Raw genomic sequence first — 70,010 nt, forward strand, 5'->3', positions numbered from 1 at the left:
AATGAAACCAGAATTGTAGTTATATTTTAACACACAGTCCCAATTAATACAAAAATAGTATTTTCACTATATCTATTAAAATACTTGTTCCAGAAACAGTATGTTTTAACATAAAGTGTAACATATGGATTCAAAATGTCAAATGTTGTTAAAATTCCCCTAACACTCCTTAGTTAAACACCGCTGCCCATTATCTCTGCCACACACACACAACACATCCTTTACTTCTAGCAACAGCTTAAAGCAGATTTTCCTCATTTACATTTTAGCTTTGTTGAGGCTTCACTCTGCAAGGCTGTTGACCATGTACCACAAATGCCTCTACATCTGTATTAGCCACACACATCACAGACAGAGTTCCCATGAGTGCCACTGTGGCTTTCCCAACGAAACCTACTGGCCTGGGTTTGTCAGCAGGCAGCTCCAGGTTCCATAAAACAGCCTGCTGCTCGCTCCTTTTGCACAGCTTAATGGTCCCAGGGGCTGGAAATTTACTAGTGACCTTTGCATTCCATTTGGAGAGTAAAAGCTTTTTTGCAAGGAAAATTCCATCACTTTAGATGTAGCTGAGCAGCACTTTGTGTGTGTGTGTGTGTGTGTGTGTGTGTACAAGAGAGAGACAGGGACTATAAAAGGCAGCAAGAAAGAAAAAGAGGGTGGTGAGTGAAGAACAAGGATTAGACTGAACCTTCACTGCAGTTTATTACTCATATTGCAATAATACCCCAACATATCTTTTCTTTATTATTCTAAACAACCCATATTTTCATATGTAACAGTTTAAAAACATGTTTGTTTTGTTTTGTTATGCCAGTGTAGTTTACTTTTTTTTTTTTTTTTTTTTTTTTTTTTTGTAAGAGTCAATAAAGGAATTAAAAATTAAAAATGCTAAAATACGGCTAATTTTGAACAGGAATTATTTGGTCATCAAATGTTATGTTATATGTTATATACTGATTATAATAATATATGTATAAAATAACTGACTGATTATTTTATGACTGCCCTATTCCATCAAATGGGAGTAATGTGCCTTGGACTATGGATTTAAGGCTCCAACCATGCATGGATCATAATGTTCACATCTGACCAGGGACCTTTGTTGAATCTCAATCTCCATATTACACTCACACCTCCTTACTTCCATTATTATGTGCATAAATATCACTGTCAAATTAGATATCAATTGATATTTTAAATTATTTCCAATCCAAAAAAGGAAGCACTTTGAAGAAATATTCTGAAATATATTCTATTTAATATTCTACATACATTTAGACACATTTCACAAACTGTACATTGTATCTCTACAATCAGTGGGAGCACCACGAGAATAATAAAAAAAAAAATACCTTAGTAAAGCTGAGGGGTCGGGAGTCAACATGAGTTTGTGGACCTGCAAGAGGGTCCAGCAGACCTCAAGAACCAATTTTCTGACTCAACTGACATCCAAGATAAATACACTTTCCATAGCTCCCTAAAAGATTAGTAACAATCTGTGAAGGCTGTTCTGAAAACACCAGTTCATGAGTTGTTGGAATAACTTACATTAAAAATGAGTATCGCTTCTTAAACTGTTTTGTTTAATGTCGCCATCTGCTGGCCAACAAAAGCTGGTGCTCTTGTAGTCCACAAAGACAAAACTGATCTATTTTGCAGTTCCCCTACAACATATTGTCCTGATACTATGAAGACATTATTAGATGCTTAGTTGTTTATCTCACTACTGTAAATTTCATCCTCATCCCATGTGTATGTTTAAATTTAAAATATTTTATTCTAAGTCACATCCTAAAATAACCGCTAAGTAATGGCAGCTTTTACACTGTAAATGTTTATTAAAGGGTGCTACTGTACACATATTTGTAACATTTAACATTTCACACAAGAAATTGTCTACTTTTTAAAAATTCTGCAGCAGCAAAAACTGAGGACAAAATTCAGTGGCATGAAAAAACAAAACATTTTTAATGAAAGCAAATGACAATCCAAACAAAAACTAAGTGATGTCAAGGGACGGGATTCATGTACTGTATGTATGAAAAGGGGAGCGAGTGTTCATTCACAATGACCCCCCAAAAAAGAAAAACAGCAGATCTCAGTCTGCAGTCACTTAACATTTGGTCCTAAAAGTCCATATTGAAGCACAGCAGATCAAACTATCTAAGTCACCCATCTTTTACAAGAATTGACCTTTGCTTGTCAGGTAGCAACATTGTCCCAGAAAACATTTTAATACTTCAAAGAACAATCCAGTTAGACATGAAAAGCAAACCCTGGATATTCATCTTATCAGAAAGTGTTGTTTCAAATTAACATTTAGAATCAGGAACAAATACTCAAATAGTTAAGTGGATCATCATGGACCCTACACAATTACAAAAAAAAAAAAAAAACCCACAAAACAAATAACACCACCACAACTGCAGGGTTGTCAAAGAGTTTGGTCATACAGTCCAACAGTTCTTATTTTACCCACAAGGTGGCAGACCACAATAACTGGTGTGAATGCTGGTTTGTTTCATGTGTATACAGCCAAGATTGTCCAAAAGTCTAGCCATAGAACTGAGACTGGTCCAAAAATAACACTGCAGTTAAAAAAAAAAAAAAAAAAGTACAAAACTGAGGAAAATTTGTTTTATTGTCTTTCTTGAATTGTGAAAGCATACTGACATTTAAAAAGACACCATATAAAGTTCAGTTCAGATGGTAAAATATGAAAATAAGAGATAAAATTACCATTTTAAAGAGGACAAAACATAATCACTACATTATAAAAACATGATTGGCCAGTGTCCTCTACAAGCTTGTATACAGAGTACTGCTGTGAGTGGGCTGGGATAAAACCGAAAAATCTACAAGAGATAAGAAGTTTTTTAAAAAAAAAAGGAAGTGATCATGCAGTCAGGAAAGTGCTGTGGTGGTTGCTTCCTGAACATTGATCTTAGGTTCTTGTCCTCAGTGGGGTTTTAAAGAGAAGAGCTACACGGCTTATAAAGACATAATCATCACAAAAACATTGGGTTGTCAATCCAACTTGTAACAAGCTCATGGTTAGCATGGCTTGTACCAACTGTGGCTCTCAAACATATGTTCTGAGTTTCTCACACATAGATCCATGTACCTTACAGGTTATGTCAGTAAGTACTAAAATACAATGTGAGACAATTAAAATAAAGACAATAAAGAATACAAAGAACAGCAGAAACGCTCCCAGTATCACCCATGTCCGCTCAAGCTTCTTCTGACTGATGGATCGTTCTCAGCAGGCTGGGCCTTTGTACTCCATTGTGGGCTGGAGATAACATGATGGTTTGCTGTCTTTGTGTTGTTGGATATGGGACAAAGGAAATAAAAATGGGAGGTTTGGGTGTGAAAAATGTCCGACTCAAGGCTATCCCTGCAGTGGAGGAGGTCCTGTTTCCTCCTGAGGTGATGCATTCACGCACTGACAGCGTCTTTCTCCTTCTTGTCACTGTCTTCGTGCCAGGTGAGACGTTCCTCATAGAATGCTATGACAATCTGTGGGCACTTATGATTGGCCTCCTTAGCAAGCACAAGATCAGCCTCATCAGAGTCTTTCCTGCAAGAGATAAAGACAGGTGTTTATAAAAACAGTTCAGAACTATGTCACAGCTAAAAGGGATAGAAAAACATGACAAACATGGAAAACATCTTACTCTAACCCATAGCTGGTGCTTCTAAGTGACAGAAGAGGCCAGACAAGTGACGAGTGACAGTACTACATATATCCATTTAGCCAATTCCTATTGACAAAACTACAGTTAGTGTGGCTTACAGTTTATATAGGAATGGACAGGCTATGAGTGATGCTAATAGGTAATTCTCCAGTAGCTATTTGGTTTTGAGAGCTGCTATGTAAAAGAGTGATACAATTTTGACTTGCAAGCAGTAGTAACTGCAGGCACCACCTTCCCCGACAACAATCACAAATACCAAGTAGCTGATTAAGAAGGAATAAATCTCTTTGTTTCATCATCAATATCAAGAAAGGGTAAAATAAACCTTTCACTATACTACTAGGTCTAACACACTACATTCTTCAAATCCATGATCTGTGCCACTTTTTAAAAAGGGTGAAAAGCTTCTGTGATGCATTGCTTATTGTATAAGAACAATCTGCAGCTGCACAATGATAGTCTGTGTGCATCTACCAAAATCCAGAGGATACTAGACACAAGGCAATCATTTGTCAATAGAGCTGATACTTATATATAGAAAATAATAATTTTAAATGTTGGTTGTGAGAATAAATAACAATTTAATATTTTCATGCAACACATTTCACACTCCTATTCATGCTGAGACAGACACCTGTGCATGAAAGACTATTTCTACCAACAAAAAAATTCATCTACCAATGTTGGGCCAAAACTTACCACTTCATAAGAAACATTAGGTCTCCACATGAGTCCGTTGCTCCAATAATCTTCTCTGGCTCAAGACCTCTTTCAAAGCCACGAGCAACTAAAATATCGTCCTAAAAGACAAGGGAGCAAAAACACATGCTTAGTGTGTACAAAAAAATGCTGGTGTTGCTGTTTCAGCAGAGTGATGAATAAACTCATCACATAACCAATGCACTCATAATTATTACCAAATCCAATCTCATTTAAAAACATTTCATAGGCAGTCGCTTTAAATAATTAAGTTACAATATTACCCAATTCATGTCAATTTTAAAACAAATATAAATTCTATTATTTATAGACAAGCCCTGCTGATTTTTGTCTGTGTGCCAAATATAACAACTGTCAAAGGTTTTAGCAAATCAAAGGCTTCTGGAGAATATCCTTGGAAATGTATGAGAGCAACAGCTTCTCTATTTGCTTTAAGATGAGACACCCATCAACTACTAATTAACATACAAATGATTTTTTTTATTTTTTATTATTTAAATCAAATGCTTGCCTACTGGCGCTCCCTAGAATTGAAAGCTGCTTTGGACTCCCCTAGGTGCAGTACACAAAGCTTGAAAGGGGTGTTAAGCTCACATGTATTTAATCTATCAACTGAATTACAATTTATACAGTGCAGACCATCACATGTAACTCAATACTGACTGTATTCTGCTAGTCAATTACTTTCACATGTAGAACAAAACTGCTCCACTAACATTTCACATACCTCTTTTTTCTTTTTGGGCTTACTTCCACCCTCCTCGTCATCATCCGAGCTTCTCTTCTTCAAGCTACTGGAGTCTTTGGAGCGACTCAAGGAGCCTGTGCTTGATTTGCTCCCACCCCCACTGCTCGGTGTGGAGCTCCCACCACTGCTCTTCTTGTAGGTCTTCATGAATTCTGAAATAAGCTCAGGGCAGTCCAGATTCTTCTCTGGCTCCCATGTGTTGTGCTTACTGAGGAAAAATAAGAATACAGCTAACCAGTGTCAGTATGTAACTCTGCCTCAACATCAATGACAAGAGATGCATTATGTGTTGCGCCTGATATTATAATAATCTTGAAAACATAACGTTTTAATTTAGCAGCATTACAATAAACTACAATATGCTGCTGTGACTAATGTGCCTGCTGTTTGACTCAAAAAGTGAAATTGCTGCTAGCTAATGGCAACTATGAATTAATCTGCTGGCTCTTAGGCGTTGATTTGTCAATTTCACATTATAATTTAGTGCTTACACGAAATGTCCACAATGCAAAGATACAGAATGCATCAAATTCAATTCTCACATTCGAGGACAGGGAAAAATAACGTGCCTGGGGATTTCTAGGTTGAAAATTTGTAAAGTGATTACTGGTAGCAGGTACACAACTTACTCTGAGTATCCTTTCCATTTCAGGAAGAACTCAACCCTGCCTTTCACCACTCTCCTGTCCAGCACCTTCTCCACAACATATTCTTCCTCATCTGAAGATGAGGACTCCTCTTCGCGAGACTTTTTGCCCATTGCAAAGTTTCTTGCTGCTCTATGCTGTTGCAGGCCAATGGCACTTCCCTGTATAAAAAGAAACGACAAACAACTAACGTTAAAGAGATAATGCTCCATCCCCTCAGAAGTTTTACCCGATGTTTGTAAAGTAAGTTAAAGCACAAAGCAGGCACATGTAGTTACAGGCCAGTATACTTAAACGCAAGTCAACCCTAGTTATTGTAGCTCATATACTATCGCATGTCAACGAAAGAGACCATTGGATTGAACCCAAATCTACAACCTGCACGACAAAACGAAGTAAATGCTCGCGTAATTGACCGGTGCGTACCCACTCGCTGAAATCCGCAAAGGTTTAATAACGTTGAAGTAAGTGCACATGGAAAATTGGATGATATGCTGTGTTTGCTAAGCGACTTGCTAACCAATGGGCACGAAAAGCCGACTTACTAAAGCAGATAGCCTGCAAGCTAACGCTCCAACGAGCTAACAGTAGCTAACTTTGATACCCTTCTGCGGATGCAGAGAGATAGTTGCAGCAGCATGAAGCGCTTTGATGCGTACCTCTAATACTTACCTTCAGAGGTGTAGACGGCCCGTTTTGACCCGCTAACTGCAGCGGTAAAGCGTTTCTTTTGTGGACCTGTAGTCTGTGACGCCACCGATGGTGCTACTTTAGCATCTAGCCTGGATCACAAAAAAAAAAAAAAGGTGCCGTGCGCTCGTCCCTGCGTAAAAAGCGCGCGTTAAATGCGCACAATGACTGTGCCCGCCCCTCGGTCAGCTGATTACCTTTACATTCACAGCGAAAAATATTCCTACCATGATAATAACTTTATTGTTTACGAGTTTGGGACCATGCATTTGCACTGTGTGTCTCAAGAGAAAGCACATATTATATACGAGCGTATGTATGTTGTTGTCTGATCAGCAAGTGAAAGGAATAATGGCGTTACTAATGGCTGCAGCTCCAGCTCCACCCAGAAGTCAAGAATCAGGATCATTCAGGAATGGTGCTCGGTCTTTTTATTGTGAATTTTTTTCTGTGCCTTACAACATTACATAAGACAAACTAAAGCTGATATATCCATCTATCAATCCATACGTGCACTGGTTTTTAAAAAAAACATCCCATCACATCCACCATTGCCTATTTTCTAACATAGTGAAATACCCGCCCACTGTCAGGGTTATTGGACGGTGGTGATGATTGATAGGATTCGGACCAATAAAATTGTAATTTTCAGTGACGACACACTGCAGCGGGAACTGTTGGCCAATCACTGTGCGAACGAGGCGTCTCGTCTGCTATTTATTCTACTGTTGAGAATCGGGCTGGGTACGTCTGAGAGACATCACCTCTGGCCGGTCGTTTTTAATAAGGGGTTTTTTTTTTAAAGGAGTCAGCTGCAACATGTCCAAAGACGTGAGTACTGCGTGTAGGAAGTCTTTTACAATATGTACATGCGTCTTAAAAAAAAAAAAAACGTGCGTTAGCTAAAGCCATTGATTGCACTCTCGGTCAACAAAGACTACGTTTTCATCAGTGCCGTCGCAGCTATTATTGTAAGCCGCCATTTTATAGCAGCCGGGCCTCGTGGCCTTTTGTTCAATCGGTTGAGTATTCACAAAATTTTAAGACTTAAGATCAAATGCACGTTGTCTATAATCGTACACCCTCCGTGAATACAATCAGTGCGTTTGTGCGTTTAATGATTACGCATAATTGTGGTTAAAAATAGTCATATGGCCAGTCGCTCCGGCATTAATGGCGGCGACATCCTCCCCCTACTCCCGATTTTGTTCAAGCGTCTCTGGGCAGCGTCGATTAATTAAACACGTGAATGTGTATTAATTCTCGAGTAGTTTGTTATTTAAAAGACGCATTATTTATAAAAGGTGGCTGGTTTCTGTTTTGTCTATTGTGTAGGTCCCACGTGAGCCGGAGCAGCTCCGCAAGCTGTTTATTGGAGGTTTGAGCTTCGAGACCACAGACGAATGCCGGAGAGCTCATTTTGAGCAATGGGGGAGCCTCACAGATTGTGTGGTAAGTGATCCTAAGTGGGGAGTGGGGTCTCATTTAGACATCATGTGAAACCGTGGTGCAGCTGATGATAACTGAACCCTCTTCTACTTCAGGTCATGAGGGACCCCAACAGCAAGAGGTCCAGGGGCTTTGGCTTTGTTACATATTCATCAGTACAGGAAGTTGATGCTGCCATGTCTGCTCGCCCACACAAGGTTGATGGAAGAGTGGTAGAACCCAAACGAGCTGTTTCCAGAGAGGTATGTTAATCTGGTTCTGTTCCCTACAAGTGATTGTTTTGCATGCTGAGGAGGCTCAGGTGTGGTGACAATAAATGTCTTTCGTTACAGGATTCTAACCGACCAGGCGCCCACGTCACCGTCAAGAAGATTTTTGTTGGCGGTATTAAAGAAGACACAGAGGAGTCACACCTTCGAGATTACTTTCAGCAGTTTGGCAAAATTGAGGTCATTGATATCATGACTGATCGTAACACTGGAAAGAAGAGGGGCTTTGCTTTTGTCACTTTTGATGACCATGACTCAGTCGACAGGATTGTCAGTAAGTAAAAGTGCGCACTGATGCAGTTGTATAATGTTTACCTGTCTTGGTTAACTTACTAATTGTCTATTATATTATCCACCCCACAGTCCAGAAATACCACACAATCAACTCTCACAACTGTGAAGTGAGAAAGGCCCTCACAAGACAGGAAATGCAGAGTGCAGGAATGGGAATGAGAGGCGGTAGGTCAAAGTCCTGAATGTGTCTTGGGAATTGGCAAGATTAACATTGAATTAATGAGTTTCTTTTGTTTTCTATCAAGGTCGCAGCAGTGGTGGAAGGCCCTATGACTATGACAGGGGTTTCAATCAGGGTAAGCCTTCATACACTCCAGGGTTGTTCAAAATGACTCATTTGATTAGTATGGAATTTCCAAAATGTGCATTTGCTTCTTTTAGGTGGCAGGGGTCGATATGGAGATGGTCCTTACAATTGCAATGGAGGTGACGGAGGTAAATAAGTACACGTGTCACGTTTAGAATTTTTACTATTAAAGCTTTGCAATATTCTTAAATGTTGTTTATATTCTAGGCTATGGAGGTGGTCCTGGTGGTCCCGGTGGCCCTGGTGGATATAATAATGGTGGTAACCGTGGTTATAATCAGGGTTACAACCAGGGTGGAGGTGGAGGCTATGGAGGAAACGGTTATGATAGCAATGGTTATGGTAAGTATGTATTTTTTTTTCCATGCCATGAATAGTTTGTGTCTCATACTTGAAATAATGAGTGTGCAAATTATTTACAGGTAACTGTGGTGGTGGTGGAGGAGGTGGTGGCAACAACTACAGTAACATGGGCCACTATGACCCCCAGGCTTCTAACTTTGGCCCAATGAAGAACAACTTTGGTGGCGGTGGTGGTGGCGGCAGGAACTTCGGTGAGTCTTTTAGTTGGTGAAGACGTAAAAAAATGTATACATTTTTAGCAAGACTGTAAACTGAGTGGCTGCCTTCACCCTTTCCTCAAACCATCTAGGTGGTTATGGAGGTGGATCAAACAATGGTGGATACGGCCGCCCGGGACGATTTTAAACGGAAAATGGTAAGGGCCAGGAGTCATGCCTGCGCATCTAAATTGTCATAGAACCAGAGTTTATAGTTGCAGGGATTCGCTAAGTTCAGATAATGATTAAAATCACTCTGGATCTCAGGTCATTCAAAGTCAGTGCACAGTTAACAATGTTGTTCCATATTGTTCAACAGGACTGAGTACTTAGGAGAGGAGAGCAAGGAGAGGAGAGCAAGCGAAGTGACAGGGCAGCTGCAGGTTTACCTCCTAAATCTGCTCAGCCAAACAGAAGAGATGTACAGTAGATAAATCATGGAGGGTCTTCATTTAAACGTGTTTTTATGTTATGTTTTTTTAATGTATGCTTTATGGAAAGCAAGCATTCCAATGAGGTTTATGTAGATTTTTGTTTAAGTATGGTTTCATTTGTAACTCCATCAAATCAAGCTGAAATAAACGATCTTTCAGTTTTTTAAGCCTTGTTAGCCTCTTTAGTGGTTTGGGAAAGGGAGGGTTCATTATTAGATGCTGCAAAAGTGGGACTGCGGGCCATACAGTCTGTGGTAGCCAATTTCCCTGACACGGTATGAGAAGCCCTGCGCTAGTTGCCCCACATTCGGTGTTTGTTTTCGAAATACCATTGCAATATGGGTTGAGCAGTGAGAGGTGTGCAAATGCAGTCATCCTAAAGAGACCATCACACCTGAGTTCTGCAAAGATCATCTGGAGGATGCTAGCTTACATGCAAAGTCTTTGAGGCTAGCCATGGAAGCCAGCTGAGGGAGAGAAGTAGCAAAACCATCGCCAGGATCATTGAAGCAGGGGAGAGTGAGAACAGAAGCCTGAGGCTAGCAGGCAGCAGCTACCAAAAGGCATAAGTGCTGTCTGTAGGTAAGACCAGACTTCTCAACTACTGATGGTTTATCTTGCTTTTGTCATGTAGCTGGTAGTGGGTTGTGTAGCCCAATTATGTTTTTTAAAAAACAATTAGTGCAAACAACTTTTGACTGGTAAATTGGCCTCAAATGTACATGGAGGTCTTCCAATGTATTGCATGCTGTGAAAATGAATATTCATTTTGTAAGCTTTTCTTTTTCGCTGATTTTTGTTTCTGCTTTCTAGGTGACTCTACACATCCCCTCCAAAACCTGGCTTCATTTCTGTGACAATGGCCTGATCAGGTACAAACAACTTAAAACCTTGCACATCACATTTTTGTCTTTTATTTATTTAACCTGATTCTGTTTTGCACAGGTTTGAGCAACCATGCAGTTGTGAAGACATGTTAACTAAACACTGCTGTGCAGTTTTATTTTTATTAACTTTTTTTAATAAATCTTTTTTACAAAGTACATTTGTGTGAATTCAGTGTGTCCATTGGTAGTTGTAACAAGTTTATTATTTTTAACACAAAAGGGGAAGCAGTCAAATCAATCTACTTAATGGTGGTACAAATGAGCATTTAACATACAGAGGCAATATTATAAATAATGAGATTATCCCTACAATCTTCAGCATTGCTCTCTCTTTTGCATAGTTGTGTGAGGTACCAAGTATATTTTACCATCAGGTGTCTGTTGCAACGTATATTCATCTATAGAGTATGGTTGCCCATCTTCATCTCTTAAATGAGAAAATACTTCTCCATAGAGGTCTGTGAGTCGGCATTTAATGAAAGACAGGCTCCGCTGGAACTCCAGCCTCTCCTGTACAAGGTGCTCTCTTTGGGCCTGCAGTTGGTTCAGTTCTCTCTCAAGGTGAATGATGCTCTCAAGCTTCCTTTTCCTGCAGTTCTGGGCTGCCACTTTGTTCTTTCCTCTACGTCTAATGTCTCTCACCAGTGCTAGTTGAGTATCTGTCAAAGTATATTGTGTCAGGAGCTCATTGAAGTCATCCACTGGTAGATTGATAATCTTTTCCATGGGGAAGGGTATTTTTAAAGCCATCGCCCGCCGCTCATCTCTGCTAAGTGGAGCAGGAGTGGAGACACTTCCTTGTGGTTTTGTATACATGCTGTTCTGCGAGCCCCCCCTGCTGGACACTGCAGAGTCATTGTACAGATCGCTCAGTGCAGCAACCTGCCCTTGCTGTTTCACTGCCCGGGGATTTGGAGCATTGGGTTGTGAATGAGATAAAGTAGGTTGGGGTGAAAAATAAGGTTGTGCACCTGAGTGTAAGTACGAGTGAGCGTGATTCTGATAATCCATTGAGTAATGCGTGTGTGCTCTTCTGGCGTGCTCAGTCATGTTGTCTGGTTCACCATCACTATAAGCCATGCCTATGTCTACACTTTGGTAACCTGGTGCGCCACCAACAGGATTATCAGGGGAGGCCAAAGGTGGACTGGAACCCAGCGACAAACCGGAGTCTGACTCCAGATCATCAGCTGAGCGAACATGTGAACTTTGTCCGTGTGCAGGCCACAGCATGTGCCGACTTAAACCCTGAGAGAAGCAAGCGTTGGCCCTCCTGTGCCCTTGGCTGTTACCTGAAATGCTCATCTGTTCCCTAAGAGCCATGAGTGAGGGCTGTGTGTGAGAAGAGACAGGGAGCATTCTTTGATTGAGCTGAGCTTCAGAGTGTCCATACATTGTCTCTGCGTTGCTGCCTTGCCGATGACAGACAGGCACTTCTTCAGAGTAACATCCATAAGTGTCAGCAGCACTGAGCTCACATGCAGCAGTAGGAGGCTGAGCCACTCCATACCCTCCGATAGGTACCATGGGCTCCATGGCTTGATACTGTGCTGTTTCATAGGAGCCTTCACTAGGAACGTCAAACTCCTGAAACAAAACCATAAGACGCACCTCATTATGATTGTTTCAGGACCATGCATGTCACATTAACTGAAGTAAAGTCACTTCAAGTAATCATTGATTTACAAGAAGAAGTTAATTACTTGAACCATGTTTTTTTTCATAATTTTATAAAGCACAGTTTGAACCCACTTCAGCATGCCACCCATAGCCTACGAAGGGCTCACTTAGATGTGATCAAGTTTCACATGGAAACAGATGGCTATTGTGCGGTGCAGGGGGCCACTAGCAACATACAGCACTTGCCCCCTCTCACAATCTCTTCATCCTGCCATCACTCAAATGAGTCATTGTTGCACATCTCAGCTGAGTATATAGCTGTTTTTCAATAGAAAACAGTGCACTCTGCAAGTCAGTCTGTCAGAAATATCTAAGTAGTTATTAATTCACTTTTATTTATATAAGTTATATGACTTATGTTTCATATCACACTGAAAAAATATAATCTCTTCTCATGTAAGTTAAAAGTTCCTCAGCTCCTGAATGGTTAAATCAATGCCAAGTAGCCATAGCATTCCCAGTTGGAGGCTGGGGTAATAATGCCACAAAATATGTAAAGAATAGAATAAAATAAATTACACATTAATACACTGTGTGCGACTGAGACCCTTAAAAACGCCCCTTTATCTGCCGTTACCCTGAACTTCTTGTGCTAACATACAGTAAGTGGCATATGTGGAATAAACATTTTCCATTACAAATTTGTCTGTACTGTACAGAAGAGTTACCTGCAGCTCTGTGATGGCCATCAGCTCCTGCCAAGCCACATCCATCTCCTGAGTTTCCTGAGTAGCTCCATGAGTCCTGGTTCCAGGGAAATTATTTGGCATGGACACTCCTCCAGACAGCCTGCTTGGAGTAGCAAATACCTTGTAATAAAAAAGCGAATGATTACTGACAAATATACTAACAAATAGTATAAAACTCATTCTTAAATCTGTTCTTGGTTTGATTTTGTATTAGTTTCCATTCTCCCATTTCTTAGACAGACCTACCTCACAGGTTCTCCTCAGTGGGAGAACATAGTTGGCTGTTGAACACATTCAGGACAGGCTCTTGCTGGAAATAATCAACCTGGTGGAGACACAAAATATAATATAACATTCTCACGTACCAAACTGCAAACATACATACGAGAAAGAAGAAGTATCAATCAAAAACACATTGACAAACCGTTAAGTCACACCATTTCTACATACAGCATGTTACATGTCTGTAGACCTGCTGGAGCTAAATAAATGGCTGTTTGGGTGTTGTGTTGGTTCTTTTGGAACACATGAAGGGTTCAGTTCAGTTGAGTTGACTCCTCCCATCAGCTGTGCCGGGGTGCAGCTATGCCAACCTCTGATAAGGCAATCTGCGGGAAAACAGTGTACTCTGCAAGACAGGCAGGGGCCTGATGGCTGTGTTGGAAAACTTGGTGTATGACTAACGTGTGTAACAGCGCTCTCTTGGCTAAGCCAAATATAGTATTCTATTCTATTATTATGTAGTTAGATATTTGTCAGTAAAGCATTTGTGATAATGTAGAATTTCAACATGTGGTTTAAAACAATCAAAATTTAAAAATGCTTTCAAATTGAAAATGGCTTAAATATCGATTTTGAATTGACCATTTGTCATACATTATACATTTGCTCAAAGACATTTGCGATACATACACACATTGGCCTGGCTTATATAACTATTCTGTCTTATTTAATCTGACTCATCCATAGGAATTTGCTTTTGCAGTTATTTTAACTTGAATTTAAAGAACCTAACCTAAATTAGTTTGGATTGTGGACGCCCGATAAAAAATTAGAGTGAAGTAACAGTACATGTTCTTTCTTTCCCTTGTCACAAATTGTATCACATCTAGCTGTTAGTTTCTTAACTCATCAACTCAACAGATGAACTAGAATAATAATGTTCTCAACCATTACAGTGAAAAAGTCACTTTAATAATTAGCATGTCTAATATCTTGTTGATTTAGTTAATATGTTTGAATGAGCATTAGTCTTTCCATCGATAAATGAATAAAGTGATGTCTTCAAGCGGCGGCGTCAGTTCCCTCTACAGACAACATACAGAAATGCTTTGTTTAATGACACGCTCAGTGTCTGTTATCACTTAATAGTTTTTAGGAAATTGTAAAAATTGTCAAAAAAGTTTTCTGAGTAATTAGAGTGAACTAACAGGCTATAATACTTGATCCCAGATCATAGTGTTTCTCTATGTCTACTCTTAAATCTGAAATATATTTGCAAAATTTGTATTTTATATTTTTCAAATACTACTGATATGTTTCCTTTACCTTTTTAAATGTGTAATTATTCTTCCAATTCCCTCTTAATAAACTGCAAAACCAGTGGTTTGCAGAAAGTTTGCAATATTGATGATTACTTCATTGAACCTGTGTGTGCTGTATAATATACCTAATTATTTTTTTTAAGCTTAAAGATTCTTAAACATGCTGTTGTAACTATCATATCCTGCTATAACTGGCGCTATCTTGTTGCAGAGTAGCTGTTTCCTTTACTGTATGAAATCGTAATTCACTGTCAGCATCAAGTAATTGTTGTCACTGATAAAAACTGTCTCATGATAATCCAGCAAGACTCATTATCAAATAAATAAACACTAATATGAAACATAGTGTTATCCTTTAGTTGCCTTTTTGCTTCATTGTAATGTGTAATGTCAAGCTATTTGAGGTGTTAACCTAAAGCAGATAGTAATGGAATAAAGATTCAATTTATGTCTCAGCATGCCCTTGTAAGAGAAAAGATCTGACAAATCACTGGAGAGAACATAGCCATGAGCGAACATACCTGAGCACCATTCTCTGAGTCTTCAACAGGTGATGAGTGAAAAAAAAGCTTCAGAGGATGATCCTGGTCATAAGAACAAGACAAAACTGACTAAAAGTAGATTATTTTCTTTTTTTAAAATGTTGTGCTATTGCTGCTAAGATACAGATCACAGGAAAACACACAAGGACTCTTGCTCTAGCTCTTATTCAGCCGTCTGTCTCTCTGTTCAGCTACACATACAGCCACCGGCATAAATGGGATGGCTCTGTGCAGACAAACACAATCTTCCTGTAAAGCACCCACACCACAGTTTTTTTGTGATCTTGTATCCTTAATAGCACACTTGCACCCCAGCCTCCAAATTTCCCTTTTGCCCACATGACAAACCACAAACCAACAGTCTGGCGTGCACCACAACAATCGGTCTGTAGTGAAGTAGATAGATCTTTACAAATCCAAAAACACTGTAAGCAATGCTGATTCTAATTACGAAATGACAATACACATAAAACAACCAGGATAAGCAGCTAGAAGTGAGTGAAAACTACCCAGAAGGTTGTTATGCCTTGGCCAAACCGTACAAGAACAGTGTCCTTTAAAATCCTCCAAAATGAAATGTATGAAGAATGTGATGTGGAGCACTTGGAGTCAGAGCCGTTGTTGCAGTGTGGGCCCTGTTCAAGCAGGGGTGGGTTGAAGGATTCAGTGAGATTTAGTTTAGAAGAGATGGAATGTACACCCTCCAACAGGTAAGAAAGACTACATTGTTCCACTATCTGGCAGAGCAACCGCCAAGGGAGAGAGAGGAGCAGGGGGAGAATGGAAGGGAGCGTGTCTTACATAGCAAGTGACCATTAAAATCCTTTTCAAAAAAAATCCCCTCATTGCCCTGATCTGAAACACTGTGAACAGTAAACTCACAAAGGCTATGTGTTATGTAGCAATGCTGCATTGTGCAACAGCTTTTTTTTGTATCACAATTACTGATAGTAGAGATCTTTTGTATTGTTTCATTGATCCCTTGATATTTCTTCTTCTGGATGCAAGAGCTACAGTGGCAGTGAGAATTTTGGAACTAATGTCCATCAGGTAAATTATTAAAGACCTATCAAGCACTGTAACAGATCCCCTACTGTGCACGATGTGTAAACCATAGTGGGTAGATTTTATTTTAAAAACTTTTTTGAGTAATAACATTGCATCTGCTTATTCAGCTTCTGTAGCTCAAACATATGTTATGGCCTCTTATCCTCCCTGCATAGTCTTTGTGTAATAAGAAGATGCAAATGTAAGTCCGTAAATTACCCATAATCCCATTCATTTTCTGAAAAAGAAAAGATTTCTTTAACAGCTACAGTGTGTAACAAATGCATGCAGTGTAAGCGTGGAACCACATAGAATTAGTTTTTCTCCGAAATGCAAAGCAGAAAACAGATGTCACAACCATTTCTTTGAAATGCAGTGAGTGAATTAGCACATTTCAAAAGAAAAAAATAACTGAATGCAATGTCAAAACAAACGTCCGGTGAACTGTGTCATATACTGTAGTTTTCACAGAAAAGAAATGCTGATTTTATTTTTGATACAACAACTGGCTTTTCTAGTGATGCCATTAGCCTAACAATAATATAGAATAAATGTGACAATGTTGAATCTTTCATACTGGGTGTGTTTAAATATATTATATTATTACATAAATATATTAGTCATAGCAATGTTATAGAACCATTTTAAAGCTAAAGTTATTTTTGGAACGTACAGTAGGGATTCAAAGAAACATTTAATTTCTAATCATCCAAAATTATCCATGTGTGAAGACAAACACATTTAGAAGACTCCATTTACATGTTTACTCTGACAACTGACCTGACTTTTTTAGAGTTTCAGTAAGGCATTGTATATTCACAAACCATGAAAACATGGAAGGTTTTGTCCGGCCTTTCGAATATTACATCCCACCGAGACATAAATCACAATGTTTTCTCTGTCATTGTTCAAAGATGGAAAAAGTAGGTGGCTGACAGAGTCAAGAAAGGTGGATGTCTACCAGGAATCAAAGAAGGGACTTCCCAACCCGAGTTCCTAGCACCCAGCCCCTGACTCAACCACCGCCACAGCATGCCAAAGAGCACCCTGTTATTACTGTGACCACAGTGGTTTTGAATCTGGACACAGTTCCCAGGTCAACGCCCACGTTCCTTGTTTGTGTTTGTTTGCTTCGATTAGTCTTTGACATCTCTGCTTTCCAGCTTGCCTAAGCCTCTCTGAGCTGTCAGCGTGCACCTCAGCGCTACAATCAACTGTACTACAAAAACAGACCGGACATGTTGTCTGGGAACTACCCACAGTTGACTCACTTAGGCCTAAATTCTCTTAATGACCGCTGAATTTTACACTAGGGTTTTGCATCTACTCTTAAATAAATGGTTTAACATGTTTGTATTTTTTTCTCCTTCCCCACCTCCTCTATGTGTCCTTGTGTTTCCATGACCTTACATTTGTTCATTAAAGATGGAGGAATGTGGCATCTTTGGTCTTTACATCCAGAAAGCTGTATCAGACTCGGGTGGAAAAACCACCTCACTACTAAACAAAATGAATATGTGTCTTGGGTTGTGGTATCAAAAAGGGAATATTTTTGGAGTCTGCTTCTGGGAAAGGAAAAAAAATAGAGCATTCAGATGAACTTTTTTTCTTACAATAATTATTAACTGGTTGTAATCTTGATCTAAAAATTTTAAACTATAGATTCTTTATTTCTTTTTCTGTTATAACAATTCAGTAAATACAGCACTGTAAATTAAGGGAATGTAGAAATAGCAGACCAGTACTCAGCTTGAATGTGTATTTAACCCACCTATACCGTGTAGATGCACTGTGTGGCTGCCTGTGTCTTAGTCCTATTGGGGATGATAATAATGAAATGCACATCAGAAATTGTGAAGTGAGCATCTTTATCAAATGCTGCGGGCTGTGAAATAATCTTTATTGCACGTACTCCGGCTCAAAACAAGCTAGATAGAAATTGGATTTCGAGTCATTCTTTCCATTGCTGTACCTTAAAAACGGCTGTCACGAAGGCCGCACAGTATCAATATCTGAAAAAAGAGCAAATGAGGAACCTGAATATGCAGCATCATTCTTCTGTCTCAGCAGAGCCTCCTCTTATCTCAAGGTGTTGAGATAAAGATAATGTTTTGCAACAACAGTGTGCTGTATTTCTTAATTATTTTCTCATAGCTTTTATTTGCATCTTCGTTTTTGTGTTTGTACGTTGACATATTATATCACTGGCGTTGAAAAACTAAATTACAAATAAGAAAATTTTACAGATTTCTTCAACTTATAGTATTGTGTAAGCGTGCATGTGTGTGTATATGTATATACATGCAATTACATGTGTTAATAATAAATGTCAATGCTAGTACCATGCAGACACAGAGAGGGAAGGTAGGGAAAGGAGGATGTTGGCTGGCGGAAGCTCTGCTCAATGCTGATAAAAGGACCGCTTGGTTCTTAGGAAGGGAACTGCTAACTGCTGTGGTTGCTGGCATTAGGTGAGGAGTAGAGGGGAGCAGCCCACACTATCACACTACTTTATTCTCTCTATCTATTATGGTGTTGTTAACTTTAATTTTCGAGCCTTTGTGAGCAGCAGAAAGGACTAGTAATAGATTGTAAATGTTACGTGAACTTGAACCGGAGATCTTGAGACATCATTTTATGTTGAATGTTTTTCTCACCTCGTGTTTTGATAATTTTCTGAATAAAAATCACTTTATCCTATGTTTGTGATTCATTCTGTAGGAAAGAGCAAATCTGTTTGTAAGCCAGCACCATCAGTGCCATGCACTATCCAACAAAGTCACCTACAGAGTTCATTTGTCACTCTGGTCACCTTCAAAATATCTAGATTTCTAAGATGAGATGGCATGATGCACCATTTAACATATGTAAAGCTTATAACCTTTTAGCCTGAATAAGTTCAAGGCAGCATGTTTCCTCTCCAGTCGGGGCAATTTTGAAATCTTGGTGGCTGAATTGTGTAAACATAGTGTACTATTGCAACATGTTACCCACAGTGCAGTCATGTCAAACTGTCTGTTCTTTTTAGTTAATTAATAGTTTATCTTTTTAACATACACTTTTTACATTTAAATAATAACGCATGTAATTTGTTCACTTTTGCCCTAAACTGTATAAATATTACAGTATAATTTGAAACTCAAGCTTCACAGTATCTTACAGTAAGGCCAAACTGTGATGTCATTTATGGAGTGAGATAGAGGGAAATCCCCATCAGCCTGGGTTTCCAAATGCTTCCCAGAAGTGGGAACTAAGATAATTGGAGTTGGTTAAATGTAGGAGGATCCTGAAAAAAGATGTTGATGAGTACGAGCAAGCTAAAATGGCTTGTAAATGAGAGATTCTCGGTTACCATGTAGTCAAAAAAAAGAAGAAAAAAAAAACATTAACCACCTTAAGTTACTAAATTTATGATATTTCATAATAACCTGGTTTCACTAGAGTAGATCTACTGAAGTTCAAGTCATGTCAAGGCAAATTTATTTTTACAGCCATAAATCACAAATCATAAAGTGTGTTGTGAGTTGCCTTGAGGGGCTTAACAAATACAACTACTTTCTATCCTTATGATTTGGAAAGGAAAAACATTAACAAAGGCTACACTATGTAGACAAGAGTCCATACAGGCACCAACAGAGAATTATATCTGGGCATGTTAAAAAGAATAGTAATAACAATAACACAATCATAAAATTGGAATATAATATTGTTTATGGTATATAATTCTGAAATGGATTGTTCTGCATAATGTGGTATTTTGAAATAATTAGATTCCAATACTTTTGCACTTTTATTAAAGAACTATTGAATGAATTGAATGTTGACCTTTTACCTACTGCCTACTGCTCAGAGATTTAGTTACTAAGGTAACAAATAATAACATATTTTATAGGATTTGCTTGGAGTATTATGTTTTTAAGTCTTTACCATGAATTAGGCATAAGACAAAAGTAGAAATAGACACATGTGGCCTCTGCCCTGATAATGGGCTACTGTGTAACAGAATAAACAGCACATACAATACTACCATTCTATCAATACTACCATATAATTAAACTGTCAAGGATAAAAACACAATAAATAAAAGCTTGTTTCCACTGAGGAAAAATGCAACAAGAATAAACTATACCATGAAAGACAAAGTTAAAAGTTATACTTTACTTAACTGTTGAGCAACAATTGCTCATAATAAATAATTGAATAATGTTACCAGCAACTTACCTACTAGTATTAAACTATTATAAAACATTGTTGGATGGATGTTGATTAATTAGTCTAATGCTTTGCTCTATAAAGACAATCATTCCTACCTAGTTTAAATTTGCACATTAAAACTGCCCCCCCCCCCCCCCCACCCACCCCCCAATACCGCACCCCTGTAAACAGGAGCTAACTAAAGAAACACAAACATTTATTTCCTGCAGAATAGGTTTTGAAAACAAATGCACAAGTCATCTTCATGCCTCCATGGGAAGCTTGTGTCTGGCGCTGCGCCCTGTGCTGAACTGCTCTTTGCCCAGTACGTACACCGCGTGCTCTGTCTTAGCCAATGGGATAGAGCCTCATTTACTGTACGTATTACGTAGGCTAATGCTAAACATTTAGCTGGTCTGCTAACAAGAGAGAAGATGGATTCTCCGATATTGGTAATGTTAAGTCGTGTATGCATTTTACATAGTTTAGCCGCAATTGAAACTTGTGTATATGAGTTTTCACATAACCGTTTGTTTATTATTGTTTCTCGAAAGGTAGCGAACTATGGTATTTCATCTCTCCAGTTAAGTCGACATGGGGCTAACATTAACTGGTTAGCTTGCCAGCTAACGTTAGCGTAGCCTAGCCTAGTAAGCGCCGTGTAAATGTGTTGGTTGGTGATGTGGAAGTGTCATGTCTTCCTTTTGATTTGGAGAATAAACAGTGATTTCAAAACTATGTGTGTTATATGAGTTAAGTAGACGTTGTTTAGTCAATTAACAAACATGTTAATATATCCGCCGTTGTCATAGTTTGTTGTTGCCAGCTACTTTTTTTGTCAACATATGTTTGATGATTGCACTTATTGATTACTTACCGTTTGTGTATTAATGACTGACTGCTGCATTTACAGGAACCATCCTTGTATACTGTGAAAGCAGTCCTGATCTTGGACAATGATGGAGACAGGCTTTATGCCAAGGCAAGTTATGTTTCCAGCAATTGTACAGTAAAATTACCCTTGGTGTTCAGACACTTCAGGCATTTTCAGTCTTATCCTCCTGGTATAACACATATTACCTTAAACAGGTTTAGCCAGGCCTTTTTTCTGCACTAATTAATTATTGTGTATATATATATATATATGTATGTGTGTGTGTGTGTGTGTGTGTGTGTGTGTGTGTGTGTTTTATTTAAGAAAACAGTAACATAGACAAGACACTTATCTTTCTATCAGCCTATCGACTCATCTCAATGCGTTTTAAGATAGTTTTGGATATATTTAGGAGTTTTCCTTGTAACTGTTACCATAATATTTATTTCACATCAAAAGACTAATAAGAGTCTAGTTAATTTTCTCTTGTCATGACTAAATATATAATTAAGTTTTTTTTTTTTAATATTTTATCTAACTTTTTGTACATAGTACAATATTTCATATGGTCTTGTGTACTGCCTTATAGCAAAGGTGATAAAATTCAGCAATTTTTTAATCTATTTTTTTAAACAAATCCTAAAAACATCATCATCAGTCATCTGACCCTCGTAGATATTACTCGGGTTGGCAAAACTTGAAAAAGCTTAGTCCTCCAATGTTGCTGAAATATTATTAAAAACATATCAAGGAGCCACACCACTGCACTGAGTTATGTTTCTCTAACCATGAACATGGGTATTGTAGCTTCTTTTGAATCAATCCCACATAGAATATTTTGATGCGATAAACACTCACTAGTACACCTACTCTAACAATGAAAATAGTTCATAACAAATCCTTTTGATTGAGGCTCTAACAGTGCTCAGTAAAAGAGAACAGAATAGATTTGTGTGTTCATTTGAAACAAGCTTGAGGTTGACCTTTACAGACTGACTGGGGAAGTTGGAAATTATTAAGAAACAACACATTTTTTTCACCTTTTAATTGAACTTTAATATAATGTTTTCACATTTGTTGAATATCAACAGTATTTTCCTTTTAATGGAAATTTTGAATTAGTTTAAGTAAGATGTGCATCATAAATGTACACATCATAGTAACTGCTTCAATGTGTAAATTTATTTACAGTATTATGATGATACATACCCGACAGTGAAGGAGCAGAAGGCGTTTGAGAAGAACATATTCAACAAAACACACAGGACAGACAGTAAGACATGTGTACCATATTGATAAAATAACTTTACTTCCCTCAGTACAAGGTTAACAACATGCACGGCTGTTTTTCTGTCCCTTTAGGTGAGATAGCATTACTTGAGGGCCTCACTGTTGTCTACAAGAGCAACATAGATCTCTTCTTTTATGTGATTGGAAGTTCACATGAAAATGAGGTAAACTTAAAAAACATTTCATCAATCTTAAGAGAGCAAACACTTAGCATTTAGTATTTAGAGTTTTCCTATTGTATGATGATATTTCAAAGTACTTAATTTTACACATGCATCACATTTTATTTTTTTCACCAACTGCAAGCTGGATTTAAAATCACTTTGTAGTCTGCTGTCAGAAATGATCGTATTTTAAGAAGTTAGAATAAAGTATAGAGAATTTGTAGTTCTGCGTGTCATTCAGTTTGTTTCCTTAGTTGCAGGGGTCATATTTTATATAGGTCACAGAGGTTAAGAGATAGATGTCCAGATTAAATAGAAACTTCTATTTGCCATTCTGAATTCATTAATTTTCCTGTACATTTCAGAACCATAGAATTTGCTATTTAAACTCAAACCTTCATTCTCTTTTGAGCTGTGCAACAGATTTGCCATTGTAAAGTACATTTAACCCTTAGAAAATTATGTGCTATATATACACTTTGTGTTTATTATTTAGTTTATAGTCTGCCCAGATAAGTAGTTCATTTTTATATCAAAGAAGTCCTGTGTCTTTGTGGTCCCAATGATATAAAAAAAACATTTCCCCAGCTGATAATATACATATAAATGATAACAACAACTCTTTTAAGTAGACTGCACTAGACTGATTACAATGTCTTTTTAACAGTTATTCCTGTTGAATTAATTAACAATTTACAGCTGAGTCACAGCTATGCCACTAAGCTTTAAACTAAAAAAAGGAGACTGCATTATGTCAGTTCTGGCATCATTACATTGACTCTGTAGGTTTTAGAATTGATTTTAAGGTACAATTTATTGGCTTATAAAGCTTTAAATGGCTTAGGCACAGCCTATTAAGTTGAACTCTTAAAGCCATATAACCCCATACAAGCTGTTAGGTTATCAAGTCTGCAGCTGCTCTTTCAACACTGTACTGTCAAAGTATTGTAGATATATTTTGTATCATTTATGCCTGTAAATTGTGGAACAGCTGTGAAATATGCATTCTCAGTAGGATTTTTCAAAATTCATGCATTTTTATTTGTTTTACCTTTTGTTTTTATTTTTCTAATATGTTGTTTCATTCTCAACAGCTTATGCTTATGGCTGTTCTAAATTGCCTTTTTGATTCCCTCAGTCAGATGTTGAGGTATGTTTTGGCAGCTATTACTTATTGTACAAAACTTTTCCTTACAAATGTTTTTTTTTATGTCTACAAAGTTAAGCTTGATATGCTATTTCTTTTTTTAGAAAAAATGTTGAGAGAAGGGCTTTGTTGGAGAATATGGAGGGGCTCTTTTTGGCAGTGGATGAGATTGTAGATGGAGGGTAAGTATGAATTGCACAGTATGATGTTGATGGATTTCTTGTTATAATGACTACATTGTAAATAATTGTAGCTCTAAAGCAATTGTTGGAGATTTTGAGGGCATTTTGTATGTTCATTTTTAATGTGTTAAATACACAAAGTTTCCATCATTAATATTTGAGTGTCTCAAGGTAGTTTTAACTGTTCCTGACAAAGTGCTGATATGCTGATGATTTGTCTATACATTTTAATAAGTTGAGTGAATTTGAGGAACTTGTTTCGTTTATGTTATTGAAATTATTAGTTGATTCCACTAAACTCTTAATGATGTTTACAGTGACTGCCTGTAGTGCAAACTTTTGTCTTGTAGATTAATCATTTTTCTCTGCCTTCTTTCTGCCGCTTGCAGGGTGATTCTTGAGAGTGACCCACAACAAGTTGTGCACCGTGTGGCTCTCAGAGTAAGCTCCACTTCCTTTCTTCTCAGTAGTATTCACCAGTGTGCGATGTTGGTTGCATCAGCTCTAAACATAATTGTTTCTGTAGGGGGATGATGTTCCTTTGACAGAGCAGACAGTCACCCAGGTGAGTGAAGCTCCTCTGCCTTGATCTTCTTTCTGCTATAAAGTTTAAAAGCTCCATTAGTTTATTGACTGGTAAAACTTATTATTTTACAAGCAGTGAATACAAGGTCATTGTTATAGCATCATTCTCCTCTACTCGTACTTTGTCACTCAGCTCAAGCTTGTCATATATTGCAATTTCTTATGTGCACATCAGTGTTCATGATTACTAATTATTCAGTGGTGAAGTGGTTGGTAGCCGATGGTGGTTCCTGTCTTTACGTTCTTACAAGATTGTGCCTGTGTGTGAGCTCCTGTTGATTAATATTGTCATTTAAAAGGCCTGAGACCGGCTAACGCCACCTCTCATCTGTCTGTGATTAATGGCCATCCCCAATCCCAGTGCTTTATGGTTATGATTCGTCTTTTATTCAGTGAATTAAGATGATTAATTAGGTTGTGCATATTTTCCTCATTTTCATCACTTGTTCATCTGTCTTCATTTATTTTTTAAGTTGTGTTTATCTTTTTACCATTCTTTCCTTTTACCTCATCAAAACAAACTTTAAAAAATCTGCTTCTTTTCACCCATTTATTATTTTATTTATTTATTTATTTTTAATTCATTACTTCTTACTCCAGCCATACTGATACTGAATAATACAGTTGCTGTTGTTTTGTTGATGGAGTGATCTGCTTGGTAACGCCTTGTTTTCATTATCTGCAGGTTCTTCAGTCTGCTAAAGAACAGATCAAGTGGTCTCTTCTACGATAGAGTCACCACTGCACCAGTCTACCAGTGAGCCGCTGTTCAGCCCAGTCTTTATGGCACTGATCCACATACTCCTTTTCCTTCCAGAAAGTTCCACTTTTTCAATCAGAACTGTGAGGAGCATCACTGGCTGATCCAGTCACACTCCCAGGACTACTGCTCATTTCATTTTTTTTCTTTGATTTTGCATTCTCTGACATAATCAACATGATGATAAGATATAGCATACATTCCAGTATTGAGGCTGGCCTGTTTTTTTTCCTTCTTTTCATTACAGGACCTAGGTGTTTATTACATCAGTGTATCGCGCTATAAACATTGATAAACGTCATCATAGCCTGTGATAACATTCCATGTGTAGAACAAGATTTTTACCCTATTTTACAGAACCCTGCTATCTACATCACATTACTGTACAAAATACAAGCTCTATGGTTTAATTGAATTCTGTGATTAAAAGGTGTACAGTCCTGCTTTCATGCCACCAATCAAAGTATGTTTTAGGTTTATCTTCCATCATCAAATATGTTTAATAAATGTTGGTTGACACTGACATGCGCACAGATGTGATATGTCCAACATTACCCTGCTTGGTGTTAAACATTTATTGTAGTTTCATGATTGTTACATACATAACGTCTTTCATTAAGTTGAAAACGTTAGCCGTGATATATTTTTAGAGTTAGTGTTTCCTTATTTAAGAGGTGCCTTGCTGTGTGTTCTGTGGTCCTCAAGAGGTCAGCAAGAGAGGTTGGTAGTGAAGCAAGGGCTCCATCTTCTGGTGTCAGCAGCAAAGTGCAAGGCTGAGGTACATTAATAGTATCAACAATAAAGTAGAAAGGGGAGGAGACATAGTCACGCGCCTATGACCAGAATCATACTCTTTGCTATGTGACAAGCAGATTTGTTTTATGGAGCCTCACATGATTCATTTCTACTCTGTAGAGACCCACAGTGTGCATCATGAATTGTGTTCCTCCAGGTTTGCTCACGCTAACCTTGTACACTCATTTTGATGCAAATGAAGGATACACTTGAGGAAGAAATGGCTTTGAGAGTAGGCAGTGCATCATGTTGGTGCCTGATGAATCTTACAGGAGCAGTAATTATCTATATGCGTTCTTCATATGTTCGCAGTTTGATCACGGCAGGGATTCTTTGCTAGCATAGATTTGTGTTGGTTGCCGAACAAAGAGATGCAACCATACCTAATTTGAACCACACTGGGTAGCATATCTTTACAGCTCACCTCTCTTCCTTCCCTGTTCTCACTGTCAGATATCTTGTTTTACTTGGCATGCTGTGACATGTCTGTGGACCATAGTACAGAGTAATTAAGCTACCGATTGTAGTGTCATATTAAAGGACTTGCCAGTTTATTTTCAGTTTCTCTTATCTATATTTTAATAATATCATTTGGCATTGACATCAAAGTGTGACCGATAAAAGCGAGTGATCTTGATGTGGAAATGTCTATGGCCTGAAGCAGTATGTGGAAGGGATCACACATATTAGTGGTAATGTCAGAATGCAGAAGGTAAATTTGAGCATTGCGCCATTTCTTTGCCCTATGGGAAATTTCATACCTCTACAGATGGCAAATAATCAGTTAAACCTTGGGAAAAAATGGCCTTTGACACTGTGAAATGCAGTAATGGCATTCTGAGACATGCAGGGAAAAAATACTGCGACTTAATCAATCTTGGATGTTGTGTGGCCTATTTATCTTATGAAGTATATTTTGGAATTTCTGGTTTTATTTACACACTTAAATAATTAAGAGTCTGAAATAAAGCATATGTGTAAAGGCCTAAAAATAGTTCTATTCACGTTGTGTATCAGTTACTTGTTGTCAGACACCTAGACCGTGCACCTAGATGTATGCATGTGGGTTGATGTTTTCACATAACAGAGAGTAGTGTAGTCAATGAAACTGTTATTGGCTCTGACCTGTGGACCTATTGTCTGGGCTTGGCTCCAATTTGGATCTGTGGCTCCTCATGATTGCAGAGATAGCATGAATGGAGGCTATGGTGAGGCTACATGCTAAGTGTTTTACTGCAGAAAGAGCAGTAAGAAAGGCAGAGATAATCGCTGTAAATGGACTCCATTATTGCACCAGTTTACTGTTATCGCACCAGTTTGCTGGTATAATGAGAACAGCTTCTGTCTCAGTGTGTGGTTTCATTGAGGAGGGGGGGGGACATGAAGGTTAAAGAGGACGAGGTTAGCAGAAGTAGACCGCAGTGAATGCGAATGGATGAGATACCAGCGTGGGCACGGCAGGGAACAGAGAGGGTTAAAAGATCCAACCCAAGGTGTCAAGCCAGACCTTCACTTTTCATCTAGATAGCCCTGCAGCACCATCAGCAGCTCAGTGACGTGCTTTCATCCTCTAATTACAGTTGCACCATCATAAAAAACCAGCAAGGTAATTTATATTAATTATACAGGAATGAGCATAACAGTTTCAAACGCCATGGCTTGACATGCTGTACATAACATGCAGTAAAATTGTCAAACGCGGGCTAGAGCCTTGTAATTGATCGATGCATACAGTGAAAGAGTCCTCCTCTTTCTCTTGTGTGTGTGTGTGTGTATGTGTGTAAATGAGTGGACTGTGAATTAGAGTCAATAAATTATCATCATCTGTAAGCTTACAAAGTCTTTATGTCACAGTCAATGTGCCTGAGCACCCATCCAATGGCTTTCCCTCCTCAAGAGACAAATACTGGGGAAAACAATGATAGCATTTTGGTTCCTATACAGTAAACATATTAAAGAAAGTGCCATTATATTGTCTGAGCAGGACAAAGGGCAAGACCCACATGATGTTTAATGACCCAGTGTATTAAAATTAACAAGGCTATTTTGCCTCTATGGCTCTCTTGTTTCCACCCAAGGAGATAGTAAGATTTAATTTGTAAAAAAACAAAAATCTAATTTCAAAGGAAATCAACCCTTCTCTATGCTGTTGTTACACTGCTTCAATGCAGTTTTCAAAATAAGATAAACCACCATAATATCTGCAGAAACATTGTAAACATAGTTTTTGTAATGTCATTAATGAGCACGTGGTTATCTGTGTCTGCAAAGAGGAGGTGGTATGAGCCCGGGCTTGCTCCCTTTCTTTTCCTCAGCAGCATCTCGGCAGCCTGACATGGTTTATGGCTCCAGTTGCCCTCTGTGGGTCTGTTTATGGATTCCCATAGAATAGAGAATCATGGCCACTCCAGGAAAAGCCAGCCAAAAACAACACCTCCACCACTGCACTCTTTCCTGCCTTTGCCATAACTCAACACATTGTTTATGTTCCTGAAGAAAAAAAAAAAAGGTATTCATAGTAATGACATAAGATGATTGTAAATTCTGATGCTAATGTTTAATTTTTTTGTTGATGTAAGATAAAAACGTCACCACAAATGTGGCTGGTTTATTGGATGTCGTTACAGGCTGGTGAAAAAATTGTGGGCTTTGTTAAGGGAAAGCTTTTTCCTTCGAGTTGGAATAGCATTGCCTTTGCAGGACCAGTTTTTTTATGAGACCTGGAAGATTTATTGCATGAAAATGTTCAACTTTGATAGGATAATGAAAGTGCACCACCAAGGGCATTGTTAATCGAGGAAATATTCTCCCTGATGTGTTTTTCCTCTGCTGTTTTCCCCACAGCTCTCCTGCGCCTGTTTGGTGTATTACTCTTTACTAAAAGCATGCTTTAGAAGAGTGATAGTGGAAGCACTGTGGATGTGAAAACACAGTGATACAGGTTGGATGCAACAGTTCTGTTTCTTTGTTGTTAGGTGACCAAACTAAATCCTCATGTTTCATAGTTGCTGAGTTTGCTGTGCCACAAGGGAAACTCCATCATCCTCTGAAGCTGCACAACTGGGGCACATCTGGTTAGTAGATGGTTCGCAACTGGACCCTGGCCGACCTCTCTCTCTCTCAGAGCCTCATAGACAGGCTGGTAATCCTTCGGGTAGCGTGGAGCCGGGCGCCTGTCACTGTTACTGATGGTGCAGTGTCATGACAGTCAGAGGTTACTGCTGTTATGAAGCAGTCAGCACTAAGTTTAAGCTAGAGATGATGCAAAAGAGCGCTAAAGAAGGGGCATCAATCATTTACTGTAGACAGTCAACATCACACACAGCTATGCTGGCCGTAAAGCTTTATGAGTGTTTCTGTTGGTGTTATTCAACTCCCACTACATCCATCAGTGAGCTTCTTTCTTTTTTTTTTTTTCTCGCCATGTTTAGTCTTGTTTTGCTCAAAAAATTCCTCTGCATGCTTTCCACATTTTTACTACAGTGTGTGTGGACGTGTTTTTGCAGCAGGGGTTAAAGATGATAAAGAAATCATTTCTATGGCATTCCTCTGAATCCTCAGTTTGTTTCCCCCTCCTTCTGTCATATAGTCTTTCTCACTTTCTCCCTCTCTTTCCCCGTGGATTCCCCAACCACACCACAACACCGTTAACAGACGCGGCCCTGACAGATTTACTGCCATCGTCTTTCCATTGGCCGCCAACGTGACAGCTGAGATTTAATGCTGCCTTCTCATTGGCCAGGACCTGACAGGTTAATTTATGGGTGTTCTGTGATTTGATGCCTCCTGCCTTTGAAGTGAGTTACAGCTCTGTCGCTTATAGGACACAGAAACGGTGTCAGGTTGCAATCGTAAAATCTTATCCCTGAAGGGAGGTGGCTCTGGAGTATAATGGTACTGACGTCATGAGATGAGAAGAGACCTTCTTGTGAGCACAGAGAAATGTGTAATAGGATAAAATGCTAAGTGTCTATCTGAGGAATGTTTTACAAAATATTCTGCCAAAGAGAGCAAACTGCGCTACAGAGGGAGAAATGGAAAGCCTGTGTGATTGTGCATGTCTGCACGCATCCACACTGCTCTTGATTTAAGGTTTTTCTACCTGAATGTGAATGCACATCAGTCTAAGCTGTCCTCTTTCTCATCTCATTCTACATCTCTTATGATGAGCATGTTTTTGGTTGACTTAGGGGGGTCAGAGGATCCTAAGTGATTGAGTAAATCAGTATATATCACAAAAACTGCCAAAGTCGCATTGACGCCTGACTACTGTATCTGCTCACTGCAGCGCTGGTGTTCGTGCAACACCATCATCTGTCTGCAGCCTATCTCTTCATCAGCATGACAGTTTATCCTGACAAGATCAAGAAGACCCTGTAACAGCCTTGACCCTTGAAAGTCTCTAAGGGTAAATAGCATGACTGCCCCTGCCCTGTCTATCAACCCCTCGATTCATGCACCGTTTCCCTTGGATATCAAATCCCTCGCTTTAGTCTTTCACTTCACACTTGAGGTCATCTGCTCAAGTGGAAAATTGTTGGAAAAAAAAAGAGACAGAGGAAAGCCCTGGACTTGCCTTGTCAAGTGGGATTGCATCATTTCATAGAGGACCTTCTCGTGAACTTGATAACTTGGGGTTACACAGCATGCCCTCAACAATTTGCCATGTAAGAGAAGAAAAACAGGTTTTACATGATCTTGCTGAACTTTGAGGAATGATGGATGGGTTGGCGGTGTGTTAGAAGAGGGTGACACACATATACCTGTATAGAGTTAACTGTTTCAATGAGGGATTTTCTCTAGATTCATGCTTCATTTATTTTCTTTGTTTTATGCTGTTTGTAATGTATTTTTAAAATATATATTAGACTTTTGGACTAGTTTAATAGTGTTTTGCTAAAAGTTGATATTCTGATACACTAATGGCAAAGATGAAACTGATGGTTTTATTCCTTTTGTATATTTTAAGTATATTTATGCAATAAGAAACATAAAAGTTGTAGCTTCTCATGTAAAAATATATTCCCAAAAAGCAGTAGGTCTCCTTCACCTCTGAAGCTTTTAGCCTAATGCTAAACTGTTAGCATCTGAACCAACTCACAATGTCAGTGAATCACATAAAGTTAATGAAATACAGTTTGAGGAGATGTTGTAGCAGTCTATTTAGTAACTGTTAGGACATTTCACTCAAAGGTACAAATGCTAAACACAAGTTGGAGTAGGAGGAGCAATCTAAGTATGTTGTAAATTTTACAGGCTAAAATAACTTGCTGACCTGCTGGGAGCAGAAACATTTTAGGATCACCAAACATAATTGTATACATCCTCTGGGTACCATGAATGTCACATGCAATCCGTCAAGTAGTGGTTGACACATTTCAGCCTGAACTAAAGTCTCGGACAGACCGAGCGCCATTTGTAAAAGCCCTGACTAAAAATATCTTCATCTCTGCAGTATAGTGATTGAAAGCTCCTGTTTCACTAAATCAACTACAGTACACCTGACTCTGTTAGAAGACTAGTTCAATAAATAGATTTGTATGTTGACATCTGTCTGAATATCTCTTATCTTTAGTTGGTCAGGGGAAAATGCAAATGGAGCTGTGTATTTGCACTGCTTAGCCCGGCTGTAGGCTTGTTTGCAGGAACAACCCTGTGGTGTCAGTGACAAGGCTTGTATAATGCTGCAGCTGTTGATAATGAATCCTCCTAAGCTATATAAAACTTTAACAGCAGTGCCTGCTTGCCTACAATAAATGATTAGAAACCATGATGTGTGAAGTAAAATCAGCTCTGCCACTTGCTATGTTGCCCTTTATAAAAGTCTGCAGATATCAGACAGCCTTGTAAGATTAGGAGAAAGCAAACCATTCAAATCTGAGGTGGCACCTTCACACTCAGGGGGCTTTGTAGTGGATGGTTGGTTGATCCCTGGAAAAGCAGCTCGCTCTATACGTCTTCTAACAAGCTGTAGATTAATTGGGTGGCATAAGGCCAAGGTATGTTAATGTATCTGTTGGCGGGGATTTTTACACAGTCCGCAGGGCACCGTCGTGTCCATCCTGTCAAGGGGGACTCGGGTGACTCTTGGGCCAAATAAATCTCTGCAACAAGGTCTATATAACTGAACTTTGTAAATTCATCTGCATGCCGCAAACTCTCAGCAAAGGTGTACATGGCCCAGCACTAAGCTCCAATACTCCCACCATCTGTGCCTCCCTTCTCAGCCCACTTTGTCTGAATACTATGCAGTATAGGAGATTAGAAATTCACAGGATTTTGGGGGGTGTGGTTAGCACTGAAGGCAGATATCTGTGGATATATAGCAGATATCAACATCACTTTGCCAGCATCGAGGACTGTATCTTTAGGTTAAGCTCCATGCTGTTCAGATAAACTAGTGAGTCCTGATCCATGCATTATTTATTTTTATTATTTATTGTTGTGCTTTTCCTACTGCAGCATGCCAAAATGTCAAACGTGAAAGGGACATCATTTGTCACAAATGTCAAAAGTTCTGCGTATAGTATCATCTTATAGCGTATAATCTTTTTTCCCCACTCCTGTTTTCTATCCAGTCACTATTGTTCTCTCTCAAATCATTCAGACTTCATTAAGCCAAATTGCCAAAGGTAATTTTCACTATTCAGGTTGCAAGTTCTGACTTCACTGCAGGTTCATTTTCATGTATGAATATTCATGGATTGAATATATACTGTAAAATCATGCAAATGGGCCAAACTTTACTTTTCCCCTGTTACCAGTGGGATGGGTGATGGTTTCTCCTCTGTGCTACATTTTGAGTACTGGGAATGACGTTAAGAAGCTAATTAATCTTGTTGAGTTACACTAATTAGAAAAATAGTGGCAGACATCTGAATATGGGACAGTTTGAAGCATGATATGACAGAACGTTTCCCATCAGAGACACAGTGTGAGGCAGATGGCTGGTTGACATCCCCTCAGTAGCTTACGTAGATGCATTTTCGTACCTAGGCACACCTCGGACACTGTGTACACACAAACTTTGTGTACACTTTTTGTCCATTTGTGTAAAATGGCTCCTTTTTGCTGAGACACCCTTCACTTAACCCAGCTATTCTTTAATCTAACACCGCTTAAGTTCTTGTACTGGTGCATGATGCCTTTTGGTTATAACATAGACCATGATTCAGGTACATGCATAATTTATTTCTGAATAATATCCCCCAGTATTAAGAATATTGCAATATTTGGTAATCATTAATAAGTAATGCATTCACTCTTTTTCTGCTCATTGTGTGATGAGAACTTTGAATTTACGACAACTTCCTTCATGTAATGTAAAATAATTACACAGTAAGTGTAATAAGTCAAATTGATGTTTTTCTATTAACTCTGACACAGCTGGGTTAACATTAAAATGCATGTAAAAGACAGCGAATGATCCAACAGTTAAATCACAGTTAATTCATTTAATTTCCAGTTTGGTCTATTTTTATATTTTGTTTTTTTTACTCAGATAAAACAGCCATTTTGAAATAATTTATTATGTCTTGATCGTAGACTTAATTCCTTTGTATGTTTGAGGACAAGTTCACTGAGGTTTCCAGGAAAATAGGAGTAACCTGGACAGAGGGATTGAAATTTTAATGATGAGTAGCACCACCACGCTGACGGCCATGGAACACCTTGGACAGCTTAAATATCACCGCTAATTAACACAGAGAGGTGGGCTGTCAGAGGCATGATGGATGGTCGTGGGGCAGATTGCTGCCTTCACCCTACCAGCGATTCCTTTATTAATCAAAGGCTGAGATGAAAAGGCTCTCCCACACCTCGGGGAGAGGGAGATAGCAGGAGCTATTGTTGGGAGGGTTTGAATGATTTGCCGTGAACCTGTGATGTATTTGATCAGGGGGCATCCAAACATTTGTAGGAGACAGAACATTTCTGCTGTTGAGGGCTTGTTTTTGTAAACCTCTGAATGACCCATATGTTGACAGAGCCACAGCAATGCACGCTCAGCTGAGATTTACTGGTTGTTGGGGAAATTTCTGTTTGGAAGTCCTATTTTTTCAACAGTCTGACAGCAGAGGTGAGTGTGTAGAGAGTTGACAATCCGTCTTAGAGAGAGCTCTCTTCCCTGATAGAGTGAGCCAGACTGAGCACAAGGCAACACTCCTACACTTTACCTCTGGACTGACTCCATGATCAGTCTGTCTCACTGAGATGATTTCGAACCTACATGATTTCAGCACTTTGTGTATGAAGATGGAGTGTTATCTCCCTCTCCCTGATCTCCTCCCCATCTACCTCACTTAAGGAGGTCCATTGTTAAGTGCCGGGGGCCTGTGGGTGCTGTAAATCAGGCTGCAGAGGGAGGGGATGTCTCTCGTGGGAGAAAGCACACACTCCCAGCAGCCTTCAGGCTGATCTCATCCTGCAGATCCTAATACTTTAATTAAAGAACTGGTCAATAGCAAAGAGGAAGGTGCTAAAGGGTGTGATCTCCACTTCCTAACGTACGACTGATGTGGCAATACCTATGCAGGCAGGGTGATGGGGCAGTGTACTTGAAGAAATTCTTTCCTCTTGCCTGAAGAATGTGGATATTAGCTATCACCACACAGATGGTTATGTCTGTTTGATTGTCCACTGTCACAATAATACTTCTTAACAGCAACATCTAAAACAAATCATGCAGTACTGACAGTTTTACATTACTCCACTGAAGATTTTTAGCAAGTTTGGAAATTAAATTGCATTTGTAAACTCATAAAATATCTGTTTTGACCTAGACTACATTTATCTGCAATTTGACATATTGAGATATTCATCCATCTGTTTTCTTATGAGCTTTTCCTGATGTGGATCGCAGGGTGTGGGCGCCAGTCACCAGGTTGCCGGTCTGTCACATCTCTGTTATAAACTAATCACATTTACATTCACACTGATGGGCAATTTAGGGTCATATGAGGATAAAAAGCTGGACAAACAGGCTGAAAAACAGTTTTTACCCCTGGGCCAACAGACTTCTAAACACTACATAACTTTCATATACAGATCACACAGACTTTCTACATTACATGTGAAATATGTATGTGAGGACAGTGAATATGCGACAGTGATTAGTGTGGCACATGCATGTTTTTCTTTTTTTTTCTATGATACTATTTATATTTTATACTGTACTGTTAGCACCAAGAGCTCATCCAATTTCATTATATACATGATGTACAATGACCATAAATACCATTCTATAATTATTAATCCAAAAAAAATATTCAATATCAGTGATTTTTTTGTGGGTAAGGTGTATTGATGATTCATTGTCTCTTACTTTAACAAATTCCAAAAAAGGTTCCTGAAAACTACTGAACACTAATACAAGAAGCATCTGTTTCTCACTATCTGATGGAAGCCCATGACCAGACAGTAATTTAGGATATATCTCCCTCTTGTGGTGCACACAAGGCTTTGTACAAGCCCAGAGTGGAGACAAAAGTGTATGGCAATGTGTAGAAGAGGTACTAATTAAATGAATAAATAACCAACTGTTTGTTGGTTACAGCTTCTGCATTGTGTAGATTAGCTTTAATTAAAATGTGTCATCATATATTATGTCATTATTGTTTACTTCAGATGCACTATATATACTGAGTGGATTCCCTTTCTGACATTAACCTCACCGGCTTCATTTTTCCATTTCCGTGTGTGGCAACATTTGCTTTGGTATGTAAATGATGAGTTGATTAGCGAGTATTAATTCATTGTATTGTATTTTTTCAGAGCATTATAAAAATCCTGGACATTTAAATGTGGCTTAAACATTTTGTGTTTTTCCCTCTTCATTTTTGTGTTATGGAGAAAACTGATCTACTGAAACTGATCTACTCCAGTTGTGTCATGGATGCCACCTGCTGGCACAACTGGTGCATTACTGCAGGATTTCTAGTCGTTCAGAGTCTGTGAGCAAATTGCTAACTAACCACAAGCAATATATAATAAAAACAATTTTGTTTGGAAGCTTATTACTAGACACATTTACACATTCACTGAATTAACCAATTTAAATTTATAGAGAACAAGTAGAAAGGGAAACACTGGACGCTGCTGGGAGCAGCACACAATTCCTTTAAAAAAAGTGTAACAGCTTTATTGAGACTTGGAGCCCTAAAACTCATGGTTTTATCACTAGAGTATGATGGATTGGGTCAAAACTGGGGCAAAACTCTCTGTACCAAACCAAAACATTTATACAGTGTCTTTCAAAAATACATGCAGAAGAAAAAATATAAAATATATGCTGACTAATGATACTAAAAGGGCAAGAGTGTCAGCTCTTACTTTACTCCTGAAAGCAATATGAACACCCTGCCATGACCTTTTCAGCTGTAACAAGAAGTCATTAGACAATGGATTATACCTCTGTAAATACTTTTGTAGATACTTTTGGAGTGTAGATCCCTTACATACTATTTTCTACACCTAATACAGTTTAAATATATATTAACTTCATAAACAGTAGACAAGTCAGTGATGGGCCCCAATCTTTCCCACAGTCTAAAAATTTGACAGCAACTGAACTACCAGTCTACTATAAAACATGGTTTTAGTCTAAACAGAAAACAAATGTTAAAACTCATGTCTTCATGTACAACTCAGCTAACATATTCTGTCCAGTGTTTACAGGCTGATTGATTCCTACAGAGGTCTGGACATGTGGTAACATTATGTAGATTTTCATTATACAAAACACCACCAAGTATTCCCCTGTTCACAAAGTACAATTAAGAATCTTCACTGAAGATGCTCAGTTGAACTGGAGATGAAGTGAAATGGCACTGAAATTAGATCACATTCAGTCAGGTCAAGACCAAGGTCAGCTCAAATTGTACTGTTTGAACTGACCAATACCATCTTCATTAGCAGAGAATCGAGAAAATCTCCCCAGTACCACCAGTGTAAATAATGCCAACCATCAATCCTGACAAGAGTTAACATCTAATATCCTCTCATGAACCTTTAGGATTTCAGATAACATGCTGACCCAAGACAGTAAACACAATTATTTTATATCAAGATGGTTATTACAGTTTTTTCCCAGCATTCCTAAATCCAGTTAACATTATTTTAAAAAAATTACTTTGTTCAATGGCAACAAAAATTTCGTCTTTTCCCACAAAACCTGTTGGTCTCCTACTGTATGACAACATGATGACTAATCCCTTTTAGAACAGGGAAGAAACACTGAAAATGTTGTGCCAACAACGTGTTATGTGGACTTGCTAATACCAAGATTAGATAAAAAGGGAACATTTTGGGAACATTTTGTTAAGACTTAGTGTTATATCAGCTGTAGTTATCATTTTAGTGTCACAGTTGGAAAAACAGCAGGTAATTAATTATTTTAACTTTAATTTAAGACTCGTGCATTGTAAATATGATTTTGCTTAGCAGTAAACATGGATGAGTACTCTGTGATAAGCTTCTTTTGAGTTAAGATCAGTGTTATTAAAAGGTACATTAGATTTAATTTAACATGTGTTATGCACAAAACACCTACAGCATTGGATCTGTGGCTGGCTGTTTCTTCATGGCAGCACAGACGTCAAATCTACTGTGACCTTTCTCTTATTAACAGCAGCTGGAACATGACTGGACACAAAAAGTAGATAAACAGGCCTGTGTTTGTGTCCTTGACTAAGTTGTCCATTTATAGGTAGAGGGATCACTGACGGTGGTTCCAGGTCAGCAGGATAGCTACTTGCAGACATCACAGGCCGCCAAATTACTTGAAATCCCTTTGGCACCAATACCAAAACTCCCATATAACATTCCTGAAAAAGGAGATGTGCGCATTTTTATTCAGTTATTGCCATAATACCATGTCCTGGTCTCTAAGATAGCAAATTTGTCTTTCCACTTTTGCCTGTATCATGAATGCAACAGCAGATTTTTGTACATACATCCACTATCAAGCTCTGTGAATGAGCTACGTGTGGTTGTGTTTAAGCTAGGCTGGTTTTAGGTAACAGTACTGTTGAGCTCCAGTGTTTCTGAGCTGCAGACTACTGTTGTCTGTAGTGTGTCTGTGGGTCGCTGAGGGTCAGACAGTCAGACGATTGTTGGATGGCTGTAGGGGGCTCCAGGAAGCTGGATGAGCAGATGTGTCCTGTGAGTACTGGCTTTCCTCTTTGCTCATCCCAACTGTACACAGCCGTCTGTGCCTCAGCAGCCGGTCTGTCCGTGAGAAGTTCTGAAATGAGAAAAACACTTCAGTCAAAGTACTGGAACAATGCTGACATGGAGGACAGCTGGATTTGTTTAATAGTGTGAGAGCCTGACTGAAACACAGATATCCAAAAGAACTCTCAGATGGTTGTGTAGACTTGTGGAATGTTATCTTGAAATACTTTAAACATGAACACTGCAGTACAGGTTAGACTATTTTGATCTTCGAGTCACCTGTGCCTCTACATTTTTTTTGTTTTTGTCTTTAATTTTTATTGATTATAAAATGCACAGTAATTCTAGTTTTCTGTCTTTTCATCAACATTCTTCAGGGTGAGGTTGTCTAGTTAATTAACTTCACTGGAGCCCTCAATGGAGAGCAATACCTAATAACGAATGAGTTGGCTACAGTGAAAAGGATGATTAACCTGATGGCAGCGATCACACTGGTACGGCTTCTCTCCACTGTGCACCCTCTTATGTCTGTCAAGGTGGTAACGCTGAATGAACCGCATGTCACACGCATCACAGGCAAATGGCTTTTCCCCTGTGAGCAACCATAGGTAGACCATTGATCAGCATAGTTCATTGAAGTGTAAGGAAATGTAAAAATATACGCAAGTCATCAACAACAATACGAAACAAAAATTATAAATCAAAGTTGTTAAATATACAACTTATACACGTTATAACTTAAAAATAAGTCAGCTAGGGGCAAATTCTCTCTGTATTTTAATCCAAGCAGGGAATAGTTGTCTAATTACACCACCCTGTTCCCCGCATCTAACTTGTAAATGCAAAAAAGAAAGGAACTGCGGTTCTAACCTGTATGTGTAAGGATGTGTCGCTTGAGGTGGTAACTACTTCGGAAAGCTCCATAGCAGTGGTCACAGATGAAGTTCTTCTGAACTTTCAGGGAACTGTCGTCATCCATATCGATTGGTAGTAAATGCTACAACAACAATAACAATATTAGTTGAAACTAACTAAAACTTAAAAGCAGATATTTGCACTATAGCTTTGAAACAACCTTTACCTCCACCTTTTCTTTGACTTTGTTGGATGAACCAGATTTTTTGTGCTTTTTCTTGGGTTGCATATTCTGGTTTGCTTGCATGTCCTTTCCATCCATCATTCTTGATGAGTGATAATCACCGTCTTTCCGGATTAGCTTTTGGTGTAAATAAAATACAGTTATTAGTAAGTTAAGACTGTGCATTAAGAATAACTTAACATATTTATAAATCTGCTTACAGTTACATTATGTGTTATATAATATTTTTTAAAAAGTGTTTCCTATTCCACAACAGAATTGCAGCTACAGTACCTGTCTCCACCCCATGGATTTTTAGGTTTTGTTTAAGGTTACTTTGACTATAAAAGGAAAATTTAGACAGTTTACTGGATTAGCAGACTTTCTAAGAGTCTGTGTCCCCGTTTCACTCCTTCACAAATATACAAAGAAACTGTGGCTGTCATTTCTCTCACCAGCGGTGGACAGCTTCCAGTTGAAGAAGGGCCCATGTGGCTGTGGTGGGGTTGTCCATGGTGAACCTGGTGTCCATGGTGGTTGTGGCTGTGTTGTGAGTGGGTTTGGTGGCTCTCGGGACTGGCCCTGTGCCCCTGACCCAAAGCTGACATCATCTTCTTCTGGCCTGGGATGTTGTTAGCTTGCATCAGTGCCATGCTGGACAGCACCGCCTCACAACCGAGCAACCCAGCCTGAAAACACAAATAACATATCAGAGCACAAAGCGAGGGCTGCAGGACTTCTTACAGAAACACGATGGCAGGGGGAGTTGAATAACAGGACAAATAGTGAAATGCACTAGCATCAGGACACACTAAGACACCATGATTCTGATTCTGGAGATGAAGTTTTACTGACCCATTTCATATGGTCTCGTACAGAGTTGTTGGAATGGTGTGTCATCGCTGAGGTTTTAATGCGTGTGTGGGGATCAGAGAGGGCTTCACTTAGGATGAAAGGTGACAGAAGAGACCACACACACCCAAATCATCAGAGGCCAAAGCCTGAAAGTAGAGGCATTACAATATAAAGCTAACATTTTTACATGCTGGAATCAGGATCTGGAAAACCAGACTAATGTTTTTAGATTTTTCAAACCATTATAATTTAGGTCCAGCAGCTTATCAGGCAAGAAAGCCCCAATGGTTTGGTGTACACCATGTGTTTTTATAGTTGACACAGAAAACAACAGGTAGACGAAAAACAAGGAGATCTGATGGAAAAAATGTAAACCTTGATATAATGCAATATAAAAGAGTTAATACTGAAATACTGTGTAACATTTAACATTTATATTACATTTGATCATTTTTACATTGCTTTGACCTAAAGCAAAGTTGAAAGTGAGGTGCAAAGCAAGCAACAAATCTAGGTGAAGAAGAAGACATCTGAAGCAAAGTGAGAAAAAAAAATGTTGTTTGGCATCTGCCAAATAACCAAATGTAAATGTAAAATTTGTAATATGACCAACCCTAACAGACCTCAACAGATATGTGCTACATCAAGCCATATGATTATTACAATGTTATGACAAAACATTTAAATGCTATAAATAAAACCATACAAGAAACCATTATTGATAGGAAACATTGATGACACTGCTGTTCATTACTGTAGTTGAAAACGTTTACTTTTCAAAACATATATTTTACTGAATAAAATAATTTAGATTTGTGAGCCATTTTTGTTCATAAGTTTGTTTTTGTATATATAAAAAATATGTCACTGGTTGAAAGTAAGTATTTTATCTCGGTATGGTACTTGATTAAGTATATCTACTTTCTGCTATGTCATACTTTAACTTCACTACATTTCATAGGGATATTTACTTTTTACTCCACTGCATTTATTTGATAACTATATTTACTAAGTAACTACTTTTCAGAATCTGATTAAGTAGAGAAAATACAACATACTACTTAATACATAATAATTTTAATCGATCGAGTATCATTAAATTATGTAAAATGGAAAAAAGAAGTATTACTACTTAATTGTCGAGCTAATAATACAATTTTTGAATGCAGCACTTCTACACTCTATTACTACTTTTACTTCATTAAATGATCTGCGTGCTTGATCCGCCTCTGGATGAAGTGCCCGTTTGTTAAAACGATGCATTCAGCACCAGAGAGGTGGCGGCGGCTTGTTCTAAAAGCGTTGTTAGAAAAGTGAACAAGTGGGATCTATTTATAAAACGGGATTTACAGCACAATGGAAAAGCCTGTTGATGTATCAACCTCTTGTATTGTATGTTAGAAAGTAAAAAAACCGGGGAGCATGCTGAGGGTCTCTGCTGAATGCGACAGAAAAGGCTAACCGGCTAGCTAGCCAGTAGTTGGGTTTTGGGGACAACTCTTGTGTGACTGAACCCCCACCCCCCGACCCAGACAACACAACAACAGCAGGCAGGGCGTGCGGGTTCAGCTCCGACCACAAAATAACGCCTCCTTCACCGGCTACAGCTGATACAAACACACAGCTAGCAGACAATGCAACGTCTAAAGAGCTGCGAGTGAAACGTACCGGAAAACCAACTGCTTACCTTCTTGTTTTTAGAGCTTTGTTGATTATTGTTTCTTGTCGCACTTCCAATTTTTTCCTCAGTTTACAAACACTGACAGGAAACGCCACCGGAAGTGCTCCCTGGGGAGAGAGGTGATTGGTCAGACGCTGAGTCACATGACTGAAAAGGAACGACCCACATTGGCGGCCATGATGGTGAGGTAGTGCCTGTGTGTGTGTGAGTGTGTGTGTGTGAGTGATGCAGAGGCTGTGGTTTAGCACTAAAATCACCAAATCTGTTGTACAGGTGTAGGAACCTTAACATTCACAGCACACCAGATGTGATACTTATTGGAACTAGAACCTGCAGACGTGATTTTATGCCCTGTGGCTGCATGTTTTCCACAAAGGAGTCTGGAGGCCACCATTTGTAAGGTCACACTACTGCGTTAGCTGGTGACATGCCTAGGAGGCGGTAAGTAACAAAGTACATTTAGTCAAGTACTGTCCTTAAGTACAATTTTGAGGTACTTGTATTTCAATCAAGCACTTACCTATACTCTACTACAAACCTGGGAAAATATTGTGTGTCACTACTTTCATTTTAACATCATTAGTTTATTCAAGATTCAAAAAACTTTATTAATCCCAGAGTGAATTTGTTTTGTCTTGTGAGATTAATAAAGTTTTTGGGGTTACTTTTACTCTACTACAAACTCAGGAAAATATTGTGTGTCACTACATACACAACATAATTAGTTTTCAGTTACTTTATATAAAAATCTATTAATAAAATGTTGGTTTATTGATTAACCTCCTGCCACTAATAAAACAGTCACTTTAAAATCAACTCCACGGCCCCCCCACTGCTTGAGGAGCATTAAAGAAAGGCAAGAAATTCATTAATCAAGGTAAACGTTTGATGGGACCCTAACAGCCACAATAAATATATGGAAAACAACCGACAATTATCTTTATTCTCCATTATTTGTCAGTAGATTTTGTCTGTAAAATTACAAAAAAGACCAACAGTTCAAAGCCCAAAGATCCAAGTTGTTTTTTCCTTCACCAGTATATCATTTTCTGCTACAAATATCCAAAAATGCAGACTTTTTCTTGACAGAGTAATAGCTCTGAAAGAACATGGTGAATGCTTCTTTCAATCATATTTATGAAGGGACAACACTGAAATCTCACTATAATGTTCTCCCTCAGGTACACTGTGTTAAACAGCAACCCTCAACTTCTGGATGTATGAAGGGGTAAAGCCCATTGCTTCTGACCTCTGGGAAGAGTTGGCATCATAACATAACAGCATACACATTACACATGGGATATTAGCAGAAGCAGCTCTGTCATGATGTCTTTATTCAGTGTGTTATTGAATGTAGGCCATGCTATCCGAAAAACTAACTTTACAGATAAGGAACTCTGTTTGCAACGCATGCCTTTCTGAATAATTTTCTATTAAGATCAAAGATATTTAAGGTTTTAACATGTCAGGTAAGTGTGATTCCTGATCATATGCATATGATGAAAATGTTTTTTTTTCCAAACTAAGTGTTGAGTAAAATATTAAACCAAATATAAAAAGATACAAAAAATAAAATACATTCTGCTTTAATATATTTGCATTACATTGAAATGAGCACTGTCCAGTAATTTTGTCAGGAATAAAAATCACCGGCAGAGACACTGTTCACAAATAATGCACCAGGCAAAAGAAAAAATGAAGAAAAACAATGATAACTAATCCATAGACACGTACATATACATACATGCACAACATATACACTCAATGGTCAAATTTTTTGTAAATTTAGTTTTTACATAGTCATTTATGTAAATAAGGGGCCAAAACATTAAAAACACGGTAATATAATGCACTCCAGTAAGACTCCACCAGTGACTGTGACCTCACTAATAAGGTGCTGTATTGGTATGGGGTGTATGTAATAAAGTGGCCAGTGGGTGTATTAAAGTACACATAATAAAAACATAAAAGTTAAACATGATGAATATATGCAAGAAATTAACACATACATTCATACTTTGATACAAACATAAACTATACAGTGTCAAAAAGGTAATAGTGATAGTACAAATAGTGATGGAATATAAAGCAATTGTTTTCTTATGCAGTTGGCTCAAAAACATTGTGTGTGTTTTTTTAAAAAAAAATGAAATTTCTATTTATTTACTAATATTTTCTAAGCAGTTGGTGATGTATGACGATAGTTTCAGTGCCATAAAGAAGATGACTGTTCTTGAATGAGATACGACCTCTAATTCAGTGGTACAGAAGCTTCTAATGAAAACTCAGGCTGTGTATTGATCCCATAAAATAATCTTCAAGTGTTGTTTTTAATTGGATGGAATTGCAGTCTTTATAATGAGAAACACACTAATTTGCACTAAAAATATTTCCCTTGAAGCACTTTCAGTCTCAACAGTTACTGGACCTCAAAGGTCTCAATCTGTCCTCAACAGAAAGTCAATGCTTTCTGAAGGCAGCGCCCACTCTCCCTGACTGAGGAGGGAGTGCAGGTGAGCAGCGGTGGCTTTTTTCCTCTGGCAGGTTTGCCAATAGCGGAGCATGGCAAATACTCGCTCCACGTGGAGAGAATGGTCCTCCTCAATCTGCTCCAGCTTCACAGAGGAGACGTCCAGAGCTGATCTCCCAATCTCTCGCCAACATTTGCCAATGGCTCGGGCAACAGTCATCAGCTGCTTCTCATTCACTAAATGAGAGCCTGTGCAACAAGACACAGGCCGATAAAGGCAGTTAGATAAGAGATAAAGCAATGTTTAAAGGAGATTATCTTTGAGTGTAGAGTGACTGACCATTGATTTGTTTGGATGGAAGTGGCTCTGGTAATTCAGGAGCTTGTTTTCTCTTTGTTGCTCGTGTCTTCTCTTTTTCCTTCATTGCTTTTGTCCCTTGTAAGCAAAGAAAATAGGTTATAAGCCCCATGTAGCAGCTGCAAATAAAACAGTATGTAATGATAACATTACTAAAAAGTTTGACAAGACTTTGTTCTACCTGAAGATGATGTGTTTACTTGAAGATGCTTAATAAAATCAAGTCTTGGGAAGGTTTCCTGCAGGTCCTTCTCCTTTAGTAGTTCCAGCAGCCCCTTAGCTGCTTCAGGCCCTCTCTGGATGATATGATCCAGCAGGTCTGTGACCTTCTCACTAGGAATACGGCAAGCTTTCACCTGCTGGTAGCCATGAAGAGACAGCAGACTGCGAGCATCTGCATGCTGCAGGACAAAGTCGGCATCGCCGCTCAGAATTTCTATTAGCGTGGCCTTCTGGCTTCTGAGTAGCTGGATTTCTGCTGCAGGTTGTTCGGCCATGACTGAATGTCAATTATATAAGCTCCTGAGAAAGTAAAGTGATGGCAGTTCATTTTAATGCAAGCACAGATCAAATCTGAAATAAATTGAGGTTCTTTAGTCAGTTTTCCATTTACATTCTCATAACGAGGCCATGTTTACAAATAAACCTTAATTTCCTGTGACTTCTACATGTAATTATCCTTGGCTACAGGAAAAACAGCATATATACATGTAGATGGATTTATCTTTAAAAGTAAAAAAAAAAAAAAATCCTTGAAGTAAGCAGATATTTTAAAAAAGGAGTAAGAAAGGTATTTGTGGTCAAAGCAGCACTTAGTAACCCTGCTTTATAAGATTGCAGTAAATGTAACTAAAGCAGGATGGGGGTCTTGACTATGAACAAACTTGAGGATGAATTAATGTGTAAAACTCTCACTGGGTTTAAGGAAAGGTTCAAAATTGATGCGCTGAAAATCAACTTGTTGAGTCAAATGTGGTCTGTTTTATTGCTTGCTTGTTTACTGTTTTCAGAGGTTCTAGTTATTTCTATCTATTGTGGATATGGAGTAGAATATAATGATTAAAAATAAAAACGCACGAAATGTTGATTGTTGACATTAAATTATACGGACCTGCTAACTGTAAGTTTGTCAAGACAAGATCGTAAGTGAGTATAAGGAACAATAACACAATAATAATAATGATAATTGTAAAGTTTCCCTTCACTCGCTATCACCTGTTGTCCAGCTGCAGATGTGCATCGCACACTGAGTTCGGATACATGCTAAAAAGAACATGTATTTTCATACGACTCTTACCATTTATTGTAACATCTGGAGTTATATATAAGGATAAACCAACTTTTTGGAGACGAATAGAAACCGTGTTCTCTGTTTACAAGGTTTGAATCGTAAACACTTCACTTCCTTACTGCTTTTGTTTCCGCCGCTTCTACTTTCTTTGTCACAAACTGCAGTTAATCAGATTTGTGTGCTGCCACCCAGTGGCTGGAGGATGTAACTGCAGTAACGCCACCACGGATACGGAGGTTTGGTAACATCTGGTGCGGGTGATTACACATTGCGCTCCGTCATGAAAGACAGATAAATAAAAAGCAATTTGAATTAGATAGATAATAAATAAAATACAAGAGATAAAATAATTGGTACATTAATAATCACACATAATTATGTGAAGTTGTCAGATATAAGTTTGCATCAAATCAAAGTCATGGTATGGGTAATGTTGGTTTTCTGAAATGAGCTCAAATTCCTGAAACAGGAGACAAACACCGTTGTTGGCATTCATTTAAATTGTTAAACTGTAAAATGCTTCCTTGCCTGAGTGCACTTCCTCACAACAAGAAGCTCAACCATCATGTCGACACAGATTGATGTGCTGTTCTTCTTTCTGCGGAAATGGAAGCCTGTTAACATGTAAATAAATATTTGACTGATTTGTTCGAGCAGAAAAAAAAAAAAATCACTGCAAGAATACCAAGTAGAGGATGTGTGTGTTTGTGCTTATAAGATGTGTGTGTGCCGTCTCAGGTACATGCAAAGCAAAGTGAATGATGATTGATTTACAGCACATATGTGTTTAGTCTGTCATTGCAGAGAAAATGTCTCTGATTGTTAGCGAACAACAATTATCAGTGACCACCGGTCACATGCCTGCTTAGCCTGTTTACTCAGCTCCAGCTCTGGGAAATGACAAATCAATATCTTATTCTTGTACAGATATTTGCTTTGTGTGAGAGGAAAAGCCTCTCAAGCCCATTTCATCCACACACAGTATACACTCTGAGTCACTGTGTGCATTAGCTGTCTGAATAAATCCAGTTTTCTCTCTGCCTACAATGGGTGGAAAGCGAAGAGAGAACCATCATTTATTCTTATTATTTATTCCTATCACCCAGGTAAGGTGACTGTGTAAAAGAGTCACGCACTACTCATTCACCTTAATGTAGCAACTTTATTATGCGATAAATTTGCATTATACTCGAACGTGATCTCTGGAAGACTTGCAACGCTGAGGTGATCTACTGATCTAAGGAAATTATACACATGCTGATATTCTGGGAGCTTTCAACTCCAAATGCGGTGTAATGTGCTTGTGAAGTGTGCACTTAGTCATTTTGAATTATGTCACTGCAACACAAGTGGAGCATATTGTGTATGAAAAATGAACTTACTTTGGTGCAGATCAAGCACGATCCCCATCATACCCAGGCGCTTTTCAGGCCCCATCACGCTCTCTGTCAAGTGGTAAACTCCATTTCTATGTGCACGGTAGTGGTGGATGGTATAATAGCTTGGATGCTCCACATTGCTGATGGAGAATAATGCACTTTCCTTGTGAGTGGCTCTGGCTCCATTCTACAGACCTCTGCACCTGGAAAATTGGGATTTTGTAGATGAGAGTGTGTGTCTGTGTTTGTTTGTGCATGTATACAATTCAAGAGTGAGCCAGCACAGCAGCTTATCCCACTCCATGCCTTAACAGAGAAATTAGATTTACATATAAAACAACAGTGAGGGGAAATCACTCTAACTGACAGTCTTTAGTGCAGTGGACAAAACGATGCTGCCTTTGTGAGCCAGACAATGCATGAGTAAGGACTGTTTTGTGTGCACAAAGATACATACATGCGCATAAACAGAACTGTAAGTGAGACTTTTCCCTTCTGAATACAGGGTTCAGTGGCTCAGACACCACTGCTTTTAGATACAAGGTCACATTTGCAGAGATTCAGCCAGTATGATTTTTATGTGATAAAATGTTTTTAAACATTTTGTGTAAATAGAGTCTGGTATTGCAGCAACATTGATTTTTCCTGTCTGTTTTTGATACAGAAGACTGTAGTTCAGGTGGGCCCGGGCTGCACACAGGGGCCTTTGAGAAATGGCTCCCACTCCAATCAGAGTGCATAGAGGAGCAGTGATGGGACAGTTATACATCTGAGTAACCCTGACATGTCTGTTTGTTTAACGTGCATTATATATGAAAGACTGCTGTGAAGGAGGACAGAACATAAGAACAGGGCAGCAGAACGGAGAGTGAGAAAGAAAGAGACAGTACCCAACAGACAGACACAGGGAAGACGGGGCGAGAGAGGGCAAAGGAAAGCTGCTGTACACGGTAGAGTGAACATGCACTGTAGGTGGAAAGCCTCTGTTTGCTGCAACGATAGGCTAGATTTAGAATTATGATGGGCAAATAAGAGCAAAGTGCAGGAAAGTACAGTGAGATTTCAGTATGGCTCAACTGAGAGAGCCCAAGGAATGACATCTGAGAGGTTATTATCCTTACTTTTAGAGGAATGATGGCTGTAATATGGTATAATGGCAGCATGACCATCCATTACCATTCAGCATATCATATATTCTCCCAAATCAAATATATATAAACCCATTCTTCATTATGGGAAGAAGAAGTTTTGCGGAGGACCTATAGGTTGAGCCCATAATGTAATTGACAGGCCCATTAATGTTGATAGAGGTGTAAATAATTTAAGTGCGTGTGCATCAGCCTCAGCATTCCTACTTAGAGTGGATACTGAAAATGGCTAACACATACACAGGCATTTTCCTACCTTTAAGTGTAATGAATGGAAAAGACGGTGAGTCTGACTGACAGAGCAGACACATTCTCAGACTACATTAAAGCCGTGCAGGAGCTGGAGAAAAAGGATGAGTGCAGGAGAAAGATATTCAGTGCATGTGTGTGTGCTTGTGTGTATGCGAGAGAGAGAGAGAAAGGAAGTGTTTAGAATAGTAGGAGAAGGGTTTTAAAAATAAGGACAGACTGGAGGAGTTCAAAGGATCAAAAAGGGTCACTCACTACACAAAATGATGCTCTTATTGCATGAGTAACTCTGACATCACCCCACCTGAAGTCACTGCACCCCAGGAGAGGCAGGTGTCAGCTGATGTAAGCATTTCATACAACAGATGCATGCCTTTTTTTGGTTCATTAAAGCTGCTCTAATTAAGTGAAGTCAACAGTTAGTCTAGTTTCAAGCCCTTGTTACCAGGATGCATCACGCTACTCGACTGGACCAGTGGAAATCTGCATTGTTACATCAAAGGCTAAGAAACTAAGTGAACAAACAGTGAGAGAGAACAAAGTGACGTGCGCCTCGTGAGGCACAGCTCGACCTCTAGAGGGTGCTCTTAGCATTCTGAATGACTGTCTGTGTGCAGCCTCCTCACTCAGCTCTTCAGTTAAAACAAGCCTTTTGTACTATTTTAACCATATACTATGACTTCCCTTAAACCAGCAGCATCTCTGTTTTTGGACATTAGACAAGACAAAGTCCCCCTGGCAAAACAGGGCAAGCCAGGCTTCCTGAGTTCTTGAAAGAGACCTGGTGGCAAAAAAGGGCTCGCTCTGCCGGCTTTGGGGTTTGTTCTCCTGAAGTCAGTATCCTCTATGGAGGAACTGCAATGATTGTGGGCTTTATGAAGTCAGACCCAGATGCCGGAGTGCATTCTGAGCACGTTACAACTGACCATTTTAACCACCGTCATCCACTGTGTCACCATCATCTGCTGTATTAGCAGAAACACAGTTGATATCTGTTAATGCAGCAAAAATAATGACTCTAGTGGACTGGTTTGAATGTATGTGCTCAGTTTGTCAGAGTGTATTCCACCGTTGATTGTTCTGCTCATAACGAGATTTTTCAGTGAAGCATTGTGCACAAAAAAGGATAACAACACATCTCTATCAGCTGCTGTCTTTCCTCTTTGGCTTCCTAACACTACTAATTAGTTCACATAGAATCTGTGAATTAGTCTGGCTTTTTGCGAATAGTCATGTGAATAAACCTCTCTTTATGCAGCAAGCTCTTGTACATTGCTAATTTAGAAAATAAGTCCATTAGCATTGTTATCGGTACAAAACATTATCATTGACTTAAGACTAGAGTTTGTTTTCAAATTATCTCACACATAAGTGGTTGTGGATTATCACAGTGAAGACTGCAGATGCAGAATTGCAGAAGCTAGTTGCACTGTTCACTGTATAAATAGTAAAACAACTAAAACAAAATAGATGTTGGAGATTGTTTTGTCAATTTATGTTTTCTGGAAAAAGTGTGAACTAAAACAAATGTGTTGACTTGTGTGGGTGTACATATGTTGAGTTTTAGCTGAGTTTATTGTTTGCTATTCGTTCTCTTACGATTATGAAATGATTAACGGCACAGTATTCACCCTTGGAGGTTTTCACTTGTATTTCTTCTACAAAACGGATGGGAGTACAGGTAAATCTATCTATTAAGAAATAGAAGGAATATTAGCACAGGCATGAATCTGCCTACAGCAGATTGTCCTCAAAAAACCGAGTGACTAATTAGAGTCTAGTAACTTCGCACCTATGATTCCTCTGAAAGAGTTTCTATAAATGAGATGAGAGAGACTGTGGATATAGCAACTGTTGGCTGGGCTCTTCACCAGACCAAGACAGTTGTTCCCGTGTGGCAAAGAGACAGAGTTTACCAAAAGACCCACAGTGCTTCAGTGTGTGGAGAGTCAGAGGACCACATAGTAAACCCCTAGTGGTTCCTGATACAGGTGTATTTATACTACAGTCCTGGAAAAACATTCAGTGCACCCAGGTGATCTCCATTTGACTCCATTTGCACTGCACTGCACTTATTTAGTACTTTTGCAGCACTAATGAAAACGTTCTAAGAGGTGTTATTATTGACCCAACTGTTTGCATTGCCTTCAACTATATTTCTCCTTGTTCTATCAAGAGCAGACCAATAATGTTCGAGGCTTGAATTATCCTATGTGTTCATCACCGACTGAACTTCATTGATCTGATCAATACACGTAAACAATGCTGTTTGTGACTAAATCAAATCCCAAGCTGGTAGTTCCCGTGCCATCAAAAAATTATAATAGAAAATTGTGTTTCATTCTTTCCAGCCACCGTCCAACCACAATCATTACTTGCAGATACTCATTTCTGTTGGAGCTGCTTCTCTCTAATAATCCAGTTATTACTGGGAAAGCAGTAAAGGCTGAGTGGGTTATGTCCACTGGAAATGCACTCTGTGTATTTGTTTTGCATTTTTGACATCAACCTGTTCTACATAAGCTAATTAGAGCATACAGGAGACAGGAGAGAGACTTTTGGCTTTGAGTCATTCACGCATGTGTGAGTGTGCGTGCGTACTGTATGTGTGAAAGTGTTTGTGTGCACTTGCAAAGCTTTGAGGTGGTGGGCATGTCTCTGTGATTTTAAGTGCTGGTGACAGGCATCACTCTCTCCTGCTGTGTTTCCACTGCATTTTGGTGTGAATATGTGTATTTGTGCCTGGCTGTATGTGTGTGCAAAATAATTGGTGGTAGTCCGGATATGGCAGTGATTCACATTTGAGTGTTGCATCACACCCAACACTCCCAGTGGGAGGAAGTCTTCTGAGTGATTCAATAGAAAAAAAGCTTTGCTTGAGAATCTTAGGGAATTAGATTGTTAATCAAATCCTCTAGAGTTTTTCATTTTCATATTTCTTTCAAGTATTATTTTTGACAGCAAAAATCAGTAAAGCAGATTGCAGGTGCTTTGAGACAAATTGAATTCATTTTTCAAGTTCAGTTTCTTAAGTTTGTCTTAGCAATGGTTTCTTAGATCATTTTAAAAGCCTTTAGAAGAACAAATCTACTCTATGAATAGGAGCAACTATTACAGAAAGTAAAAACTGTTAAATGTACATATGTGCAGCTGAGCCAGTTATTATTATTATGATTGTCACTGTTGATTTGTGTTTGACAGCTGTCTCTGTCTTCTCCCTTGGACTTAGTGTGATAGTTTTGGGTTTAACAAGAACTTTGGAATTTGTTAGCCACTTAAAGAATTAGAAGCCCTTTTAACCCCTTTCTCTTAGTGCTATTGGAAAACGTATGTGAACCCTTGGAATAATGACCTCAAAAAAGTTATTTGTGTTAACATAAGTTAAGAAAATTAGTTTGGATGTTTGGACTAGAGCTACTTCGACTGACAAAAACCAGTCAAACCTTTTGAGTCAAAATGACCCCAAGAGCACAACTGATACACATCAGTGAGGTAAAGAAACAACACTGAGTGACAGCCAAAGATTTGAAGGCATCATTGGAACTGGCTAATATATGTGTGTCTATGGCAGGAGACCACGAAGGAAGCCGCTGCTTACTAAAAAGAACATTGCTGAGTGCCTGAAGTTTGCAAAAGAACACTTTCACAGTGGTATTAGCAAAATGTTTTGTGGACTGGTGAAAGTAAGATTGAATTATTTGGAAAGAACACACAACACTACATCTGACATTAAAAGGGCACTGTATATCATCATGAAAACATCATCCCAACCAGTTATTAATTCCAAGGGTTCACACTTTTCCACTCTCAACTATGAGATTTTTATGGTTTTATGGTTCTTTTGGCATCATTTGGAAGTGGGGAGAGAAGCCCCTGAACGGAAGTCACATGTTTTGTCCAGTTTTCTCCTGGATCAAGGGCATAACACTATTCTTAAGAAAGACTCAAGTGAAGTGCCTGTGTGATAATGAATATATACTGTATATGCACACAGTTGCATTTGCACTTGAGGGTTTGTGTTTTTGACTTACCCACATCAACATATATCTTCCTATAGATCTCACTGTTATAACCAGACAGCCACTTAGTGTCTAGCTGTGGCCCGTATCTCACAAACTACACTATTCGCTATTCCTCTCCTGGCCACAAGAATTGAGTATTATGCAACGAGTGGCCTACCTCAGGTCATTAAGATGCCCTCACTCAGCAAAACTGGCACATCTGCGGGTGCTGATCAGCCTGAGCCTGTGGTTGGTGGAAGGATGATAACTGCATGCTAATTAAAAAGCCATTCATTGGAGTGAAAGGCCAATTAAAGGCCTAATATTTGATAAGGCTCTCAGTTCACTCAGCAGCAAGCCCACCTGGGAAGTATTTATTAGATGTTAATGGAGACTGTAATTAATATCCAAGGCGGATTAACGTGCAACTGAATATCATTCACATTCATAGAGAGGGGGAGAGAGCCGGCGAGAAGGAGAGAGACTGAACAAGTACAAATGAGAGACAGATATGTAACTCAGCATTTTGCTCTGTAGGCTGCCGTGAACACAAGAGGCTGTTATCCAGGTTTGTCATCAATCCAGATCTTTGCTGCTGTGGAGCATGACAATTATTTTTTTCACACTCTGCAAAAAAATTGAAATATTCTTTTTTGCACATTTTCTAAACATTGGAGCAAGTTAGATCTTGATAATTAGGTGTTTGTGTCTCTGTACATTGACATTCGCACAGATGGTTCCCATCAATAGAGTGCCTTACGTGTATGCATGTGTGCATCTGTACGTCAACTTCAGCCTTGTATTTAGCAACTTAAACAATATAGAATTTAAAGACTATTGCATACATAAACTAGACAACAATATGCACAAAATAAATAATAAATAATTATGTTATGATGTGGTTTAATCACTAAAAGACTCCTCACATATTTCTTTATTGTCTCCTCTTGTGCACAATCTTGCACAAACTCTTGTCAAATAAATTATTTAGTATTAACAATGCAGACGCAGCCAATGTATATTGTCTCATTTCTTAGTCTGTGCCTGCTTGTGTGTGTCTGTCAGTGTGTTTGTTGGAGTGACTGTCCTTGTTTCTGTCCCTCAGAAACTGGCCTCTATTTATAAGTTGTACTTTTAGAAAAAAAGTCCCTGTCCTCCTGGTCCTCCTAAGCAGCACACTGCTTAGAAGAGACACTCGGTGTGTTCCTCTGCCTCTCAACAACAGTGGAAAGCCAAGTTGAACTGTAGATAACATACCTGGCAAAATGATTTCCCCCTAGAACAGGCCTCCTGCTCCCATTTTCCTTTTACAAATAGCTTTATTTGTTACTGCTGCTGTGAGCCAAGTTATTTCCTGGCTGTGATGATGGTCATTGTGATGTTGTACTTTTGACCTTGTTTACATACCTTCCACAAGCCATTAGGAACTGCGTAGTGTGTCTTCATTACCGATGGTTGCTATTTTAGCCAAGGCTAATAGACTAGACTAGAATGGAGAGAGACTGAACATACCAATAGCACTAAATATGCTAAAGATAATGATCTATCACATTAATGGAAAGGATTATGACTAAAGGTTAGAGTTACATAGGTGATACTGTGATACTGATTCTTAAATTAATCACATTTAGTGACTGTACACTAAATAGCCAGTGTCAGCTGTCTACCAGTTGCACAAAGAGGTAAGCCGATGATGCAGTGAATAAGCAAACACACCAAATGGGTGCTATTTTTTAATCCGGTTGTTAATCTATCCCCAATCCTGTGTGTGATTTTGAAATTGCTCACATGCTCATTCTTGCATGAGCATCTCAAGATACACTATGGTTACACTATGTTGTTTAAATACTCAATTTATACTATACACTGATGATTAGCTGCACAGAAGGCTCTTTGGCATGTGCTTGACTTGGTATATGCTCATGTCTGCATCGTTATTAGATGGATTGGTATTTGTAGTTGCAGAGACAGGAAATCTAATTAAAGCTGATATTGTTTTATTTAACAAAATTAGAAGACAATTAGCTGATTTATGGATTTTTATTTGTCGGCCCTTGAAATGTCATTCTGTTTACTGTAGGTCTGCAAACAACTAACTGGCCTCTGCGATAGAGTCAGAAATGACTTTATAAAAAAGAGAGGTGTGTGTGTATTTGTGTGTTTGCATGGTGTGCAAACCAACAGAATGGAGTGGATGTGTGTGTGTGTGTGGTCTTTATTGGTCAATAAAATTCTTAGGTCTGAGATCGAGTGTAAATTTATTGTTTTCGTGGTCAGTTTGTTGCATGTGTGTGTGTGTGTGTGTGTGTGTGTTTGTGTGGAGCAGTATTAAGGCCACAATACGCTGTAAATCAGTCAGGCATAGGGGACAAAGCACTATGTTAAAACTTCACCATGGAGCAGCTACAGAGCTGAGATGAACGGGTAGGGGTGGGATTATTAAAGGATATAAAGTAAGAACAGGAGGGAGGAGGAACGAGAGGAAATCAGCAGGAAACGGCTGTTGAATGGCGCACAGATCAATACTAATAACCACACAGAGAGAGTGACTTCCTCTCATCCCTAATAACTCACACAAACAGGAGAGAAATGGAGGCACACATTGAGACGAGAGAGGTGAGAATGTGGATGCTGTTAGAGAAGAGGCAGAAGTAGGAAAAATGAGTTTGAAGTATGAATTTGTCTGTTTTGCCTTTTCTGTTGGTCTCTTGCATCCTCGTTATCTTTCTTTCTGTTTAATAAGAGCACAGGGCGAACAGACGGCCATGTTTGAGGTGCCACTTCATCACCGTGGAAGCGTGGTGCCACCCATCTCCTCCTCCTGCAGCCCTCGCTGAGCTCACAGAATGTGTGTGTGTGTGTGTGTGTGTGTGTGTGTGTGTGTGTGTGGAGCGTTGGAGTGCCATACAATTTGTGGAGAATTAGATTGTTCTAAAAGCATCTCTCAATAAGAGGCTGGTGAATGCGTTTGCCCTAATGGCCTGCCATTTTATATTTCTTTAATGAAGTTACAGAAGGGGAGAAAATGGTCAACCCTGCCGTGCTCTTTTACACACACACATGCCAACATGCACTGCATTCTCCATTTTCTTTCTAAGCCGAGGTGCACATATTAACCTCAGCTAATTCTGTGTGCCAGATAGAGGTCCTGGAACCGCATAATGCTGATCTCCTTACATTTTAGCACACTGGGATATTCAGGCTTGCACTCGGTTCAAGTTTTGTATGGGCGAACACATCTGTGCACACGACTAAGTCAGTCAACTCAACCTACCAACACAGTATCAAAGCATAATAATACAATCCCAGCTTACTTTAGAGTGGCAATCCCATTTCACTCAGGCTTCACAGCTTTGGTGAAATTTCAACACCTTGCTTAAACTCAAACATTCACGCTTTGTTGAGTTGAAACTTCCTCATGAAAGAGAGTGCGTGTGTGTGTGTGAGAGAGAGGGGAAAGAATAAAACCATCGTTTGTCTGATGTCAGATGAGAACAACTATGCACACATGCAGAAATTCCAGTGTTGCACAAGTGGAACAATGAATCCAGATTCTTGTTTTTGGTGCCAAGTATGAGAACGAAAGGCAATCGAGCTATCCAAAGCACATGTCATTCTCAGTATGTTATGTGGCTGTTTGAAGAACCTCTTCAGATAATTTTCCAAAGCAGCAAGTGAGTGTGTTGGGTAGTGGACTTGTTGTGATTCCCAGATGGCAAATGGCTTATTGTCTGCTGCTATATACAAAGAGCCAAATTTTAGTACTGAACTTTCATAAGCTGGTCATTATGGTGGAACTCAAGAGCAGATGGCCCCCTAAAACCCCGCCTGGAATTCGCTTCCTACAGCCACCACTAGGACATATTGTCTGTAATATTTTTCATGCAATACTTTGGTAGATAATGACCCCTGGGTATGGAAAATCAAAAGATATGAGATGAATCTTCACTTAAAAGCAATATGCTGCCATTTTTTCAACTAGTGTTGGTTGATTATGATTGAATCCTTGTGTATTATCCAGAAGGTCTGTTCAGAAAAGTGCCTTGTACTAATTCACAAACCCTAAATCTAAAACAAAAGTTTAGATGCCTTGAGGACCTGGATATTGACAGAAATTGAAAATACAGACTTCTGGACCATATTTTTCTAATATATAACTGTAAAATACTATCACCCAGCATCCCAGGTGTATTCATAGAAACTGATGTGGAAACAGGAAAGCTACTGAACTATACTACAACAATACAGCTTGAACAAAGCTTATTTCTTCCAGGTAAGTAATTAATAATTTGAACAGACTGAATGGGATATGAGGAATTCCTATTGATTTATTTTGATGAATGGCATTATTCCGTACATTTCACTAACACACATTTAGTTGTTAGATATGTACTGATCAATAGTCTACCCTTACTTATAGATTTTCTCTAGGGCTATCTTGAGAATGTGCTAGAGCTTATCAAACAACAATGATACATATCACCATCGACCCATCCTAATCAATTATTCAATCCTAAGACCGAGGCCATACCTACATATTTTACAACAGTTAATGGCCATATCTATCTGTGCCTGACTTTTCTGTCCCTCCATCTCTCTGATATTGACTCAGCCACAGCTGAGGAATTATGGCACTGAGATGTACAATTGTTGGCTAAAATTAAATTTACTTGGACAGTAGGTGTATCTCAGCTGTTCAGCCCATTGCTAATGAAATGTCCTCCATGGATGTCACAAAAACCCACACACATACAAACATTGTAAACAAATATTATCGATAAAGATAACATAAGGACAATTTCAGGGTTTCTCTATGCTCGGATGGTAAAGTGTCAAGTGTCAACATAATACAAAGGTATGAGTTTATATAAGTTAATATGGAAGTTGTTTATGAACCCTAGCCTTGTTGTTGTAAGGTTGTAAAGGATCATTGTGTCATTATGGATAAGTTTAAGATTATTAAAGGATTTTAAATGAATAGGGTCAAGGTCAAATAGTGAATATCATCACTAAATTCGTGCTTTTGTAGTGGTTAAGGTTTTGTAGCCCTTGTGTGATACTGAAAACACATAAAAAGGGTACACATCTTTCTTTGTTTTGTTGTTTTTTTGTGTATTAAAGTTTGGACAATATGACCACAACCTTAAAAAACGACCGTGTGACTGAGTCACTGACAAAAATGTATATTAAGTAGCCACTTTAGTTTCTTTGCTTGTTTGTCTGCAGCAACCCAATTATGTGAAGGGTCCATCAGGACCTGATGGCCACTGCCAGCTCTGTCCTTGTTTGCACATTTTAAGATAAGACTGTAGCTATTTTGTGGCCTGTTGAATGTGTGGCTGCGCAAGCAATATTTCAACTGCTGATGAGTTGTTGTGATTAGATCTTGGCAACAATAACACTACTGCATGGTGTTCGCGTTGACACAGTGGTTGGATTCAAATAAATAAATCTGTCTGCGATTTATGTTGACTACTCTGCTATTAGCAGGCAAAAATGTGTGAGGCTTTCTCTGCGTGACAGATTAATAGACCTAATTAAAGTCGCATTCAATAATTTGGATGATATGGACAGCAAAATCAGATGCATCACTTGCATTTTGTGTTTTGTATAGACTTTTGGTGTCATATAAGACTTGCACAGCTCTTATCTGTTCATTCAATGCCATGGACAACAACATTGTTATTTATTTGACCTAAGTTGAACTGTTTCTGACATTCTGTAAAATGAAATTATGAGTTTTTAAATCCTGGTGTGACTTGGTTTAAACAGACAGTTGTTTCCACATATTATGGGGACTATTCAGTGTTAGCCGTTAGGAAATTCCCAGTAAACACAGCTTGGCATAGACCTTTTTCAAGGCAGACATTTTGACTTGTCAAAGCAGGAAAAGCACAGGTGTTACTAACGTCCATTAAGTGCCCCAGTAAACCAAGTCAATGAGCCAATAAAAAATCCATCAATCAATCAATAGAAATTAGTCTTTTTATTTATGTTATTAATTAAACCTGAGATTATTCTGCTTGTACAAACATATGTACATTGAAAAAGGCCTATGAAGATCCAAAACATGTTACAAAATGATTTTGAATTTCTGTAACTACTACTTAATTGTATGTATGATCAGTCCAAATAGACGAGAGAGCTAAGTGACTGGGGGGTTAGTATGTTTGTGTGTGTGTGTTTGTGTGTGTTTGTGTGTGTGTGTGTGTGTGTGTGTGTGTGTGTGTGTGCGCTTGCACTCTCACTCACATGTGTGAAGTAAGTGTGGACCCAGGAACTAATGGTGACTTATTAACATCATAATTCAGCCGGGCAGGACAACTAATCACTGAGACCTCAAATAGACCAGCTGCAGGGGGTGATGGATGAAGCCTCTATATATGTATGTTTGTGTGTGTGTGTGTGCCTGTGTGCGTTCATGATAGATGGATTGTGAGGGGGTCCTTTCACACTGAGATGTCTCCTAATCAGTCTTAATGATTAGGCTCCACAGAAGAGGTGCATTGATGAGAATGGGATTGTGAGTGTAGGACATAGCAACAAAATTCACTGAAACAGTAAATACACCCCTAACAATATTTTAAAAAAAAGGTGTCGCTTAGACTGAGTAGCAACTCACATGTCTCTGAAGGCGTAATAATGATTAGTATGTTTATGTCTGTGTTTCTGCACATCTGTTGTCTGGCTTCAGCTCACAGAGAGCTGGGCTTAAGCCGTTTGTCACAAGGAACTCTATAGAGAGGAGAGTGTGGACCTCCTTTTTTCTGTCTTCTTCTCCTCCTTCTTTCCTCCTGTGTCTCCATCCATCTCTCAGCCTCCTCTCTCGGTGATGCCACTCATCTGTCTCTGGCCCAGTCAGGGCTGTTTACACTCATTTAGCTCCAACTGAGGTGCAGCTAGGGTTGGCTCTGAGGTTTTTATAGGCAGCAGGAGAATAAAGGGAGAAACAAAAGGAGGGAGCAGGAAAATTCTGTTGACATAATTTGTGCTGCTTTTCTAGAGGAGTGGTAAGTCACAGGGGGAAAACTGCAGGTTCATTTTGGGGTCAAAAACTTTGTCTGTGACCAACAGCTGCAGAGATGAAAATAGGATTGCCACGATGACTTGCAGTTATTGTAACCGGCGTAAGCAATGAAATTACATTGCAGGGATAATTTAGCACATGTCTGATTAGAGTTGTTCTTAATACCGACAGTTCCCCACCCTTTCTCGTTCTCGCTCTCCAATCCCTTAGCATGCAGCGGGGGCTAGCGGAAGAAAGGAAGAGACAAACTGAATTAGTGTTCTGTGGATCATCCGTGACCAGCGAGTCGTCTGATAACCCTGATCTCATTATGAACGCTAATTGTTAAGTTCTCCCTCCTCTCATCCTCACTATATACACATTTAGGGCTAAAGACCCATCTCAGTGAACGGAAGCTTCTTTCTCTCTCTTTGTCTTTCTCTGTGTGCATCTAAGTATGTACTTCCTGCCTACTAATGGCACCAACTTCATGGACAGACTCAGTATCCACTTTTAGCATAATCATTCTGAGCATGGGCAGCAACATGAGAGATTTATGGTTTGCTGAATGCAGCCTGGCAAATCTTCCAGCTTTCACAATTTAACCTCTTAGCTTTCTGTTTTGTCCGATCATCTCCGTCTTGCTCCCTACATCTTTCCACTTACTCTTGCAATAAGTTCATGTTTATGCATAGGCCTTTTTTTTTAGAATTGCATATATCCCTTTGTTTTTTGTTTTTTGTATTCCTTGGATTTGAATTTCTACTTCTGTTTTTTAGTAAGCCTATTTCACTTTCTCAAACTAGAGCAACATCTTCAAATTTCCCTTAGTTTCTCCTTTTACAGCGTCCTTGGCTCGACTGTCTGAAGTCCTGAGTATGAGACAAGGGAGCATCAACCATGTTTTGATTATCGGTTTCCTCTATGTTCCTCGTGTGACTAATGACCAGGATTTCTAATGAGGGTCTTACCAGTGTCCTGCTATTAATTAAAGCTTGATTGGAAGAATAAATTAATCTAGCTGTGGTCCGCCCGATCAATAACCCATATGAGGGCTCCATTAAACACCAAGGACTGAGCACTGTGCATGTGATGTGTGTATTGGAGGAGTTAGTAGAGTTAAATGAGCCTGTTAGATTGTGTGTGATTTTCATCCCTGTTAATCATAACAGCCTCATCAAGTTATGGGAGCTGTGTGTGTGTGTGTGTGTGTGTGTGTGTGTGTGTGTTTCTGCATCTGTTTATTCATGCTTACGCATTCCATACAGCAGCCCTCTTGTAGTGTTTTAAACATGTTAATGTTTCTCCACTTGGATAGTGAACTAAGGGTTTTTTGCACATAGATATATCAAGGGATTCAAATTTTATTTTTATTTTTTTTGCTTGAATAACTGAAAACCTCTGCTGTGGCACAAAGGAAAACTGCATTTGCTCATTTTAAAGTTTACTGAAATAATATGCAAGTCCAAAATCCAGAGCCAGTTTTGTATGCAGACCCAATTTTGGCAAAATAATTCTGCTGAAATGTTCATAAAGGTGACAAATATCAAATCGATTAATGCTGAATTCTCAACAGGTGAGAAGGGCAATGATTAAAGTGACGCTCTGGAAAATGCACCTGCTTGAAGTATAATTAGGTGTTTACTTTGCTCCAAAGTATTGTGAGTTAAACAGTGAAAGTGCATGCAAAAAGAGCATTTTATTCCATTCTGGTGTAGTAAAACACATGTGTGCATTCTCATGGAGCATGTGTTTTCCGTGATGATTACGCCAGAGCTCCACTTTTGCCTAATAATAATAGGTTGAAATACCCATTTAGATTTTGACTCAGGTACAGTAAAAAAATGTTTAAACTAAATAGAGTTTATACCACTGAGATCATGAATTGGTTAGAAGGGTTTATGGCAATCTGCCAATAGGATCATGAAATACAGTATCTTCTGCATAATGTTGACATTTTGACCTGACAGCTGAAAGTAATGTCAAAATAGAAACTGTACACTGTTGTTGCTTGAAAGATTTAGATTTTTTGTGTGTGTGTGTGTGTGTGTGTGTGTGTGTGTGTACAAGTAGAGATTTTGACCTTTTGTGATGCAAGACGATAGGTCAGGTGAACATCTAACAGAGTGATTCATCCCTTGGGGAACCATGAGTATGAGCAAGTTTGAAAGAAATTTAGTTGGACACAAGGTAACTTTCTGACCCTATGGTGGTGCTAGATAAGGGTTCAGAGCATAACCAAAATCAACTTTAAAATGCTGGATTTCTTATATCCCAACATATTCTTGGGAGAAATTGTCTATTCCAAATATATGAAATTGCATTCTGTTGGGGTGTGACGATTCCAAATCCACTGTTCCCAATTTGTACTGTCCCCGGACGCAGCACATGATAGACTGCTTAAGCTACTCTGGATAAGAATCATGCTTTTGTGTCCTGAATGTAAGCAAACTTATACGAGTTACGTTTCTGTTAAACATGTGTGATAGAAGTACTTGTCACAAGGGACAGTGTCATGTTTTGCAAATCACCTGTTTCCAGATTTATTCTATTTATGTTTTATTCTACTTATGTTGTAGAATAAATCTGGAAACAGAATTAGTTGTGATTTAATTAGTTTGCAATGCCTTTTACAAATATTTACATTTTCTAACATCATGTGCCACCTGCTCTGTTGTTTTCTCCATTTCTTCTTCTTTTCCTTTCTGTTTAGATTCTGGCAAACAGTCACCATGCCGATTTATATTGTACTCGGAGAACTGGGCTGACGTGCTCTATGTACAGTAGAACAGGAAAAGCTGTAAAAATACACTAATGAAATCTGGACAGAGAGTAAAACTTAGCTCTGTCTTTTGTCTCTCTTCATGTATTTTGGTTTGCTCCAAGGCTGAAATGATACAAAAGATAGAGACATAAATAACTCACAGGTTCTCTGCTTCAAGAGTAAGTGCTGAATTTTTATTCAGATGTTATACAGTGTTTGATCATTTTTAAAGAAACTGATGCACAGATTTATTCCATATGCCTCTTATGTCTCTTGGTCTCTCTTTCTAGCATTTACCCCCCACACACAGATGGCGAACATACGCAAACACCATGTAAGTCTCATTATGATATGCATTAGAATGTTTCCGTATGAGAGCTCACACAGATTGGGGCTAGTCAGACTGTCAGCAGCACCAACCCCAAGCAAACAGCAGTGGGTGCTTGTGAATGTACTTCTGGTGAAGTGTTGCAACACTTGTTAGTCTGGTAAATAGTTTTTTTTACTCCCATTGCTAATGATTCATTTGTTGTATGAGATGTTCTCCTTGCAGCCCAAAAAGACTGATAATCAAAATCCCTGCACTAGTTTTATTAGAGCTTTTTAAATATGCCTCACGCAGTTTCCCCGATGCAAACAGAGAAGTTGCTCTCTCACTCTCTGTTTGCCTCCTTTACTCTGACTTCCATTCATTTCAGAATAAAGAAACCAATAAAGAAGGTCAGTAAAGTCCATCTTAAGCCACGCATAAATGAATTCCTTACATAAAGCTGTGAAAAAAACTATTCTCTCTTACTGTTTCCCATTTTGTTTCTCATTTTGCTCTCTCTTTTGTCTATCGTGTGTGTCCCTGTGTGCAAGCGCGTGTGTCTGTGTGAACATCTATGCTATTGTGTGACTTTCCACGCTTTAATGGAAAACCTTGCTTGGCTTCCCCTACCTCATTATTTGATAGACCAGATGAGAAATAGATTTATGATTCAGATTAATAACGTTAGCCAGAGTTCATTGTTTCCGCCAGTCAGCCGAACAACTTCATATCAGTCCCACTAATGCGCCTGAAACACCAGTGCTGTGTGTTTAATAATATCACTGTTAGAAAAGCCATTCGTTCTCATTTGAGCAGCAAGTCTCATTTGGTTGGCAGGAGTAGCTCTCCACCTCACCAATCCTGCCTAGACTACGGGGAATACCAGGCAAATGAAGGATAGAAATAGCAATATTTCAGCTATCTCTCTGTGCAGATCTCCAATCGTCTGTATTGTAATATAAGAATAAAATATATTGCGAGAATATATTGAAGACTTTATGGAAAGCAGATTAAAACAAATTTTTCTCCCAGTGTGCACATTTTTATGCTTGTGTGCCAAATTCTTAGTAATGGTGAGTTGAGATTAGAGTTGTAATATAGCTATGCAATAGATTTTAGAAAAACAAAAAGCAAGGAGTTGTTAGTTGTACATGAATGAGATTTACAGTATTTTAAGTGCTGCAGTACAAATGAGGAGATGTTTACTTTAATACACCATCAAAAAAGGTATTAAATGTAATTCTTACACACAGTAAGGAATCAACTATTATTTTATACTGTAATAATGTTGCTGAATGTATCCAAAGTTTTCATATTAGGTTACATGTTTTGGGAGACTTCGGGCCAGAGCTACAGCTGTGAACAAGGATGTACTTTAACAAGAAATGAATGTGGCAGCAAAAGAGCTAATTGGCCAAACAGTGCTGGTCACAACGGGATACCAGCAACCTTTAATCATCAAGCTGCAGCAAATTAATTACCGCAATCATCTACCTACGGAAAATTAATTATCACAATCAATCACCACAAATTAAAGTGGGCCTTAAAATAGCCCCCACGGTCAACTGGCAATCAGCACCTCTAGCCTTCAGGGTGGCGTGAACACATGCAAGCACCGACACACCACCGAAGATAAACATGGCTGCATTTATACATAGTACATACGTATACATGTATATAAGCACCCAGATAAATGCACATGCACATAGAAACCATAAACATACACACCCCTGCAGAACTAATAGCAAGAGAAGGACATTAGACTAATTTAACAACACGTTATCTAGACCACCCACTTAATCAGAGCTGCAGGGCTAAAGGAGAAAGAAGGCCGGAAGGTGTGTGTGTGTGTGTGTGTGTTTATGCATGTGTGTGCATGTGCATGTGTGTATGCCATGGAAAAGCTTGGTATAAGAAAGAAAATTGAAAAACCAATGTTGAATTGACAAAAATAGGAGGAAAGGTCCATGCACAGGTGTCGACTGGCATCAGGGCAACTTGAGGAAAAAAAGGGAAACTTGAGTGAAAAATCACAAATGAGTTTCACTTCTCATAATTAATTAGTAACACTTTCCTTGAACACATTATAGCAGTTGAGACATTGTCTGTCAGTAAATAGCTCCAGATCTCTATATGTGGTGTTTTGTGTAGGAGTGAAACCTAAAGGGAAATCATGGAAAACACTGTGAGATATGTGTGATAATGACAATCTGGTTGCTTGGCGTCCAACTGTTTTTGGTAGAACAAGCCAAAGAGGTCTTGTTTTCACTGTATGCTGTAATGCGACTGCCTTGTGCCTAAATGTTAGCATTGTGAACATTTTCTAGTAATATGTACCTTAATCTGAGAGAGCCTGTTGGCAATTGAACCCAGTTAATGTGTTGTATTTAGTTCATGTACTTTCCAGTAGAATCAAAAACTCACATAAATTAGATCTAATCTAGTGGATAAATCTATACACTGTCTAACTCATGCTGGTATATTTAGCTCCTAGAGCTGCTGTGTGCTCTGCGAGTATTTTTGAAATAGTCGAAGTTGCTGTGTTTCATCTGAGTGTATTTTTCACACGTTAGGAAAGCACACATTTATATCAAGCTCATATACTGCACCAATCAGCCCCAACACTAAAAACCACTGACAGGAAAAGAGAATAACACAGATTTTTCGCTACAGTGACACCTGTCAAGGGGTGGGATATATGAGCCAGCAAGTGAACAGTCAGTTGCTGAAGTTGATGTTTTTGGAGCAGGAAAAAAATGTGCAAGATCAAGGATCTGAGGAACTTTGACAAGGGCCTAATTGATTCTAGTATGCTGTGGTCAGTACCATCCAAAAAGTGGCCAAAGAAGGACAACTAGTAAACTGACAACAGGGTCACTGAGGGAGTGAAGAGTCGCCTGTCTGTCCTGGCCTGTATTAGAATTACATCCATTCCCAGTCTTTATAGTAACCAATTAGTTTTCAGGTATGCTGGAAATATTCTGCTCACTTACACAACTGGAGCTATTTTCAAATGCACAGTATTAGAAGTTATTGAACTGCGAAGCATCACAAACACGTAAATAGCAGCAAGCAGCCTCAATTAATGACATCTACGCTGACAGCTCATGCTGGCAAATGATGTGAGCAGAGTTTTGTTGGCTAATAAAAAAGAAATCTATTTCAGCAGTGCTGGCCGAACACACTACTAGCAGTGCTAGTGATGCAGCTGGTTAAAAACTAAAATTGAAATTCAGTGTTCTGTTCATGGTGGGGATGAAGCAAGGACATCTAAAATTTCCTTCGTGTGACAGAAATCACACATTTATATTCTTCTCACCCACCAGGAAACTAAAAATAATAAAGCAGTATTAAAGAAACATTGTAGCACAGGCCGGTTTCCTTAACATAATGAAACATATTGATATTAGGTAACTTTTGATGACCAGTAGTAACATATGTATGTATGCAATAGTGTGCATTTTGCACAAACATGAAAACTTGGTAGAGACATGAGCAATTCCTTTGTGTTCACTGAACATGTATTTTAACTTTGGACTTGGATTCTGGCTACAAGAGTTGAGAGATAACATCTACTGTAACTTCTCTTATTGGTGTTCTGTAACTTTCTTATCAACCTAAACTTTTAGCTTTTGTCAGATTTGCTTTAGAACTTTATTTGTACAGATTTGTATTAAAGCAGCGTAGGTCGGACAGAGAGGCAGGGGTTCATGTCTGTGTGTATCATCATCATTTCACAAGCTAATTTCAACTCCACACAGAGAGAAATCAATAATTCAAAAGACAGACAAACTACTGGTTATAGAATGCTACGTGGATTTGTGGTTCAGTGTATAAACATGTTTAATTTGTCTTCTCTGATTTGCTTGAATTTATTGCTCTGGGATGTTGCACAATATTGAAAGATGAATCATCCTGTGACAAGGCTGAAATAGCCTTCACTCTAATATTCAGTGCATTCCTCCTTCCTCTTTACAGTGCCAAGAGCTGTCCATGTATGACAGTGTGCCATTCAGGAGATGCTCCTCCACTTTGTGCAGCATTGTCTGCTCTCCTCCTACTCTGTACTGTCTATTTCCTCCTCCATCCTGTCTGGCCCCTCTTCTAGTCCACCTGGTGTCCCTTTTGTCTGTTTTCAATCACTCTGTCTTACGGATTTTGTCTTTCGATGTCTGTCCTTCTTTTTCTGTGTCACTCACTTTTTGTCCCTGTCATTCTCATTACATCTGTTCCTCCTCCTGTGTCTTTCTCCTTTCTGCTCTCTGCCTGGCTCTGCTGATCTCTTGGAAGCTGAGTAGTCACTGTTCAGTTCCTGTGGGACCTGCGTTAGCCATATTGTGTAACACCCTGATGGCGCCTAAAGGCAGCTTGGCACACACATACATACAAATACACAAGAAGTCATCTCTGCTTTTGTCATACATAAGCATGCAGATGCACTCAGTCGCAATACATCTGGTGGCAAATGTAAGTGCAGTGCTTTTGAGGTGTTTTATGATGCATATACATTTTGACATACATGCATTTGTGCATATGTGTCTAGGATTTAAGGGAGTGTTTCATTGTGTGGTAGGGGGTCCCTTGACGGCTTTTAGCCCTCATCTGGGCATGCTCCAATACCACAGTCTGATTGGTCTCAAACTGTCCTGACAGGAAATCCATCTGAGTGCATGTGTGTATGCGTGTGTATGTGCAAAGAGGGATGCGTCTGGATGACAGCTAAATTAAATGCCAGGGCCAACAAGGCCACAGGATCACAATGAGAGCGATGTGGACAACTATGCACAGAGAGAGAGACTGGAAGAGAGATGCTGGCATTAAGCCCAGGGATGACACGGAGAGACACTTGTTGGGATGTGTGTGTGTGTGCGCACGTGTGTGTGCGTGTGTAATTGATTGAGTTTTAATGTGGTCCCTGATGAGAAGCCACTGACATCGGGGGGAGGAGAAAAGAGAAAGGAAGAAGAGGAGGAGATGGGAAAACAATGTCTTCTACAAAGTGAGATAACAATGGATCATGCACACTGCTCTGTTCATGGATCCTTTTTTATCTTCGTCCGGAGGATGGTTTTTCTGATGTATCTGTAACTCGAAACGGAGTGCAGTGATCAGTCTATTAATTGATTAGTTGAAAGTCAGAAAAATAAACAGCAAAATTCTGATGACTGATACATCATTCAACTAATTTTATAAGCTTAAATGCAAATGTTGTTATCTGCCTCCCACATATTAATATTAAGATTTTCTGTTTTAAACTAAATATCTTGGTTATTGTGATGAAAATAACAATTTTAATTTTACAAAAACCTTCAAGGTGATTAAAATATCACATTTATATGTTGAATATTAAAATGATTTTCATTTCTCTCTTCTGAACAAAAAGGTAGTATATTTAAAGACAAAACCCAATATTTAATTATTTATAAAACCCTACAGTAATTATCCAATAGGAAGCTCTTACCTATTTACTTAGTTAAATCCAGGTGGTGACTCTTTTTTTTTTTTTTTGGACGGACAGTGTAACTTATTCACTCTTCAAAGAGCAATATAAATAAAGACAGTCACTGATGATGACTGACAACATTTGGGAGTTTGGATATGTGAACATATGATTAGCACAAAATCAGTTTTTTCTCTTTGCTTCCACAACCAACAGCTGGAACTGAGCAAGTGTGTTATGCATCTGAGAGGGATAGTGTCCTTAGACAGCTCATTCTGCAAGCCCTCCTTACAAATAGCCTCCCTGCCTCCATGTTTTTGACCCCGACAAATGCTACAAAACCTCCAAGAAAAAGTTTGTGTGTGTGTGTGTGTGTTGTCTGAGCCGTAGTTAGGTTGAAACTTGTAGTTCTGAATGTAAAGTTATACAACTCAAAGTTAGTGTTTATGTAAAGTTATTAGTATTTGTATGTAAAATCGCCCTTAAATGCACTAAATATGTTTAGACAGATAATATTATGGTCTGCAATTTAAGCAATGCAAACAATCGTTTGTTAGATCTTAAAATAAGATAATAACTTATTTTCTTTTGTATATGTACTGCTGGTCTTTAATAAAGCTAAATTATTTCTTATCCAACTACTCAATCACCTGAATATTGGAATACTAAAATATTGGATAGATGCAGCTTAGTAGCCATTAACCGTAACACATCGTAGGCTGTGAAAACACATTTGTGTGCGTGAGGTTGTGTGTTTCTGTGTGTGTTAACTTGATGATGATGCAACACAGATGCAAGCATACACAGTTTCTTCATCACACAGTTGTTCACAGCGCCAGGTGAAATCTGTGGGTCGAACAAAGAGATGTTTTAGCACGTATACCCATGAAACCCACCCACAAGTGAACATGTTATTAATTTGGTTCCGTTCATTTTAAGTTTACTAGATATTTTTCCTGTGTTCAGACAGAAGAAACTCTGCAGCAATTGTGAGGTGTGGAGTGACTTTACGGTTACATTCCAGCAGCCATCCAATGACAGGTGTCACTGATTGGTTATCCTCAAGAGGAACAACTGCATTCAGGGGTGGAAATCTTTAGGCCTATCCTGGTCTAATCCTGGTGTTAAATCAAAACACACCCAAACACATTGGTGCCCAAGCTATAAGAACTATAGGATAACTGTGATGAGGTTCAGGATGTTCATTTTTATCAATCTTTTAAATGTATGCACTTTTTTTTCTTCTGGCATGTGTAAATTGGTTCAGAATTATAGGTTATGGTTAAGATTGGGTGTAAGCTTAATAAAGGGGAATATCATGGTTTGTGTGAAAGGAAGAATTTGTTAACATTACAGGACATTGGTTTTCTCACTGCATATGAGCATATGCGATATATTTGCGATCTCTCTCCTTCTCTTTTTATTTTTCCTTGTCTCCTTTCGCTTTCTGCCTATCGCTCTCTTTGCCTTTCTCTTGGGTTGTTAGTGAGCATCCAAGGTCAACTGCTCCGCTGTTGAGAAGAGCCTTGGTACTGACACAGCTCTTTGATGTTCTCAGAGAGAGGCGGAGGAGAGAAAAGGAGGCAGAAAGAGAGGCATGTAAGGTTGGA

General features: G+C 38.8%; 6 protein-coding genes across 13 annotated transcripts; 2 read left to right on the forward strand and 4 right to left on the reverse strand.

The window, feature by feature from the left end:
• Positions 1 to 1,813: 1,813 nt before the first annotated feature.
• On the reverse strand, positions 1,814 to 6,627 carry cbx5 (chromobox homolog 5 (HP1 alpha homolog, Drosophila)). Its single transcript, XM_026367444.2, has 5 exons — positions 6,489 to 6,627; positions 5,799 to 5,977; positions 5,149 to 5,377; positions 4,401 to 4,501; positions 1,814 to 3,583 (listed from the first exon to the last, which is right to left on the reverse strand). The coding sequence occupies exons 2-5, from the start codon at positions 5,927 to 5,929 to the stop codon at positions 3,442 to 3,444; spliced, it is 603 nt and encodes a 200-aa protein (XP_026223229.1). The 5' UTR covers positions 5,930 to 5,977; positions 6,489 to 6,627; the 3' UTR covers positions 1,814 to 3,441.
• A 591-nt stretch (positions 6,628 to 7,218) lies between these two features.
• On the forward strand, positions 7,219 to 10,862 carry hnrnpa1b (heterogeneous nuclear ribonucleoprotein A1b). Of its 3 annotated transcripts, XR_003299258.1 has the most exons (12): positions 7,326 to 7,337; positions 7,842 to 7,958; positions 8,051 to 8,197; positions 8,288 to 8,498; positions 8,588 to 8,683; positions 8,764 to 8,814; positions 8,900 to 8,953; positions 9,033 to 9,167; positions 9,248 to 9,379; positions 9,478 to 9,543; positions 10,633 to 10,691; positions 10,765 to 10,862. XR_003299258.1 is itself a non-coding variant. In XM_026367442.1 (11 exons), the coding sequence occupies exons 1-10, from the start codon at positions 7,326 to 7,328 to the stop codon at positions 9,531 to 9,533; spliced, it is 1,011 nt and encodes a 336-aa protein (XP_026223227.1). In that variant the 5' UTR covers positions 7,219 to 7,325; the 3' UTR covers positions 9,534 to 9,543; positions 9,705 to 9,986. The 3 variants fall into 3 exon arrangements, 2 of the variants coding, with proteins under 2 accessions (XP_026223227.1, XP_026223228.1); XM_026367442.1 differs by lacking the exons at positions 10,633 to 10,691; positions 10,765 to 10,862 and adding an exon at positions 9,705 to 9,986 and having other exon boundaries at positions 7,219 to 7,337; XM_026367443.1 differs by having other exon boundaries at positions 10,633 to 10,862.
• A 103-nt stretch (positions 10,863 to 10,965) lies between these two features.
• On the reverse strand, positions 10,966 to 15,777 carry nfe2 (nuclear factor, erythroid 2). Of its 5 annotated transcripts, none has more exons than XM_026367440.1 (5): positions 15,671 to 15,777; positions 15,141 to 15,203; positions 13,322 to 13,400; positions 13,055 to 13,195; positions 10,966 to 12,293 (listed from the first exon to the last, which is right to left on the reverse strand). In XM_026367440.1, exons 3-5 carry the CDS (start codon positions 13,367 to 13,369, stop codon positions 11,022 to 11,024), a joined length of 1,461 nt encoding a protein of 486 aa, XP_026223225.1. In that variant the 5' UTR covers positions 13,370 to 13,400; positions 15,141 to 15,203; positions 15,671 to 15,777; the 3' UTR covers positions 10,966 to 11,021. The 5 variants fall into 5 exon arrangements, with proteins under 5 accessions (XP_026223225.1, XP_026223221.1, XP_026223226.1 ...); XM_026367436.1 differs by lacking the exon at positions 15,671 to 15,777 and adding an exon at positions 13,500 to 13,683 and having other exon boundaries at positions 15,141 to 15,636; XM_026367441.1 differs by lacking the exon at positions 15,671 to 15,777 and having other exon boundaries at positions 13,055 to 13,175; positions 13,322 to 13,683; positions 15,141 to 15,637.
• A 5,007-nt stretch (positions 15,778 to 20,784) lies between these two features.
• Positions 20,785 to 25,927, forward strand: copz1 (COPI coat complex subunit zeta 1). Its single transcript, XM_026368965.1, has 9 exons — positions 20,785 to 20,854; positions 21,316 to 21,384; positions 22,468 to 22,549; positions 22,639 to 22,730; positions 23,825 to 23,880; positions 23,982 to 24,059; positions 24,449 to 24,500; positions 24,586 to 24,624; positions 25,330 to 25,927. The coding sequence occupies exons 1-9, from the start codon at positions 20,837 to 20,839 to the stop codon at positions 25,375 to 25,377; spliced, it is 534 nt and encodes a 177-aa protein (XP_026224750.1). The 5' UTR covers positions 20,785 to 20,836; the 3' UTR covers positions 25,378 to 25,927.
• A 10,384-nt stretch (positions 25,928 to 36,311) lies between these two features.
• znf740b (zinc finger protein 740b) lies at positions 36,312 to 42,093 on the reverse strand. 2 transcript variants are annotated; one of them, XM_026368520.1, is made up of 7 exons: positions 41,991 to 42,093; positions 40,304 to 40,449; positions 39,904 to 40,137; positions 39,452 to 39,586; positions 39,241 to 39,367; positions 38,844 to 38,962; positions 36,312 to 38,440 (listed from the first exon to the last, which is right to left on the reverse strand). In XM_026368520.1, the coding sequence occupies exons 2-7, from the start codon at positions 40,346 to 40,348 to the stop codon at positions 38,291 to 38,293; spliced, it is 810 nt and encodes a 269-aa protein (XP_026224305.1). In that variant the 5' UTR covers positions 40,349 to 40,449; positions 41,991 to 42,093; the 3' UTR covers positions 36,312 to 38,290. The 2 variants fall into 2 exon arrangements, with proteins under 2 accessions (XP_026224305.1, XP_026224306.1); XM_026368521.1 differs by lacking the exon at positions 40,304 to 40,449 and having other exon boundaries at positions 41,991 to 42,070.
• A 2,034-nt stretch (positions 42,094 to 44,127) lies between these two features.
• Positions 44,128 to 46,233, reverse strand: zgc:174906 (CARD and Death domain-containing protein). Its single transcript, XM_026368523.1, has 4 exons — positions 46,110 to 46,233; positions 44,994 to 45,334; positions 44,795 to 44,890; positions 44,128 to 44,703 (listed from the first exon to the last, which is right to left on the reverse strand). The coding sequence occupies exons 2-4, from the start codon at positions 45,307 to 45,309 to the stop codon at positions 44,423 to 44,425; spliced, it is 693 nt and encodes a 230-aa protein (XP_026224308.1). The 5' UTR covers positions 45,310 to 45,334; positions 46,110 to 46,233; the 3' UTR covers positions 44,128 to 44,422.
• Positions 46,234 to 70,010: the final 23,777 nt, after the last annotated feature.

Source organism: Anabas testudineus, chromosome 7, assembly GCF_900324465.2.
Source record: "Anabas testudineus chromosome 7, fAnaTes1.2, whole genome shotgun sequence".
NCBI classification, from domain to species: domain Eukaryota; kingdom Metazoa; phylum Chordata; class Actinopteri; order Anabantiformes; family Anabantidae; genus Anabas; species Anabas testudineus.

Bases quoted from the DNA above. Each gene is read 5' to 3' on its own strand.
- cbx5 (XM_026367444.2), bottom strand. From the start codon at position 5,929: ATGGGCAAAAAGTCTCGCGAAGAGGAGTCCTCATCTTCAGATGAGGAA. The intron at 4,502-5,148 runs GTATGTGAAATG...CTTGTCTTTTAG, and splicing joins AGCCCAAAAAGAAAAAAGAG to GACGATATTTTAGTTGCTCG. The intron at 3,584-4,400 runs GTAAGTTTTGGC...TATCTCTTGCAG, and splicing joins CTAATGTTTCTTATGAAGTG to GAAAGACTCTGATGAGGCTG.
- hnrnpa1b (XM_026367442.1), top strand. The intron at 8,499-8,587 runs GTAAGTAAAAGT...TCCACCCCACAG, and splicing joins CTCAGTCGACAGGATTGTCA to TCCAGAAATACCACACAATC. The intron at 9,380-9,477 runs GTGAGTCTTTTA...CAAACCATCTAG, and splicing joins TGGTGGCGGCAGGAACTTCG to GTGGTTATGGAGGTGGATCA.
- nfe2 (XM_026367440.1), bottom strand. From the start codon at position 13,369: ATGTGTTCAACAGCCAACTATGTTCTCCCACTGAGGAGAACCTGTGAG. The intron at 13,196-13,321 runs GTAGGTCTGTCT...TTTTATTACAAG, and splicing joins CACTGAGGAGAACCTGTGAG to GTATTTGCTACTCCAAGCAG. The intron at 12,294-13,054 runs GTAACTCTTCTG...GTTTTGTTTCAG, and splicing joins TGGCCATCACAGAGCTGCAG to GAGTTTGACGTTCCTAGTGA.
- copz1 (XM_026368965.1), top strand. The intron at 22,731-23,824 runs GTAAACTTAAAA...CATTCTCAACAG, and splicing joins GAAGTTCACATGAAAATGAG to CTTATGCTTATGGCTGTTCT. The intron at 24,625-25,329 runs GTGAGTGAAGCT...CATTATCTGCAG, and splicing joins CAGAGCAGACAGTCACCCAG to GTTCTTCAGTCTGCTAAAGA.
- znf740b (XM_026368520.1), bottom strand. From the start codon at position 40,348: ATGACACACCATTCCAACAACTCTGTACGAGACCATATGAAATGG. The intron at 39,587-39,903 runs GTGAGAGAAATG...TTACACCAAAAG, and splicing joins CTGGAAGCTGTCCACCGCTG to CTAATCCGGAAAGACGGTGA. The intron at 39,368-39,451 runs GTAAAGGTTGTT...TTGTTGTTGTAG, and splicing joins AAGTCAAAGAAAAGGTGGAG to CATTTACTACCAATCGATAT.
- zgc:174906 (XM_026368523.1), bottom strand. From the start codon at position 45,309: ATGGCCGAACAACCTGCAGCAGAAATCCAGCTACTCAGAAGCCAGAAG. The intron at 44,891-44,993 runs GTAGAACAAAGT...TTTGCTTACAAG, and splicing joins AGTAAACACATCATCTTCAG to GGACAAAAGCAATGAAGGAA. The intron at 44,704-44,794 runs GTCAGTCACTCT...CTTGTTGCACAG, and splicing joins TCCATCCAAACAAATCAATG to GCTCTCATTTAGTGAATGAG.